This window comes from Euphorbia lathyris, chromosome 10 (genome assembly GCF_963576675.1).
Source record: "Euphorbia lathyris chromosome 10, ddEupLath1.1, whole genome shotgun sequence".
Classification (NCBI taxonomy): Eukaryota; Viridiplantae; Streptophyta; class Magnoliopsida; order Malpighiales; family Euphorbiaceae; genus Euphorbia; species Euphorbia lathyris.
In genome coordinates this window covers 63,785,315-63,839,432 of record NC_088919.1, presented here as the reverse complement: position 1 = coordinate 63,839,432, position 54,118 = coordinate 63,785,315, and the positions used below count along the sequence as shown (strand labels likewise).

At 31.9% G+C, this 54,118-nt stretch overlaps 1 protein-coding gene, 6 non-coding genes and 1 pseudogene across 9 annotated transcripts; 6 read left to right on the top strand and 2 right to left on the bottom strand.

Moving 5' to 3' along the window:
- Nucleotides 1-1,258: 1,258 nt before the first annotated feature.
- Nucleotides 1,259-7,855, bottom strand: LOC136208941 (uncharacterized). Of its 3 annotated transcripts, none has more exons than XR_010677327.1 (7): nucleotides 7,590-7,821; nucleotides 5,580-5,642; nucleotides 4,856-4,925; nucleotides 4,008-4,544; nucleotides 3,263-3,799; nucleotides 3,114-3,173; nucleotides 1,259-3,024 (listed from the first exon to the last, which is right to left on the bottom strand). XR_010677327.1 is itself a non-coding variant. In XM_066000239.1 (7 exons), the coding sequence occupies exons 3-5, from the start codon at nucleotides 4,893-4,895 to the stop codon at nucleotides 4,160-4,162; spliced, it is 315 nt and encodes a 104-aa protein (XP_065856311.1). In that variant the 5' UTR covers nucleotides 4,896-4,925; nucleotides 5,580-5,642; nucleotides 7,590-7,855; the 3' UTR covers nucleotides 3,142-3,173; nucleotides 3,263-3,799; nucleotides 4,008-4,159. The 3 variants fall into 3 exon arrangements, 1 of the variants encoding a protein (XP_065856311.1); XM_066000239.1 differs by lacking the exon at nucleotides 1,259-3,024 and having other exon boundaries at nucleotides 3,142-3,173; nucleotides 4,008-4,217; nucleotides 4,328-4,544; nucleotides 7,590-7,855; XR_010677328.1 differs by lacking the exon at nucleotides 1,259-3,024 and having other exon boundaries at nucleotides 3,142-3,173; nucleotides 4,008-4,217; nucleotides 7,590-7,817.
- A 3,263-nt stretch (nucleotides 7,856-11,118) lies between these two features.
- LOC136210208 (small nucleolar RNA Z266) lies at nucleotides 11,119-11,219 on the top strand. Its single transcript, XR_010677918.1, has one exon. It is a non-coding gene; the product is annotated as a small nucleolar RNA Z266 (small nucleolar RNA).
- An 86-nt stretch (nucleotides 11,220-11,305) lies between these two features.
- LOC136210119 (small nucleolar RNA SNORD14) lies at nucleotides 11,306-11,427 on the top strand. The gene has a single exon (XR_010677826.1). It is a non-coding gene; the product is annotated as a small nucleolar RNA SNORD14 (small nucleolar RNA).
- A 98-nt stretch (nucleotides 11,428-11,525) lies between these two features.
- Nucleotides 11,526-11,647, top strand: LOC136210108 (small nucleolar RNA SNORD14). Its single transcript, XR_010677815.1, has one exon. It is a non-coding gene; the product is annotated as a small nucleolar RNA SNORD14 (small nucleolar RNA).
- Nucleotides 11,648-27,051: 15,404 nt separating this feature from the next.
- On the bottom strand, nucleotides 27,052-30,794 carry LOC136208611 (uncharacterized; annotated as a pseudogene).
- A 20,132-nt stretch (nucleotides 30,795-50,926) lies between these two features.
- Nucleotides 50,927-51,027, top strand: LOC136210212 (small nucleolar RNA Z266). The gene has a single exon (XR_010677921.1). It is a non-coding gene; the product is annotated as a small nucleolar RNA Z266 (small nucleolar RNA).
- Nucleotides 51,028-51,107: 80 nt separating this feature from the next.
- Nucleotides 51,108-51,229, top strand: LOC136210130 (small nucleolar RNA SNORD14). Its single transcript, XR_010677837.1, has one exon. It is a non-coding gene; the product is annotated as a small nucleolar RNA SNORD14 (small nucleolar RNA).
- A 102-nt stretch (nucleotides 51,230-51,331) lies between these two features.
- On the top strand, nucleotides 51,332-51,454 carry LOC136210141 (small nucleolar RNA SNORD14). Its single transcript, XR_010677849.1, has one exon. It is a non-coding gene; the product is annotated as a small nucleolar RNA SNORD14 (small nucleolar RNA).
- Nucleotides 51,455-54,118: the final 2,664 nt, after the last annotated feature.

The following is a 54,118-nucleotide window of genomic DNA, read 5'->3' as shown; positions in this document are numbered from 1 at the left end:
GATTTTTCTTAATTATTTAATACATTTGCTAGTGATACAATACTATTTTTATTCGTTTCATATTTATTTTATATTTATTATATATTTTTGTTAATTTTTATAAGTTTTAAACTTATTATAATAAATTTTGACCGATCATCATTAGTAACCAAACCGATAAAATTAATCAAAATCGTCAATTTTAATTTTGAGAAAGATTTGGTTCAGTTAACTAATAATTCTGTTCGATTAGTAATCGAACTCAACTGATACTTATCCTATTATTTATAACCTTAAGATGGGAGATGAATTTTGAAGAAATTATCAAAATCTTCCAATTTGTATTTTTGCGAATACAAACATATTAAAAAAAAAACTTATGAAATGGTATAAATTTAATTCTAAAATTTTCAATTAAGATCAATTTTGATTTTATATCATGGAAAATTTGAAAAAAAATTCATTTGACTTGTATTTAACCATCACATATGATCTTCCAAATATTAATTATATTTAAGTTTTTAGTGCATTACTAACATAGGTATAATAACACACTACAAGAAAACAGATTTTTTATGAGGAATCGTTCCCCACAAAATATCCTTTTTTCGCCACTAAAAGACTTTTGTGGCGAAAATAATTTCGCCACATCGTTGCCAGCGTTGGAGCGTCATTAAACGTCAGTTTGGCGATTTTTCATTTCGCCACAAAAGTTTATATTTGTGGCGAATTATGTATTCCCCATAAAAGAGATTTTCGTTTGTGGCGAAGCTTATGTCACCACAAAAACGATTTTGTTTTGTTGCGAAGTCCTGTCCCCACAAATAGTTACTTATTCTATGGCGAATTTATTCACCACTAGTATAACTGATGTCGCCACAAATTTAAATCTTTTGTGGCTGAATCTATACATATTTATGACGAAAATTTTCCCACTAAATATGAATATTATTTGTGGGGACTTTAGTTATTGCCACAAATCTGAATATTATTTGTAGGGAGAATTTTCTCCACTATTCCGTTTTTGTTTTTGTGGGGATTAGACTATCCCCACAATGATTAATAATTTTTGATGGGAAACTTTCCCCATTGTTTCCTGAATTTATTTCTATGGGAATTGAATCCCCGTTATTATATCGTATTTGTATTATTTATATATATTTATTATTTTATATTAAGAATTAATGTGAATCTTTTTAAATAGATTACAAAATGAAATTAACATACTGATAATGAAATAACAATAAGAATAAATTAATAATTATATATCATGGATAATAGAAGTTTAGATTGTATTAATTACAAAAAAATCGAATACAACTTTACAAAATGGATAAAAAAATGTGCAAGTTTACATTCGGACACTTACAAAGTCAATTACAAAATACAATGTCTGCAACTGTTAACAAAAAAACATGTTCAAAATTATCAACAAATAGAATTTTGATTAGAATTATATTCAAACTATTATTTAAACATCACAACATAAAAAAAAAAAAAAGAATTTTACCTGTATTCGCACAAAAAAAACCCTTCAACATGAGGTTTCATTTTTTTTCTATCTTCATCCGCGTATTAAAAATTAAAGAAAAATAAAAATAAGTATGAAACTGTACTATGCCGCTCTTACAACATACACAAAGCCATATAATATAATATTAGTGATTTATCCAATTGTCTGGTACCAAAATTTCTAGTAGTTCATTCAATGCCTGCCAAGATTACTTGTATGTATCCAAAAGACATAATAACCACAACTTAAAGTACAAACCATCAACAAATAACTAATCCCTAAACATAAACAACACATATCACCATCACCAAGGACCAATTACGAAGTTACTTGTAAGAAACTAGCAACCACAAGGCATAATTCAAACATAATCTAAATCCAAACATCCAAATCCTCAAAATGTCATAACCAAAAGGAGATGTACAACACAATCAATTTCAATTCCAAAGGGTCCGACTTTTATTAGATAAAATCAATTAATATTACAATTTTTGAAAAATCTCTACTTTTGACATATTTAAAAAAACTCCAAATTTTACCAAAAACTCGTAATAGAAAAAAAATCAGTTTCTATTACAAGTTTTGAAAAATAACATTTCACTTCCCACTTTCGACTCTTTCAATTCAACATCTTAAAATTCACATGCTAAAACATTAGTGTTCCACTACTTACAAAATGAATTACTAACTAGTGTCTAACATGTGACAACTATAGAGATGTGAAGCATAGAAGAAACATGTAATAGCAACTGATAAGGACCAATTATGATGTTACTAGCAAGAAACAAACACATATTAGTTTCGTGTTTAACCTAAAAACAAATTCAGACATAATCTGAATTCCAACAACCAAATTGTCAACATTTTATAACAAAAGCATATCTACAGCATAATCAGCTTCAATTCCAAAGTTTCCAAATTTTATTACCCAAAAATCTCAGTTTCACACTCAAATTAAATATAGAAAAATATTTCAGTTTCTATTACAAGTTTTGAAAAATCTTTGCTTTTGACATTCAAAAAATCCGCAGATTCTTCAACAAAAATATCCATATATGAAAATCATGACTTTTTTCAAATCTAACAATATTTACATACTCAAACAAAACTCTAAAAACCATGACATTTTCCAAATCTAAACAGAACTCTAAGAGCTATAGATATATAAGAAGCATATAACCAACGTGATTTTTTTCAAATCTAACAATATAATTACTTATTTCACCAAACATTGCAATAAGGAATGAAAATCACTTTAAACCTGATTGTTGTGTTAAGAGTAGCTGCAGCTGCAGCAGATGTTCTTAAGTCACTCTTCTGATTTTGCATCTTTCTTAGGTCTAAAACATATAATTATCACATAGTATAGAGGAAATGACACAATTAGATTAGTATTAACTTAGTCCAACATGAATTAGATAAAAAAAATGTGCAAAAGAACTTGGAAAATACATACGATCACTAGAACGAAGGTGAACCATATAGGGTTCTATTTCACTAAAGACAAATGCACACGTGCAGTTGTACACAACCTAATGTCCATAAAACAGGACATAATTAATTGGCATGTTTATTGACAATAAATGATTAATTAAACGTAGACGAAGAAGAAGATATCGACCTTATCGACACCATTTTTATCATTGGAGATATTGGGATGATTAGCTGCTTCCTTAGTGGGCTGTAAAAGTGAAATAAATGATAGTATATAATGAAAGATTTATATGTAGTAATAAAAATATATTAAAAGTGAAAGGAAAGATCACTAACAGTATTTTGAGTTTCTTCAAATGAGGTTATCTTTTCATTCATTAGTAAACGCATTTTAGCTCTTAGTTCATTACGCAACTTATCTTCTAATTCAGCATGAACTTGTTTCCGAATTTCATCTTCTCTTTGTTGAATAAATTCAACAAATCTTGTGTTCATCTCATCTTCTTTTTTTTAGAGAATTCTTCAAATCGCTGATCAACCTCCGTTTGAATTCGGGCATTTAAATCAACTTCAGTCACACAATTTTGTGAAGTGTTTGACCCACCATGATCATTGACCCATTTGAGTGGAGGAGGTCCTTCACCTAATCCTCTTACATTCCCTGATCTGTGTCCAAAAACTCGAGTATATGCTTCTACCGTTGTAAGATTATCAGCCCCACATTCTTCAACTTGAGTATTATGCAATTCCTGTATTTTTTTTGAATGTTGCCTCCGCTTTTTCGTCTACCCATTTCCCATTCTTTCTTTTCCTCTCCTTCATGAAAAGCTTCATATATTCTGGGAGACCATCTTCCTCGTTATTACCATTTCTCTGCATGTTCAAAGAATTTCAGTTCATGAACTTGAAGGACAAAGAATAATTCATTAAGGATTTTGTTCCATAACAAGCCAACATTTTCTGTTTTTTCCTATTATCCATATTTGCTTCGCTTATGTGCTACGATATATAAAATATCAGAAATAATGCAGAAAAGGATTGTAAGAGATCACAAAATAATGCAAAAAATAGTTCCACGTACCCTAAATTTTTGTGTACCCTAGTATTGTTCAACCAACCATTTCCAGTCATCTGGATTAATTTCAGCAGGGCAATTTGCGACACGTTCTTTGTCTGTTTTGAATCGTCGACTGTGCTTCCTTAAATGATATCGCCACTATCTATATCGTTTCATTAGCATAGTCCGAATAGCATGATTGACATGTGCCTCATCCGGTAGTACATACATTTCCTAACAATTATATACAAGTATGAGTTTTCAATAGTTATATATTGTATATTTATACCTAATTATGGAATTAAAAACTAGAAAATAAATTAACGTTGACTTTGTTCATTAACTTCTCTTTCACATCTTTATCAATGGAAGCCCAATTTTTAACATTAAGAGACAAATGTTGCTTGACCATATAGCTTGTCTCAGTAATAAATTGTTGTGCATTCTTTCCGACAGCACGATGTAAACACAATGGTATATCAACCACGATTGGTCCCTTTTTTAAGTCTCTCATTTTCTTCCATTTAGCTCCACGGGTGCTTCCGCGTCTACGTCTTTTCTCTATAGAAAATGTTTAAGCATAACAGCAATATCCAAATAGAAAACACAAAAACATATTAGTTCAAACTACAACAAAATGTAAAAACTTATGCGAGGAAGTAAAATCAGCAAACATTTATTTTTAACAGGTTAAATATACATATATTCAACATCAATGGAGCAACATTGTATGTAATAGAGACGGTGAAAGAATTGAATGAGTGTAAAAGTCAATATTTTCCTAAATTCACTAACCACAGAAACAGAGCAACATTATTAGGTATCTTACTTTTGTAATTACTATAATGTTATAGTTTCAGTTTAGATTGTACCTGGATTTTCCTGTACAGGTTCATCAGTACCACCCTCCATGTAAAAGAGATCTTCTTAAATGCTAGTAACCTGCAATATTTAAAAAAAACTCAAAGGTTAAAAAACTAAGAAGTCTGTTATCGATGACGTGTCTCGTTCCGTTATCGAGGCCTAAATTGATACCATTTTTTAAATGTTAATCCTATATTAGTGTTATTTTATACGCGAAGCCTAATTTAATACTTCCCAAAACCATAGGCATATTTTAGTACCTTATGCCTTAATTTAACTTTCTCTATGAAAATAATAATCTCAATTGAATCATAACAATAGAATCACAGCACCTCTGATATAAGTAAAGCAGATAAGACACAACTAAGGCAAAATCGCACAATTTCTTAACCATATACATTCATTTGATCATATTTTTCAAAACGTGCGATTATGCAATTCATGTCGAATTTGAGCTTAGAAATTTAGCACCAAAAGTGAATCAAACTTGAAAATGTCTGCCATTACTATTGTTGACCACATGATGCCTATCACCAGTTAGTAACAACTACAAAATTCATATTCAAACAATGTTCTCATTCTCCGTATATTATACTACACCATATTATGAAATGTGATATGTCAATTAACCATTTAATGAAAAAAAAATTCAGCACGTATACGACTTATGCATAATTATTACCCAACTTTCATATAATATAAAAAAACAATTGAACCAGATGATATAAGTACCTTTAAAAGTTATAACTGAGCAAAGTATGCTTCCTGCACTCTTTTAATCACTCTAAATTTGACCTGTGCACAAGGAATACAAAGATTCACTAATTAAAATGTAAAATTCTGATAAAAACCAAAAAATGAAATGGAATCTAGATCGACACAATTCTGAGTATTTCAAATTCATCAATCAAGGGACAAATTGTACAAATTAAAGTACAAAAGTAAAAAAAAAAAAGTAGATACTAAATTGAATTTCCTGACGTATTGGTATACAATACTAAAAAGTTAGTATCCAGTGCTAAAAATTGGTACTCTGTGGATCGACTAGACTGAATTTAACGGGCTTTCACCCAACTAACCTGTAATCATAACATTATCAATATTAATCTAGTGATATATTTGGTTTTCAAAGTCCAAAATTCAATTAAATTGGTAAAAAAAAGAATAGATTATCTTTATTTTCTCCTCAATCACTTAAAGAAAACTCAAAATAGTCCAAATCTAAGGAGCAGTTGCAAAACCTATTAAAGCTTTTCATTCTCTTTCTATGCAAAGGACAAATAACACCAAGAAAAACATACATCAATTTATACATGAATTGTACATAAAACAACAAATAACAGACTTCCAAAAACTATAAATTCATAGCCGAACATTAAACTCAGGAGCTAGTCAATGATACATAAAACAAGCACTCAAATGCAATTGAAGAAGTAGAGAAATTTGGTAAATCAATTAAGACTTGCCCCAAAAAAATTAATAGATTAGCACTCCTAAAGTTGGCACAAAAATATTACCCCTGAATTTTATTTCATTAGCCATTTGAATTTGTTTAAATTGGCATGATCTACCCCATAAATAAATGTTGTAGAACAGACATGAAATTTTGACAAATTAACATATATATACTTTAAGCAAGTATGAGATCAATATATAAATCACTATAAGCTAGTTTATAATGTCAATGAGTCACATTAAACAAATTTAAGAGGTCAATATAAATCAACTTATACAAGTGCATGGGCTAATGAAATACTCTATAAATTAAAAAGACCAATCGGTTTTTTGGATCAAGTTCCAGGCATTCCTAGTGTATTAAACAAAAAAATTTATAAGTTAAGTTTGAGTTCAATTACTAATTAAGGAACAATCTATGAATGCAAATCTCCATCTCATTGCTGCTCATCATTAGCATTTTAACCTTATTTCTGAATTTGCCTTACCATTGATGCAGTATATAACTGCTAATGGACTGTAGGATTCGAATTAGCTATCAGCTTTTCTTTGGCAAAGCAGATAAAGCTACCTATGGTATGGGGAACGAAGGAAATGGTTTGTATTGAGGAAAAACTGAGTAATCTGTAGAGGACTTGCATTCTCCTATGGTTGAGCAGTTTACCCAGAAGAGAGAAAAACAAGGGCAATGATCAGTTGATCCAACACTGGTGGTAGAGGTCGCAGAGCCTTTCACTTCACTTACCTACAAATGAAGGTTGAAAGTGAACCTATCGATTCACCGACACAAATAACATTTCCTTCTAGCATACCTAATGGTAAGAGCATATCCTTTTTTTTCATATGCAGAGTGTGGCTAACTAACCTTCAAATAGGTAAATCAAATCAAGTAGGTTTAATATATCAGTGGCCATGAACTTGGTCAAAAAAATCAATTGAGCTCCTTGAACTTGAAGAGTGTCTCTTCAGCCTTTGAAATTAAAATGAGAGGTTTGGACAAATTAAAACGTCTATCTTAGTAATTTTGCTCAAAAATAAAGAACCAACTAAACTCTCAAATCAAATCCCTAGTAAAAGTTATTACAGACACCATAAAACAAAACCAGAACCAGAGAAAGTTAAGTTCTTCTACTCTATAGCTAACGCACAGCATAAACATAGAAAAAGTCACTAATTTTAACCTCTACAACAATCACCATCACATTAGCAAACAAAATCTATAAATCAATAACAACCATTACAAAGATTTAAAGAAAAAAGAAATCAAACTCAAGGGGAAATCAGTACCATTAGACGCTTCCAGAGACCTTGTGAGAATCAACTATGATACTTATGAACTTGATTTTGTTTGGGATGTGGAGGAAAATTAAACGTGATAACTAAGAAGTGAAAGAAAGAAAACCGATATTCATCCGTAACCTATATGAATCGATGTCGGTCGGCTCTGGTTTAGGTATTCCTTGCGTTTAGGTTTTAGGAAGTCTGAGATAAAGTAAAAAGGAAGAGAGAGAAATTTCAATATTATATTTATATATGCTCTCAATTTTGAGTTTACGTGAACAAAATTCAAGCGCCTAAATTTTCCGCACTAATTTTTGTTAGTCTGTGGGGAATCAAATAAAATCCCCACTAATTTTTATATACTTTAGTGGCGATTTCTAGACATCCCACAATATATAATATTATATAAATTATTAGGAGAGACAAAAGATTACATATAAATTATATTTTTATTTACAGTACTTTTTATACCGCCAAAATTTGGCGCACTAAATTTCCAGCTTTTATGGGGAACTTGAAAAAATCACCACTAATATATATATATATATATATTACGGGGAAAGTATGAACTCACCACATATTAGATTATTAACTGTGGCGAAATTTGGAATTCACCACAAATTATGTTTCCCCATTATATTTTTTCCACAAAAAATTCAGTTTCCTTGTAGTGACATTTATTAAAATGTTAATAACTAAGTTTGGAATATATAAATTAATCACAACTTTTTTTTATCAAATGTAAAAGAAAGTGTCTAAATATTTACTCTGTTGTAAATATAATTACAAATAGCCACTTAAAATGTACGAAATTGCTTAAGTTTATCGACAAACTTATTTGGAATGTCTGATCTGACATTTCAATAACTGTCAAACCCACTTCGTTCAAAATTTCTATTAAATGGTTGTAAAATTGAAATTGATTAAAAACATTAGGTTAAATATGTATCATATACGTTAGGAACACTTCTTTAAAAACGTTAGGGTCAATTTTGACCCTTATCCCGATTGTAGATAGATTGAGGTACTCTTTATAGCTTGTTTAGTTGGAGGTTATTTAAAGTAAGGCATGGTAAGTGTAGGAGAGTTGTCTTCTTTGTTTTGAAGTGTAATTGAGAAGTAAAGTAAGTGAGAGTAAGTGAGGGTAAAATTTCTCTTATTTTTGTATCACCCCGATTTGGAGGGTAAGGAATGTTAAGTAAAAGAAAATTTCAATAATACCCTCATTTTTAGTAATGGCCGGAACTTTTTTTTTTGTTGCAATTTGAAACCCACTATCTATACTGGGCAGATTATTTTTTATGATAAGTATGTGTGGCAGATTATTATTTTTTCATATAATTACTTACTTTATTCAAATCTCTATTAAAAAAAATTAAAAGAAAAAGAAACACTTCTAACCAATGTCTAGAATTTTATTTTGTTGTTACCAAGTGCGGATTTAACTTTCTATATTTAACAAAATTAGTATATAATAATTTAATTAATTTTGGTTAAAATTTATTTAGTTTAGAGAGAAATAGAAGTTATGATTAAGAGTAAGTATATAAAAGTAATTTTATAAAGAACCTTATCTTACTTTACATCCAAACCAAACACAATTATATTATTAAATCATCACTTACCATACCTGGTATCCAAACACAACAAGTTATTCATAAACCTCACTTACTTTACTTTACTTACCATATTTTAAATAACCCTCATCCAAATAAGCCCTAAAGATCACCTCACACGTCGACACATACTCAATGCATGGATCCACATGCGTCATGTGGTGTATACATATTGGCCACCAACCACAACATGTCGCAATGTGATATGTGCAGGTACCACACGCGCAACATGTGGTGGACACTTATTAGTAAGCCGAGCTTTGGCCTGCTCGAGCTCGGCTCGACAGAATTCTATCGAGCTCGAGCCTCGATTCAAGCTCGGCTCGTTTAGCAGCTCGTGCGCAAACGAGCTGCTCACGAACCGAGCTCGTTTAAGGTTAATGAGCAGAGCTCGTTTAAGGCTCATGAACCGAGCTCGTTTAAGGCTCGCGAACAGCTCGTTTTAAAATTATTTTAACAGTGCCTTTTATCAGTTCCTAATATCACCCATCAAAATCATGAAAGTCGACAAATCGTTGAACAAAATCATGGAAATAGAATGAATAAAATGAATCAGAGCTTGAGAATATCCAAATCACTAAACAAAATCATGAAAACATACAAATCACTCATCCTTCAAAGAAAAAAAACACATGCAGAGGTTGAGGATTCAAATCACTCATAATAATTGTTGATTGATGAGTAGATTATCACCGATTAACACTGATTCGTAATATGCAAAGGTCCTGGAAGCTTTGACTGACGAAACTCAAGCAAACGGATGGTCGTCGTCGAATGTTCTTGCGCGGCGGAGAAAAAGCTTAAGAGGTTGGGCGGCGGAAGAAGAGAAGTGAGAGCAAAGAAGTCTTTGTTCAAGAGTGAAAAAACCCTAGATAGTTAGCAAGACTTAGTCATTAGTATGATATATGGGCTTAAGTTGAAATCAAAATAAAAAGTATTTTTAAATGGGCTTAAGTTATACGGAAAAAATGAATGGGCTTCAGTTATAATTTCTATGTATTGTATGGATTTGGCTATATTTCTACCTTCTCATTTTTAATTTGATATAATATTATTTAAACGAGTTTTTATCGAGTTTGTTCACGAGCTTTTATCGAGCTTGTTCATTAACATTATACCGAGCTTGTTCACGAGCTTTCGAGCCGAGCTTTGGCCTGCTCAAGCTCGATTTGTTTACGAATCAAACCTAAAAAGCATGTTCACGAGCTACTCGTTTAGAAATCAAGCCGAGCGCCGAACTGCTCATGAGCGGCTCGACTCGTTTAGTAGCCTAGAGAGAAAATGCAAAACACGTCAATTGTAAAATTTATGTAAAATCTGATGTTTCATGTACTTTTCTCATTATTTTTTACTTGATGGGCCAGCAAATGAGTACAAACGAAAGAGAAAGGCCAAAAATTTAATGGGCCGGCCCAAATACCCGAGTCCACGTACTCGACACCCTTGACCGCTCCTATCCAGAGGCTAAAATCCCTAATTTATTGCTATAAATATCCAAGTATGCTTCTACTTCTTCTCTCATCCTAGGGTTTCTTTCTAAACTTTTTTCAATTTTAATCTTTCTCCTTTTTGTTCGTCATCTGTAACGCGCAGCCCTTAAGATCGCCTTCCAAATATCAATGGAAGCGTTTTGAGTCATAGCTGCGCAACATTAATCAATTTCTAGGGTTTCTTTTAGGGTTTTCCTATAGATTTCCCCTTTTTCTCCCCGCCGAATTTCATCCGGAGGCATTCCTTTAAATCTATGCGCCTGTGTTTTTCCCTCTTTTTGTGCCCTTTGATAGTCCTTTTGTCCTATCTCTGGTTGTTTCAACTGATCGGAATCAGGTTCATCGATTTTTCATGAATGGCTCACTCTTCAGTGGGGAAACACTCGCACCGCTTTTTTCTCAGATGTTCTGATTTATTTCGAAAATTTTCTTTAGCAAGAATGATGAATCAATTAGATGCGTGAAATCGGAGTTAATCCGTTTATGAACTCAACCATTTGAGGCATAATTTTTTGTCTGACTTGCTTATTTTTTAGATCTGAATCGTTTATTTCCGCATTTTCTATTAGATTTTATGTTCGTGATTTGATTTGATTTGTGGTTTTGTGTAATTTTTGGTCTGTGATGATAAATTCAAGGCTTGTTTCTCAAAACATTCGCAGTGGCCGCCTAAAACTTTCGCCTGCGCCAAGGCTTGAGAGTTAATGCAGCTTTATCCTTCCTTGGATGTCTGAGACTAATTGCATATTTAGATGAATAATTTTTTATTTATTTGTGTTTGGAAATTTCGTTCTATGATTTTGAATAACTTATTTTTATGGAATATTTGGTTGTTATGTTGATGATGATAAATTCAAGGCTTGTTTCTCAAAACATTCGCAGTGGCCGACTAAGAACTTTCGCCTTCGCCAGGCTTGAGAGTTAATGCTGCTTTATCCTTCCTTGGATGTCTGAGACTGTTATTCCTTATTTAAACAAAGGATTTCTACTTTTTTTTTTTTCGCTAAATTATGTTGAAAAAGTTATTTCTCTGCATTTGAACTGGGGGTGTGCATAGTACGGAACCGAACTGAAAAAACTGAATACCGAAATGATTAAAATAATTTAAACCGACACTGAACCGAATAATAGGTAAAATCGAATTAAAACCAAACTGAAATATATGGTTTGGTTTAAATCGAACAAACTGAATAACTTAAAAATAACAAATTACAAATAAAAATCACTTTTCATTAAATTTATCTCAACAACAACAAAAATTAAAATATTTTCAAAATATATCTATATTGAGTTATTATCTCAATAATAATAAAAAAATAAACTTGTATAATCAAATATGTTTATATAATATATAAAAATATAAAATGTGTAATTCGATGTGGTTTGGATTTTTTACATTTTCTGTCAAACCGATTCGAACCAAATATCAAAATACAATAAAATTAAAACTGATGCTGAACTGAATTGTTATAAAAACTGAATTGAAAAACTGAATTCACTTGGTTTGGTTCTGTATGCTGTTTAAACCAAACAGATATACATCCCTAAATTGAACACGAATTTTAGTCTGGACAACCAATTTTTTTTTTCATGAAAAGCATAAATTTATAAACCTAGTTTTTTTTTTTGGCTACTGGCTTTCGGTATTAGAGCATCTTCAAGAGACTTTTAGTGAATTTTTTAAAAATAATATAAAAAATTGACTCTTAGTGATTCAAGAGTGGCTAAGATATATCATTTCCAACAATGTTTCTTATATTCACTCCTTATTTATTATTTTATTATTAAAATTATTATTTATTGTTATATTTATCAATAGTGTGTTTTCATGTCTCTTTCCCGTACATTACTTTCTGAGCTATCTAACTAGATTACTATCTCGCTTGACCCACTCCTTAATACTGAGATGAGGAGATTCGAATCCTATCAATCTAACTGCCGCAACGGAAGATCCTGTGCCCACCGGGCTTGGACTGCTACTATTGACTGAAAAGAAAAAGCATTGGTGGAATGTACTGTTGACTGAAAAGAGACTGAATTGGCCTAACGACTCACTGATTGGCTCGGCCCTGCGCACCGACCGCCACTTATCTTTATCTTGAGTGAGATTGTAAGCAACTGGGTCTATTTTCATTCATGCTTAGAAACCGCGTTTTTCATACGCCCTTCACCTCTAAGTCGTTTTCCAATGCTGCCTATCCTATCACCTATCCTTATCGTTCAGTTCAAATGTCGTGGTTCGCTATCCTAGATCAACTCTGTCGATCCTCACTCCCTCTCAGCCAAAGGCTAGAAATAGGCTCAATCGAGTACTAAAAACTTGATCTCTATCCATGCCTCTATGAAGGATAAACTGAGAATAGAACGAATGTTAGGTAGCGCACTTCAGCCTTAACCGGAGGAGAATCTCACCGTTCAAGAGTATCCGCTATCCAAAGTAAAGAAACCTTTCGAGCTGTAACTTTACAACGCCACACCAACCCTTAGATAGAGCCCTTTATTCTTATTAGTATCGACCGTGGATAGCCTGAGTACATAACAAGCACAGATGTTCTTTGCTCACGAGAAAGATTGAATAGGGAAGGGATTTGAAACATATAAAGATGCCTCTCCAATTTGACGGGAAAAGGCACTGAGTATTGCATACTACCTGTTGGACAGAGACAGGACAGAGTCGAGCCTCTTCGACGGCGCTAGCCCCGGTACAGTACACTAATAGATAAGGTGGCCTCGTAAGGCAAGGGGAGAGCTCTCTGTTTTAGCTTCTCCTTACTTACTAGATTCCTAAATTCTTATTTTTTTGGTGTAGATAGACAGATGTCGGAGAATCGGTAAGACATAGCGGACCCTCAGTCATTGGCCCTCCCGCAAAAAAGGACTTGTTTTAAAGAGTTTAGCGAGATGATTGACCTCTTCCAAGCTTCTCCGCGTAACGAAAGAACTAGATGAGGAGAGGTTTCAAATTCCTACCCTACGCCTTACGAGGGCGCCCTAGGCAGATTCAATCTCAATCAAGCCTTTGAAATCAAATAGCCGTCACAGTCTTCGTTCCTGCTTTCAACGAGACTTTCTTAGCTGCATCAGCTTGTCAAACTCCTTCAAAGGGAGAGCGGACAAAGTACCAGACGATTTGGGAATGGGTAAGAAGAACGTACGATAAGAGTAAGCAGACGATGTCGATAGAAGACGATTCGTGTTCTCAAAGAGAAGAATGACCTAAAGAATGGGTTTGCCCAGCCCATGGAATTAGATGTCGAATGAGTACGATTATTGAGAATCACTCTTTAGCATCTTTAGCAAGATAGATGCCAGAGTGTCGGCTAGTCTACATTTGTGCTCGAAGTGCTTCCTTCCTTCTCTCCAAGTGTCGGCTAGTCTACATTTCAACATATTTTTCTAGATCCAGCATATACTTCCGCTGCGAAATCTTTATGCTAACCTTTGCTTTGAGCGAGCCACTTCGATCCCTAGAAAGTCTCTCAGCCAGGTCCTTTGTTTGAAAATGCCTCTTGAGATCAGCCTTTAAGACAAAAAGACCAAGTCCATCATCTCCAGTAATGAAAAATAAAAAATATCATCGACATAAACAAGCAATGCGATCATCCCTCGGTCACTATGTTTAAACAAGACCGAATGGTCTAATTGACTTCGGTAGAAGCCGAGTTCAGTTAGGGCTGTAGTGCATTTTTTGAACTGGGCCCTATAAGATTGCATGAAAGCATAGATAGCCTTCCGTAATCTTCATACTTTCCGTGACTCTATCTGAGCAACAAAGCCGGGAGGTTGCCCCTTCCTACCCCGACGCCCTCTTCAGTTAGGTTGTGAGGGAGATACCACCCCTACACCAACCCTTATAAGGGGTGGTATCATTTTTAGACTATCAGTTTCTTGAATTATCTGCCAACCTAACTTAGCAAGCAAAGCCAATTCCGAATATTCAATCCACCATTTTGTCGAGGCAAACTCATTTTATCCCCAAAAAACGAATTCAATTTTCTTTTACCACCTTCTCCCCAGAGCAAGCCACAAACAATTTTTTTAATTTTCACAATCACATATTCAGGGAGAACGTCTGCATTAAATAAGTAGGTGAGGGTCTTCCATCGACTTGACTGAGGCCGGGACGGAGTGGCTAGCTACCTTATTCCTTAATTGAAGCTACATCCAGAGCCAATTTCATCCTTTATTGGAATTTGACTCTCCTAACTAATCAAGCATGGCATTCTTTTATAATATTAAGAAAAAAAAAAGCTTTATATCTTAAGCAAAGATGCACAAGCTGTCTCTATTATACGTCACCGAAAAGACATCCCGCGGAACAACCAAAGAAAGAGCCAGCCATTTCTAATAGAGGGAGAAAGGAATACAGTATCTGATCTTTCATTGGAACAAGAAGTGCCATGGTCCTGGACGAGGGGGGAAAGGAATAGCTTGAAAAAGATGGATCAATTGCAGCAGAGACTGGACTGGCTTCCTACTACTCAAGTCTTAGAACTTCTTTCTAATTCCCACGCCCAATGTGGAAATGCATAAGTATAAGAAAATAGAGAGAGGAATACAGCTTTCTTTACTAGCAGCATTCTCCGCTTATTATTATATGATGTCAATTGCTTTCCTTATCCTTAGGGCTAGGCTAAGCCTTTAGCTGCGCTTACGGGAGGAGAGAGACTTATCAATAAGAAATTATTATCAAAAAATGAAGTTAGGAGGCACCAAAAGATGGAGAAAGGCTCTTTATTAATAGAGAGGATGAATAGACTCTTAGTGATTTGAGGAGCCACTAAAAGGCTGTTGGAGATGCTCTTAGACCATAGTATTTTGAGGAATTGAAGCATGTTTTTGTGGTTTGTGTCAGTTTGATCTGCAGATAACGCTTTAATTTTTTGTAGTTCTCGTTAAATTCCAAATTTATGACATTGAAAAATTTTACTTGGATTAAAATGCTGAAACTTGTTTGTGATCAGTGTACTGGTTGAAAGTAGTAAAAATTGAAAAAACGGGAAGAAAGGAAGGAGAAAACAAAACAATGGAGAAATGGGAAAATAAGAAAAATTGCTATTAGAGGATTAATGAAAAATATAGAACGATAAAATTGACAAATAGACGGGAATTATCAGTAAAATAACAATTACACCATGGAGTGAAAATAAATAATGTTTTTAGGCAAATGAGTTTTGTTTTGATGACTGTTTAATGACCATATGACAATATAGTGTTAGATTTGATAATCTAGACTTACTAGAATCTGAGTATTCTGAGATTTAGATTTAATAAGTCTAGATCTAACAATGAATAAGCAAATCACTTGCTTATTCTATTGAGCCAAGTTAATGTTTCTTTAGGTTTTTACATGTCAAATCCTATTGAAATATCCTCTTTGAACATCAAATGTCTTGTTAATTCCTTTGTAATCTGTCTCGGGGGGACTACTTATGGTTAATCAACATCTAATAAAGGATCCGTCGGATTTGACTCTCTTAGTAGATTTATTTAGTTGGGTTTTTGTGAACACTGTTGTAAACTTGAAAAAGCTATAAATTGTATAAAAAAAAATTCAGTTTTTAATTATGAATCTGTGAAATTAGGAGAGACTAATACTGCCATCCAATTGATTTAAATTAAACAATAATTGATTTATAATTAAATTTAAAATATATTTAAATGTATTGTTTGGTGGGTTTTAATTTTCTTTTTGTAACATAATGTTTTCTCATTCCTAAAATGGAGATAAATTTTCTTCTTTTTCAATCGTAAATTTAAATGGAAAACTTTAAAATTTCATGGTCAATTAATGTTTAACCTTCGACCTCTTTCTCTTAAGAGGTAGAAAAGGAAGAAGATTAAATATTAGTTGATGGTGATATTTTAAAGTTTTCTTGTTTAACTCTCTTTCGTTTAGTGTGAAATCCTGATCCCAGCTGACTCCAGAATCAAAACCTTCCTTCGAGCCTGTTCTTGTTCTAGGGGCATGGCTCTCCCACATCTTTTTCAAAAAACTTATTTTGCAGAGGAAGTTAGTCGTGAATCTCGGTCTAACTTCGTTACCTTAGCCCGGTCAACAGCCTAGTTTCCTAGACCCTCTGGTCGAGTAAATCCCTTTCCTCTTGCTTTGCTCGAGCATCTTCAACCCTCCGGTCAAGTGACTGCGTACCTTTACCGGTTGGTCTCGTAACAGGGTACCTTGCTTTTCACCCTCTCGTCGGACTCGAGCGTCTTCAAACCCGGTAAAGCATTGAGAACCGGTCTCGCTACTTCAGTTTTATGCCTTTCCACTGCTCAGCAACTCCCTTCATCACCTGTCAAACTACGCAAACCTTTCAGTCGAGCAGCTCCACCAATACAAATACAATGGGTCAGTCGAGTCCTCGACCGGGTACTCGACCAGTAGATACACTATAGCTTGCCCTTTCATCGCCTTTCGATAAGTGCACGTAATCGGACATCCTTAACATAACAAAAGACCGCTTGCTTTAACATATGCCTGATCGGATCAGACCTCGTGATCAACCGAGAGTACCCATTTTTTTTTGGGAACATCCAGTGCCAAAGTCACTGAATGGGTAACCTAAAACGGACTATGGAATGTACTTTATTAGGCCATTTTTAGACTCAACCCCTTAAAGTACTGCTACATGGAATAAGCCAATCCATCTACATGATTCTCACATCTTGATCTTTCCACATTCGTATCATTATCATTGGGTAAAGCTTTTTTTTTCACTATTTATTAATTTCCAGTTGGTTCAGCGCCTCCCTTTCTAGGTGCTAATTCCTGTGATCTGACAGCGAAAGGGTTCTTCACTAGTGACTGATACATGGTACTACAATTTCACTTCTTTTTCTTTTTCCTCGGGGTAGGCAGACCGGTGACATGGAAAGTATGTCAGCAGGAGCGCTCGCGCTTATGGCATTATCGATCGCCTCTTCCTCCCTGGTCAATTACTACGTACCTTGCTGAACACAATCTGGGTGAAACCGACTTAAGTCCCAAAACAGATTCCAGACTTTCGTTCCTAAGCAGTACATTTGATTCCGCCCATAAGTCTTTCAGATCCTCCAAGTGAGACGATCTAAAGCCTGCGGAAGACACGGAAGCAAGCAAATTTCCTGATAGTTGTCTGTGCCCACGGTCAGATTATCGGCATTGGTATTGTCAAAATAGGGTTGCAAGAAGATACATTGGCTGATAACATATGTCTTTGAGTGCCGGGAGATTGGGAAGACTGAGAAACGAAAGTCTCGAAACTACAATTATTGGAACCCTCGATTCGGATGATGCATTCCACTTTGTTGACTTTTACTTTTCAATCCCTGACTGTTCACTTGAACACGGAAGCTTTCAAGCAGAGACAAAGCAGGCAAGAAACGCCAAGGCGACACAAAATAGACAAAAATATCGCCCCTTAGGGGTTCTTTTGGGTGTAGATAGGGTAAAATCCGCAGGGGTTATGAAAATACATAGGCCCCTTGCCTTCGCTTTTGGATGAATGGGGTGGTTTAGAAGGCGCTTTCCGATCTACGGTTCCTCGGAGCGAAGGGTTAGGCAGGTAGTATGGGCCCTCTGACTTCCAGCTATGTGCTGTGCGGCTCCCGCGCAGCGAATGAAGGGTGAGCTACTACAAGCATTAAAGGGTGGATTAACGAAAGAAAGAAAAGAAGAACTAAATGCTTTCCTAAAATTCCTTCGGTTCGATTAGAGGAAAAAAAAGCCACAGGGCCAGGGTGAAGCAGCTTCGAAGAATTATGATTTGAGAAGAAGGAAGGTTATTTCTATTTTTGAGAAAACAAACCTTATGTTGGGAAAATGATTAAAATGTATTAAACTTGTACGTTTTAATAGATTAGTTATTGTTTAAGTGATCGTTTGTTTTCATTTTTCGGAGCTGCTTTTTTCTTTCAAGTCAAAACAGGAAACAAAAAGCGTTTGGTAAAAATCCAAAACAACTGCTTTTTTGGACAAAAATCAATTAATATCTGTTGCTTATCCGTAACAGCTAACAGCAAACAGCAAATAGGAGCAGTTGAAATAAACGGGCCCTAATTTGGATCACAATATTAATAATTATATTTTTCTATCTTATACAATTTGTTTCAGTAATACTCGAAAAATAAATAAAAAATATTAGATTTTGATGATTCTGAATCAAATCAATTAGAATTATTGAATATTAAAGTAAATTCAATGGATATAAATTCATTAGATTTCAATTTCAAACTTTAAACCAAATGTTCTATAGATATACATTGTAAATTTAAAAAATATATTAAAGAATGAATTGTTAGATTTTTATTTTAAAATTACCAAGTTATTAAGATTGAATTTTTATATTAAAATGTTAAGATAATTAAATTAAAACATTGACAATTCAAAATACTATTTAAAATATCTTAATTTTTTTTTAATTTTATATACCATCTCTTGCCAGTATAGAGTTATAGGTATATACTGTAATTGCTAATATAAGATAATTGTAATTTGAAGAAACAATTGAAGACAACTAATTTAGTAAAATAACAATATAATTTAGTTATTTAATTAGTTTTGAATGGGTGTGTAAATTTCTTATCCAATATATTTTTAAAATTGGTTTCAAAATATAATACACTGTTAAGATAATTATTACATTTAGTGTATATATATTAGTGATATTGTACGGAATTTAGGGTTAGGTTGGGGTACATTTATCAATAAAGTACTTTGAGCAAAAGGTATAACTAATAAGATACTATGTGGACCAATTATAGTTTCTGATTCTAAAGATATGCTCCTAATTTCGATGATACAATGTATATTACGAAAACGAGAAAGGGATACACTTCAGGAACAAATCAAACGCTTACACACACAAAAAACGGTTATACATAACGTATATTTCAATTCTCTATAGATAGCTTGTTTATGAGACATCACAAGGTACATACTCATTTTACAAAACACTTTCTCTAAGAATTTTACTCACTTAAGCATGAGAGAGGAGACGTCAGATTCCAACACCTCCCTAACTATTTATTCATTGTATTGCAGGTTCATTTAGTCTGATCTTTGACTGATGGAGAGACATCAACTGGTGCGATGAACATGGATCGTATTTCGTATAAATGGCTAACCCAAATAGGTTTATGGTTCAACCAGTTCTTCAGCAAATTCATGATATCCCTAGTACTTCGGTTGCACATAGTCGTGGCCTAATAGACGCCAAGAATAACGCCTTAGAGTCTCTGCATATCTCGCCAGCTTTTAGATAAAAGAATCGATGCTTCTTTAGGATTTTTGGATCATGAAAAGTGTCGGTTTGTGGATTGTATAGCAAAGCACTTGATATACAATATAGGCTCCATTCAATAGTTTATGAATACCCTAAGGGCGGAGTATGAGATGCGAATGAAGGTGATGAGAATGGAGCTTAAGGAAGCAATGAAGATGAATAGACATCAACTGGTGCGATGAACATGGATCGTACTTCGTATAAATGGCTAACCCAAATAGGTTTGTGGTTCAACCAGTTCTTCAGCAAATTCATGATATTCCTAGTACTTCGGTTGCACCTAGTCGTGGCCTAATAGACGCCAAGAATAACACATTGGAGTCTCTGCATATCTTGCCAGCTTTTAGATAAAAGAATCGATGCTTCTTTAGGATTTTTGGATCATGAAAAGTGTCAATTTGTGGATTGTATAGCAAAGCACTTGATATACAATATAGGCTCTATTCAATAGTCTATGAATACCCTGAGGGCAGAGCATGAGATGCGAATGAAGGTGATGAGAATGGAGCTTAAGGAAGCAATGAAGATGAATAGGTATGTTGATAGGCACGGATCAACATCTTGTTCTACATGACATCACATCGTCCGGATCTGTCCAAGGAAAAGAGAAGCTTTAGAAGAATCTAATCATAGGTTATTAGAGGAAGATCCAAAGAAAAGAATCTCATCTTGAGGTTATTAAAGGAAGATCCAAAGAAAAGAATGTTAATCTCATCCTGAAGTTATTATCGTTGACTTACACTTGTCAAGCAAGTCTTCTAGAATGTTTCCGGAATGATATGATCTTTATGATTCGGGAAGGAACCCATTGTTGAAACACCTTTCCACATGATTTTGATTTGACAAAATTATGTAAATAAATCTCCATGATAAATATATTCCAACAATTAAATTTAAGTGCTTTGAATTAATTGTGCTAATGAGTTTGTTCAATGTTGAGTAAGTTGATTAATAAGAACAAGAACTAAAAATCCATAAGATAAAGTCAAGACAAAGTCAGCAGATGCAAGTCACACAGCCGGAGCTGAGTAAAATGCAACTCAGCTTTTAGAAAGAAAATGTCTTCTTCAGAAAAGCTTGAAGGCGAAGCCGTTGAGTTAAGGTGAGTGATCGTCAGGCCAACATCAATGATTGATCAACTTGCAAGACAAAGTCTGTCCATTTTCTGAGATATTCAGAAAGCACAGAAATCTGTCTGGAAGACTTTTCGAAAAGGAGCATGGACCATCTGACATCTACAAGAAGACAAACCTGGTGTCTGATGAAGACAGGATTGACCTGCAGCACTGAGTGCTGACCAAGTGATGACGAAAGAAGAACGTTTCCCCACAACGACTATGTCGTGATGCAAATAATTGATGCCTCAAACATCACTATAAAAAGGCCACTTCAATACTTGGATTACATACAAGACAGACAAGCAAATCTTCATCAAGTCAATTCATTTGCAAAATCCAAAATAGAAGCTGTGTGAAAAGAAAAAGCAAGCTCTTACACCAACTCCTATTTTTTGTGTAAAAGTCTAGAGTGATTTTATTCATCTAAAGTGTTCTTCACTCAGTAAGAACAAAATCTGTATCATTTGTAAAAGGTTAGAAAAGAGAGACCGAGTACTCGGTTATAGTACTCAGTGGTAGAGAAAGGCTGAGTACTCGGTTATAGTACTTAGTGGTAGAAGATATGATTGAGTAGACGAATAGAGGATGGTACTCTTGCATACTCAGTTGCTATTGTAAACGGTTTGTGCTCTACCTTTAAAGAGCTCAGTAGAGGATTCAAAAAGCTCATGAAGGATTCTGGGGACCAGGATAAGTCTGCTGAGTAACTTCTAACTCTTTATCTTTTGATATATATATGTATTTCTTGCTAAATATTACTCAGTAAAACAACAACTTGTATACGTTGAGCTGAGTAATATGAGTGTTGAGTTGGAAACTGACTTAAGTGTTACTTCCCAACTCACAATTGAAACAGCTCTAGTTAGCAGTTGACTAAAGCTGTCTCAAAACCTACTCAGCGGTGCTGACCTAGAGACTGAGTAAAAGTATTAAACTTAAAATAAGTCAGCCTTAATAGAAAAATTTTATAATAGTTCCTACCCCCCCCCTTGGAACTAATATTGTCACGTTACACGGGACCAACACCCATTTGGTGAAGTGTTTGCGACTTTGTGTAAAATCTGGAAATTGCGCGCTCGCACAGTTTGAAATTTCAGCTTTCTTCATAAGCTTGGTTCATTTGCATTTTTAAGGGCAAGTTCATCATAATCCCTTCTTAAGTACCTGAAAAGTATAGTAAAACTAGACATTAAGCTACATTAAATATGAACTTTTTGGGTTTCATATCATTTGGTAGAGTTGGTAGGAGTTTCAACCTTGGGAGCTTGAGGCTCTAGTGGAATTGATGTAGGCTGAGTAGTTTGAACTTAAGGATCAGGATTGCTTTAGGTTAAGGGATCCACATTCGTTCCCCCAATAGGTAATGGAATTGATGTAGCTTCAGGGGTTCTAGAAGTCTTCTCGGTATTAGCCAGCACTTTAATTCAGTGTATGAATTGAGAACGAAGAGACATATTGTCAAAATCACCTGCATCCAGCTAAAATAAAAAAAATCAAATAGGGAAAAGAAGATGAACAATCACCTTATATCTTTTGAAATCTTTCTGATCGAGGGTAGACAATTTTCCCTTTTTTTTGTTACAAAAGGTGAGAAACTTCCAATCCGAATCAAATCAAACATCTCATGGTAAGTCCATAGCTTCTTGTATGTTGGGATGGGTGTGGCTCCATCTTTCTCCTTAGAACTTAAGGTACATGTAGGTTTCCAAGAGTCCGGATTGCAAGGGTTTTGGTTCTATTTTATATTGAAGGGAAACCCTTGAATATGGATATTCAGGGTTTATAATATTCAGTTTTATCCAAAACCACTTCGATTAACAGACTAGTAGATTATGTCTTCATTTGATTCCTTATATGGATGCCAGCAAGATTGAAACAAGGGTCCAATCATATTAACATCTAGGTCATAGCATATCTTTTCAAAAGAAATCAATTCAATCCAAACATTGGGGGAAATTTGATAAGGGCTTAAATTGAATTCATTCAAAACAATAATGACTCCTCTTAGCAGGGGAAATCACATTTCCTGTTGAAGATATTAGGTAAAAATACCCAGAGTATTCGTTGGTGGATGCATGGCTCTTTCGTCTTGTAAAGGTAAACTTACAATCATTTGTCCTAAGCAATGATATTGATTAATATTTTCATCTAATAAAATACTTTGAGTTAGAGTTGAGGGCTGGAAAGGAACTTTCAAGTTCACTTTTCGGGCTCTAGCAGTAGTTCTCTTAAGGTTTTTTTATAGGAGAGGAAGTAGAAGGTTACTAAGGCTTAGATGAGGAGGTTTTTCGTTATTTTAGGGCCATATCAGAAAATTAAAATAAAAGCATGAGAAAAGGAATTAGGAAACTTACAGAAGTTGTGAGGAAGAAGATGAAATAAAAACGCAAAAGAAATAAGACTGTTACTCTTAATTTTCTTGGGAAACGAGTGTAATAATTATACCTATCGAAACGACGGTATCTAGAGAAGCTGAAGGAAGTGTTAGAAATAAGGATAAGCCTCTAAAAGCAACAATTAACGCCAATCTCTATAAAAATAAAATAAAACACAACCCTAAAGATAAAAGTCAATGGAGGGGGGTTTTCTGATATCATACAGAATTTGCGCTTGGATCCAGATATGTGTGCCAATAAAGTACCTTGAGCAAAAGGAATAACTAATAGGACATGTGGACCTATGATAGCTTCAAATTCCAAATATACGCTCCTAGTCTCGATGATGCGACTAGATTACGGAAAATAGAAAGCGACACGCTTCAGGAGCCAATCAAACACTTACACATGGAAAGGTTAACATGTATATTTCAGTTGTTTATAAATAGCTCGTCTATGAGACATCACAAGGTATGTACTCATTCTACAAAACACTTTACTTTAAACTCTCATCACTTTCTCTAAAAATCTTACTGACTTAGTCATCGAAGAGGGGACGCTGAATTCTGGTCCCTCTATGATCGTTTGTTCATTGTATTCAGATTTGTTTAGCTTGATCAAGATATTCGGCAAATTGAGAGACATCATTTAGTATGTATATAACATATAAGAGTTGAGCTTGAAATCTATCATGTGAACATTCCATGCCCAACGATAAATGAGTTGTAAAATTTATAAAATCTATTATAATGAAACAAACAATTGATAATAAAATACCATATTAGCTACAAAATTTACATTTAAGAATATTAGAAAAATCATAAACACTTTGATTAAAAGAAGATGAAACCATTTGATTCTCATATCTGCTTCAAAGTTTATAACCCTTTGATTCTTATAACTATTGCTTTACAAAAAAGCTTAAAACCATTTGAGCCTCATGTTTGTTACAAATAAAATTCTATGAATAACAATGATCTGTTTTTGTGTGGGTCTCTTGAGAGGATGGAATTGGTTTATGAGCATGAGACTTGAGAATGATTCGAACACAATGGAGCATGAACACATCGGGAAGCTTGATGGAATCTTCCTTCCTCCCGTCTTGTTGGATCTTGTACATTGCTCATCACTCTGCTCTTTGTAAGGGGACTTTAGTCTCAGAAGCGCTTGATCAGAAGCGCTTGGAGAGCAGTGACGATTTTGGAGGGAAGGTCAGATGATATATTTGCACTATGAGTTTTACATAATTGGGATGTTGTGGAGGTGTATTGTTGACTTTGATTAAGATACTATTTGCAAGTCAATGAAAAAAAGAATAAAAAAGGCTCTACTTTTTAGCGATGCCTTTTCTCTATTGTACACATGCTATGAAGCACCGATACTTCCCGAAGGTCAACGTACGCGTATCCGATACTCCGGGTGCGGGGATTCGTCGGGGATTCATCGGGATACGTACGGGATTCGCCTGGAAAGTATCCCCTTTTTTTTAAATGAGGGGATACGTGGGGACACGTCGGGGATACTTTAGGGGGTTTTTAAAAAAAAACTTTGAAAGTATAAGGTTTTTTTTAAAAAACTCAGTAAATAGAAGGATTAAAATGAAATAATCCAAGATTACTGGTATATAGAGGGTTATCGCGATTGAATTGAACCCTAAACTAAATTGAAAATCTCTCCTGTCGATTGAACCCTAATCGTATCGAGTTCTTCTGTTCAGTCGATCCCTCTCACTCATCTGGTCTTCCTCTCATCTGGTCTTCCTCTCATCTGGTCGATTCCCTCTGGTCGAGTTTTTCCTCTCATGGTCGATCTGCTTTGATCGATTTCTTGCTCTTATTTGGTCGATTTCTTTTGTCTGTGCAGTTAATATTATAGATGTTATTTGTGGTTTTATAATGACTTGAGAGTATTATTTGTGTTTTTATAATGACTTTATGAATATGATTTGTGATTTATATATTTATGTATCTTTTGAATTTTCATTATAAATGATATATATATTATTAATTATATATAAAATTTGTTGTATCCCCGCCGTACCCGTATCTCATATTTTTTAGAAATGTCGTTTGTCGTACCCGTATCGGTGCTTCATAGTACACATGAAGTGAATTTCATCCTCTATAACACACATCACATGTACTCCACTCTAGATTCCTTTTGTTTCATTTTCTCGAAATATGTTATTTAATACTTAATATTTAATTTAAGGGCAAAGTACGAAAAAAATACTCGTGGGTTATCTTGTTTGTAAATAGAGGTCCGTGGTTTAAAAGTTTTTTTTTTACAAAATAAAGTATATAAAATTAAACTTTTAAGTAATTGATGACAATAAGAGCGTTTTTTAATTTTTTTTTCAATTACATTTATATATTGACAAAATATAGATTCAAAAATCAAATTACAACTATGTAAAATGACTTAGATATCAATTTAGTTCGTAAACTGTCAGATTAGTAAAAAAAGTGAAATTCCATCATATTATTTATTTTTTCAATTTAGGAAGTTGTTTTTTAAGGAGGTTGTGTTTTGCTGATATATAAGAATATTTTTTTAAGGTAAAAATGTATTTAGTTGTAATTAGAACTTAAATGTGTAATTGTAATACTTTGTTTTCTAAATTAAATATACCACAAACCTTTATTTGTAAACTTTTAAACCACATGCCTCTGTTTGTAAATTGGGCAAACCACAGAAATTTTTTTCATACTTTTTCCTTAATTTAATTACACATTCTTCATTAAAATTCTCATTAACACAAAAGGAAAAAAATTTATAAAATTATATATATATATATATATATATATATATATATATATATATATATATTAATTTCAAGTAAATATTTTTTATTTAATTTTTCTCAAAAATATATTTTAATTTGAAGAAAATAATTTTAATAAATCAATAACTCAAATATCATACGTAGTTAGAAAAATAGAATAGTAATATACTAATGCTTTAAACTGTCAATCTTAAAATTACAAATTCTACACAACGTGTGAGTATTCGAGTATATAAAAACTAGTATAAGTCTATCATTCCCTTAGAATAAAAAGTAAGGGAGTCCCTCTCTATAGCCTCACTCTATATATATATATATATATATATATATATATATATATATATATATTGGTGGACATCATTTAGCTTTCATGTTTAAGGAGATTTGCCCTTTTATAATTTCACTAGATTTTACCCGTGTAATGCACGGAATCTTTTTATATATATATTTGCAATTTTATCAACTCAAATAAATTTAGCAAATGATATATACAGCCCTTAGGGTTGTATATAAGCATTAATTATTCACATATAACAATAAAAAAGTGAATTTTAATTCTAAAATAAGTATTTATTTGTATTGGAAATATAACAATCTATTATGAATATATGCATTTAAATATTTAAGCATTTAAGTATCAATAAATTTTATGTATTGAAAAACTAAATGAACACTAATAATAGGAATTTTTGGGTTTTATTTACAGCCCTAAGGGCTGTAAATATCGGAACCCAATAAATTTATACTATAAATTAAAAAAATATATAAAATAGATTTATTTAAATGTATATTTAACATAATGAATGATTTAAGCAATATTATTGAAAAACTTTTTTAAAAACTACATAATTTTTTGTTTCATTTTCCTCATCACAAATAAGGATTTTTAATCATTTTTTGCTTGTAACTCTAGAAACTACTACATACATTTGACCATGGCTAAAAACTGGTCGAGGGAGATATAATCCAACATGTGCAAGCGACTGACCTTGACTTTTATTTATTGTCATGGCAAAGCAGACAACCAATGGATATTGTCTCCGTTGAAATCTGAATGGTAATTTTATATCTGAAGGAGTCAAAGCAAGTCGAGCAATAAAAACCTTTTGTCCAATATTACAACCTGTAATTTTCCTTGCTTCAATGACATGTTTTCCTAATTGAGTTACCACTAAACGCGTGCCATTACATAAGCCTGAAGTTTGATCTATATTACGGAGTAGCATGACAGGTATTCCAATTTTCAATTTCAACTTTGTGATTCGGCAAGCCAGACGATTTTATACTATTTAGAAACTCTGGAGTGTAGACATCATCCTGGCTTGATGAAGCATTTTCAACTCGACAAATAGTATCTGAACTTAAATAGCATACTTCATCACCTGGCCAAGCAGACAACATGTATTCATTGACTCTATTTACAATATCCAATGTTGGGGCAAGAATTGCACGTTCTTGTAAGTACTTTGGATCGACATTATTCTCCAACAAACTTGGATATGTGCTTTGGACAATTGCTCCAATTGGATCCCCTGTATCTTTAATGAGCAAATCTTCAGGTATGCAAAATGTAACTTCACCATCATTTGGCTCACCAATTGTTCCATTCCCAATGCTTAAAATCCATTCAGAAAACCATCTTAACTCTTCTGTATCCTTAAGTGTGTTCTCAGATTGAAGTCGCATGTTTTTCGTTAGCTTAAGCACTTTACAGTATTTCCATAAATAAGAAGCATTTATAGTAGCAGATATTATATTTTGCCTACTGCCTTTTGGAATGATAGGTAATATTTGTCTGAAGTCTCCACCAAAAACAACCCCCTTTCCCCCAAATGGCAAATCCATGCTATTACTGTTATGAAACCGTAGGATATCTCATAAAGTTCTGTCAAAAGCTTCAAAACAATGTTTATGTACCATTGGCGCCTCATCCCATATAATAAGTTGTGCTCTAATAATTAGCTCAGCCAAAGGACTTCCTTGCTTGATGTTGCAAGTTGAATCTTCATTTATAACAATGGGTATACCAAACCTCGAATGTGCAGTTCTGCCACCAGGCATAAGAAGAGAAGCTATTCCGTTTGACGCTACTGTGAGCACAATATCACCTTTAGATCTCAAAACAGATGAAAGAGTTCTCCATATGAATGTCTTCCCAGTACCTCCGTATCCATAAACAAAAAAAACCCCACCATCTTTCTTTCCTATTGCAACGGTGATTGTTTGGAAAATCATTCTTTGATCGTCGTTCAACAACAACATAAGATTTTGACTTTCTTCTACCAAAAACCTTCTATCATAATGAAGTTCATCTTGAATGAGACTGTTGCTTCCTTCATAGATAAGATCTACATCTGGGAATGGTAATGTAGGGTAATCCCTCAAGCTTCTTCCATTTCTATTCAGGATTTTCTCTATCTCAAAAAGCATGAGATTCTTCAATTGCTCATCGTTCATTAGTAGATCTATAAAAAGAAATATGAAATATTAGTAAATATTCTACTTTTACACTATTTAGCTGTACGATTATATTATGTATATATGTTTGAAAATTAATGTAGTCTAAAATGTATCACCTTGATTATTAAGGAGATTTCGTTGACAATGTAGAATGTCATCGAAAAGATGTTGCCATGTCTGATTCCAAACAATTTCAGGCCTTGTGATGCAGTTGGAAAATAGCAAAGAAGCAAACAATAAGCGGAGAAAATGACCTGTTCCCCAAAAAGACGCTTCTTCTATTGCATATATGTACTCTTTATCATCATCAAGTAAACCCAATGCAAAGCACGCCTCTTTAAAAGTGGGGTATAAAACACCATTCACAGTCTTAATGTCATCATATTTGGTTGGCCCCTTTACAACATTCAATAATATTCTTAGATAATATAATTCTCCTGCCCCAGGATGGACGTAAAATATTCTACCTACACTCAGACCGCGTTGTCTAGGGCACCATTTCTTGACCTTTTTTACTATGATGGAAGTTTGATCGATTAATTCAACTACTTTCCAAACAAACTTATTTGGAAACTCAAAATAAGTCAATTGTCTTGCTTCTGGGTATTCCTCAGTTGCTTTCATCCATTGTAAGAACATAGTCTGTACTTCCCCACCTTTTTTTTACAACATCCTCAATCGGATCATCATTATGGAATACGATACTTTGTTAGTCTGGAAGATGAAATGTAAGTCTTTCCACAGTAGGTTCACGGTAATTGATTGGAAATGTAAATATTCTCCAAGCTGCCTCACAAGGAGAAATGTATCTACAATCATAATACATTTTAACTTCATCCTCCGTGTCTTCATTATCACCGTTTCCCTTTTTTGATAAAAAGCAATAGTTATTCGATCATTACCTTTGTTTATGTACTTAAACAAATATTTGATTGCCCTATGTTGGTTGCACCATTCGACATTGTTATGAGCATTAAACTTCAGTAACAATTGACTATTGTATGTCACCACAAATCTATTATCAAGAAGAATGTGATTTTTCTCAACTGTCCTCCCATTATCCCTTCTCATATACACTGGATATCCATTTTCATCAATGGTCATCTCCTTATTAAACTTTTTGGGGAAGTGTTTGGTACATCTTCCATTTTTCATGCACGGAGAGTGTACATTATCAACACCACATGGTCCATGAATCATAAATTTCTGTACTATCTCATATAATTGCGGCTTCTCAACAATATCGGGAATCTCAGCATAAATAATCTTTTCAATGTCCTTTCCAGATGGATGCTTGTCTTCTGGGTGTAAGAACAACAATATATGTGCATGAGGGAGCCCACGTTTCTGGAACTCAATTGTGTAAATTACTGGAAAAGGAAACATATAAGAGTATATAAAGTAATATATGTTTTCTACATTTCTAAAAAACGTAATGTTTTAAAAAAGATGATGACTTACATGCTCTTACTCTTCCAAAAATAGCTTCATTTTTCAAATCGCGAACAAACTTATCCAACTTCATCTTAAAAACTCTTGTTATTATATCAGGCATATCTTCTGGTCTGAAGTTATCTTTCTCAATGCATCTTTGTATTTCAGGCCACTTTGAATTACATGTGAAAGTAATAAAGATGTCTGGATATCCGGTCCATCTACATATTGCCATAGCATCTTGGTAGTTTTGTATCATGTACCTTTAAAAAGTGGTAAATAATTGTATATCAAATAATTTTAAAGAATTATATTGTATCGCTTATTTATATATAATAGGTGTTTTAACAATTTTAAGAATACGATCTGAATTATTAAGCATAATTTAGAAATATATGTACCTGGCACTGCCAACATATGACGATGGTAGAATGATCCTTTTCCCACTTGAAGATGGATTGGTTTCACCTCTCAATACCGCTTCTGATAATCCTTTGTATAAATCCGCTCTGAGATTTTTTTGGTTATATCTAATGAAGTTCAATCTTTCTGCCTCTATCATTGTGTAAGAATCAACCAAAAACTGCTGAAATAACTTCTTTGAATTCAAAATTGTTGAACGTTCATTGATTCGTTGTTGGATCCTGAAGCAAAAAAATTCACGCATACTAATTGTCTCTCTTTTTCCTTTTTTAACCCCACTAAACAAAATATCTTTTTGGAAACCATCTTCGCCACGTGGAAAAAGCAATGGATATTGCATTGGAAGATAGAGGGGTGCAACTCATTGATTTTCTTAAGCATACCATTCGTACTCTCCACTATAATATCTCTAAAGTCTTCCGCAGTATCAACATCTCCTACTACTAATCCTGCAACTTCTGAAGCACTTGGCAAATTATACCTACGGCCATCTTTATTTCTACCACCAATCAACCGTAACTTCACATCTTGACATTTATAATCTTCCAATCTATCTCTAGCTAATCGAAATGATTGTGCTAAAATATTATGCTGGTCTAGCATGGTTTTTAGATCCTGAATAATCGAGTGGTCAAATTCCTTCTTTGATTTTGAAGAACTGTAAACAACAAATTAAAAATGTTATATTTCATTAAATGTTTTTTTATTTTGCAATGTTAGTAATAATGAATCAATTAGAATCATACCAAATAGATCCTGCTCTGTTTGGAATCTCATTTTCAGTGTCGTAGATATATAACTGAGCGAACTTTGGATTTGACCCACTTTGTGGTAGGAGGCTACCAATCTTATGACAATTTTGACCACTGAGTCTAAATACATATGGACCATTTCCATTATTCAATGATGAATCAATTTTCCCTCCCATTGATGTAAAGAAGAACATCATATTATATGCTCGTATGTTTTCTAGAAACTTTTTACTTCTAGGATCCATTCCAAATAGGAGATTCTTCAATGTGTCTGGTGCATCTTTCAAGTATGGTATTTTAACTTTTCCACCACCACAACATAGTGTAAATATAGGAGTAACACAACTTTGTCTTTTATGAATTCGCTCCTCAAACCACATTAGTGCACCACAATTAGAACATGAATATTCTGGAGCGCCCAAATCCAAAATATCTAAAATGCAAAAAAAACAAAAACAGAAGTGAAAACATTATAAGGTAGACCAAACAAAAATTTATACCAAGATTAGAGTCATTTTCACCTTGGTTTATATTTGTTGGATCTTTTACTTGTTGAGAAGTTGAGGATGAAGAAAAATAATGCTTCGCTGGAGATGAGATGGTTAGTATCAGTGTAATAAAAATCAAATAATATAACACTTCCCAAAAAAAATGTTAATATTTAATATCGTTAGTAATATCTTGTAGATGGGTTGTTCTTTGTAAAAAGTACCATTTGAATTTGAATTGACAGTATCTATTTAAATATATAAAAAATATAGATGTCTAATTTATTCAAATCATACTGTAAATATAAGATATGGATTAAAAAAATAACTGGATAAATATTTAAATTAAAAAAGAGCGAATGCATATTTAAAATTTCAAATAATCACCTGTTTGAATACCTTCTTGTTCCAAAACATTATTGATGTGGGAAAGAACTCTCTTCAATCCAAATTTAATTGTCTTATGGTACTTTGGTCAAGACATCTCTTGGAAATGTTCGAACCTAGGTAGGTTCGATATTGGCTCGTTAATATCTCGAGCCGAATCCTCTCGAACCGAGTTTTGACAAGTTTTGATCGAATCTGACCGAGTTTTTATCGAGTTTCTGACGAGCTTTAACAAAATTCACCATATGTGTATGGTATAAGTAGTGTATGAGCAATAATACTAGCACTTGACGATCCTTTAGAATGAGTTTTTCTATATGCCAGCTGCATAACTCTTACTGGATTGATCAAGCCTGTATTTTGATTGAGTAGTGCGTCACAGAGTTTGACATAATCTCCCGAGCGTATTTACTTGCATCTATGCCTTGACAAGCCCAACCGCCAACTCCATCAGCGACACCAATGTCATTACTTGCTTTACAAATAAAGTGTGCATCTTCGCCTTGTAGTCTCGCTTTGTTGTTCTTGGGTATATAGAAAGAGACAATGGTAAGTTTGAGTGTTGCTTTGTTGTTGTGATCGAAATTATTTGCAAATATTTGCAACAAAGAGTAAATAAAAGCGTCATGATGAGTTTAATAAACATAAACGACGAGCGAATTAATGCAGAAAACATGGTATAGGTTTACATACAGTATGTGTTTTGTTTAGTCCTTTCCATGTAAAGATTGGAAACTCATTCCGATTAGGATTAGGAAACAATATTGATATTGTTAGAGGGCTTAAAAACGATGAAGCTACGTTCTAGTGTTAAGAGGAGGATAAATGTAAATTTATAATCTAATTGCAAACTGGACCGAAATTAAACAAAATTATATAAATCTAACATTGTGTTTAGGAGTGTAGCCATAAATGTGAGAATAATTCGAAGGTTGAAGGTTGATGATAAGAATTCACACATCCAAACAATAAATCCTTAGTTTGATACAATATTCAAGATTATAATTAATACTAGTAAGTATAAATTACATAGTTCTTCCCTAATTCATCCAATATACTGTCTTTTTGTACGAATTAGATAAAAAAATTTAAAAAATTCACCGAATTTATAAATATTAATCTCAAATTTTATTATTAAATTATTAGGGGTATTTTTGCATATTAACCCTAGAAAATAATATAAGAAAAGTCGAGTGAGTAGCAGATAAAAAAACAAATAAAAAATTAGGTATGATTTTGTAATTAATTTGGTGGCCAAATAAACATAAGAAATAATACTATACTAATAAACAAGAATTAGCACGTGAGAATCAACACATTTTGTTCCGGGGTCATCACGAGAGATACTATAATTTAATTAAGTCTGATTATCTAATTTATTAATTAGACAGTCATCACAAATCAATGCAGAAAATAATAAATTGCAAAAAAAAAGAATGAAATATGTGAAAGAGTTTGAATTAAGGTATGAGGGGTGAAATTGAACGAAAAAAAAAACGGGGAGTGATCGGCATGTTGGGTTGGGTTTGTCATTTTTTTATACACTTTATACTTCATTGTACATTTCATGTGCAAGAATTTTGTCATTCTTACGCGTGTTTCAATCGGTTTATTTCATTTTCAATTTACGTTTGAGTAATTATTGATTCCTCTTGTGATTGCATACTATATGGTGATGTTTTGGATTTTTGTCACATTCTTCTAATTGACATCTATTTATAATTTTTTAACATGTTGGTTCATTTACACCTGTTTTAAGGAAGAGTTTTTTTTATGGGCGTAAAACAGCAGTTCAATTTGCAAAGTATGGGCTAAATGCTGAGAGAATGCAAGTATTGTACTGGTGCTTATAGTCTATTCACTTAAATTAGTTGGATATCTATTGTGATGTACTTTGCTTGGTTCATTATCGGATTATATTCCATTTTTGTTTTGTATTATGAAAGTGACCATTGTAAATGTTTCTTCTTTCGTGTCTAATAGTCAATCATCTATCTTTCATTTAGTCATTGTGCAATGGAAAATTTACAATTTCTCAATTGGGAAAGAACTCTCTTCAATCCAAATTTAATTTAATGTTTTGGTGCAAATTAATTACTGCAAATCCAAATAAAAAAATCTATCCAGTTTACGACGGAAATTGCGTCGCAAAATAACATCAAATCTATCAGTAACGCAAGGTTTGGAAACATCTCCAAAGCACAGTTAGCGACAACATTTATATGGGTTTGCAACTGAATATTCAGTCGGTAACTTAGCGACTTCATTTTACAACTATTAAAGTTGGTCACAAAGTTCGCGACTATATCGAAAAAATAGTCACTAAAGTCTTACCGACCTGCTAGTTACTGACTAAACGTGTTTCGTCGTTAACTGATGAAATTCGGTCAGTAAATATATTTAGGGACTGAATTGCGACTGAATTTTCAATCCCTAACTACTGATTTTCTTATAGTGAATATCCAATTAGCTTCATAAACTTACGTAAAATGTAATCATTTAATCACTCAGCTGTAAAAAAAAAGTAGTTAAACACGCATCTTAAAAAAAAGTGAAACAGCTAAGGTTTGGGTATATGGTTCTAATATTAGAGAAAATCAGTTTTAAGTAAAACGACTAAGATTGGAGTTTATGGTTCTTTTTCAATATATTATATGAATTATGTAATAACATTTTAAGGCGTGTGGAACACATCTTCGTATGCAGCTTACTTTTTTTACAATCGAATGATTAATTGATTATGTTTTATGCCAATTCAGAAAGCTAACTAGATGTTGGCTTGAGAAACAATTTACGTCGTGGTCCGAGATTTTCGGTTGAAGATAAGATCGTTTCTAGCTTCGAAATCCACTAAAGGATCAAACAAAACCATGTCAGTCATATTAGAATCATCACCCCTACTGGTTTGAACTGGAAGATAATGTGCTACAAAGTTTTCAAGATAGTAGGAAAAATGAGATTTGGTGGACCAAAACATGATTGAGGAGGCTAATCAGATAGTTCGAACCATGGGGACATCAAAAGAATAAGTGAAGAGTATTTTCATCATCCGCACACCAACAACAAGTTTTACTTTGGTCAGGACATCTATTGGAAATGTTCGAACCTATGTAGGTTCGATATTGGCTCGTTAATATCTCGAGCCGAATTCTCTCGAACCGAGTTTTGACAAGTTTTGACCTAATCTGACCAAGTTTTTATCGAGTTTCTGATGAGCTTTAACAAAATTCACCATATGTGTATGGTATAAGTAGTGTATGAGCAATAATACAAGCACTTGACGATCCTTTAGAATTAGTTTTTCTATATGCCAGCTGCATAACTCTTACTGGATTGATCAAGCCTGTATTTTGATTGAGTAGTGCGTCACAGAGTTTGACATAATCTCCCGAGCGTATTTACTTGCATCTATGCCTTGACAAGCCCAACCGCCAACTCCATCAGCGACACCAATGTCATTACTTGCTTTACAAATAAAGTGTGCATCTTCGCCTTGTAGTCTCGCTTTGTTGTTCTTAGGTATATAGAAAGATACAATGGTAAGTTTGAGTGTTGTTTTGTTGTTGTGATCGAAATTATTTGTAAATATTTGCAACAAAAAGTAAATAAAAGTGTCATGATGAGTTTAATAAATATAAACGACGAGCGAATTAATGCAGAAAACATGGTATAGGTTTACATACAGTATGTGTTTTGTTTAGTCCTTTCCATGTAAAGATTGGAAACTCATTCCGATTAGGATTAGGAAACAATATTGATATTGTTAGAGGGCTTAAAAATGATGAAGCTACGTTCTAGTGTTAAGAGGAGGATAAATGTAAATTTATAATCTAACAGCAAACTGGACCGAAATTAAACAAAATTATATAAATCTAACATTGTGTTTAGGAGTGTAGCCATAAATGTGAGAATAATTCGAAAGTTGAAGGTTGATGATAAGAATTGACACATCCAAACAATAAATCCTTAGTTTGATACAATATTCAAGATTATAATTAATACTAGTAAGTATAAATTACATAGTTCTTCCCTAATTCATCCAATATACTGTCTTTTTGTACGAATTAAAAAAAATTTCAAAAAATTCACCGAATTTATAAATATTAATCTCAAATTTTATTATTAAATTATTAGGGGTATTTTTGCACATTAACCCTAGAAAATAATATAAGAAAAGTCGAGTGAGTAGCAGATAAAAAAAACAAATAAAAAATTAGGTATGATTTTGTAATTAATTTGGTGGCCAAATAAACATAAGAAATAATACTATACTAATAAACAAGAATTAGCACGTGAGAATCAACACATTTTGTTCCGGGGTCATCATGAGAGATACTATAATTTACTTAAGTCTGATTATCTAATTTATTAATTAGACAGTCAGCACAAATCAACGTAGAAAATAATAAATTACAAAAAAAGAATGAAATATGTGAAAGAGTTTGAATTAAGGTATGAGGGGTGAAATTGAACGAAATTGAAAAAAAAAGCGGGGAGTGATCGGCAGGTTGGGTTGGGTTTGCCATTTTTTATACACTTTATACTTCATTGTATATTTCATGTGCAAGAATTTTGTCATTCTTACACTTGTTTCAATCGGTTTATTTCATTTTCAATTTACGTTTGAGTAATTATTGATTCCTCTTGTGATTGCATACTATATGGTGACGTTTTGGATTTTTGTCACATTCTTCTAATTGACATCTATTTATAATTTTTTAACATGTTGGTTCATTTACACCTGTTTTAAGTAAGAGTTTTTTTTTATGGGCGTAAAACAGCAGTTCAATTTGCAAAGTATGGGCTAAATGCTGAGAGAATGCAAGTATTGTACTGGTGCTTATAGTCTATTCACTTAAATTAGTTGGATATCTATTGTGATGCACTTTGTTTGGTTCATTATAGGATTATATTCCATTTTTGTTTTGTATTATAAAAGTGACCATTGTAAATGTTTCTTCTATCGTGCCTAATAGTCAATCATCTATCTTTCATTTAGTCATTGTGCAATAGAAAATTACATTTTCTCAATTGGGAAAGAACTCTCTTCAATCCAAATTTAATTTAATATTTTGGTGCAAATTTAATTGTCTAATGCTCTAATATTATATAAAAAAATGTGTTGGAAAATAATAATGTTTCTTTACAACTTTGTATGATTTGAAATTTTCTATTTTTTCAAAGGATTTGAAATTATATACTCTTACTTAAATAATGAGATTGTATGTTTTCTATATTCTTACATCTTATAATATTTTTTGGTCAAAAGCTCACATCTTTCATTGTGTTCATGTTGGTTGCTGCTAAAATGAAACGTCCATATATTAATAAAGTTATGTTCAAATTAATGCGAATTTTCTATATTTTAAAATTAAGACAGACGAAATATTGCAATTGAAAGACTTGAACAATTTTATGTATAAAAAATACTTAATAATAAAAATAAAATAAAATTGTAGCACATTCTAATTTTTTTTTTAGGGAAGCACGTTATAGTTATATTGATTTTTTTTTTGTTTTATTTATTACATTAGTTCTAACCTTTTTAGATTGTTGAAATAAATAAAAAATATAAATTAATAAAATCGAAAAAATAATAAATTGTTGGTTTTATATTCATTTTGGTCCTTAAACTAAAGCTTCAAAGTCAATTAAGATCCTGAACTATCAAAATCATCAATTAGGTCCCTGAACTAAGCAAAAATCATCAATTGAGTCTCTATCCTATCCTAAAATCGTAAATTTGTATATTTGATATAGACTATAATAATATCTGTGTTGGTTCAAAATGATTTTGGGAAAGAGGGTCTGAAACGGCTCAATCGAATGATTTTCGATAAGACCCCAATTGATGATTTTTGTTTAGAATGGGAACTCGGTTGATGATTTTTGGTTAGTTTAGGAATCTGATAGACGATTTTGATAGTTTAAGGTCCAAATTGACTTTGAAACCTTATTTTAGGCACCCAAATGGGTATTATACCTAAATTATTATACTTATATATCTAAGTTTATATATTTTACGTATAATATAAAACAGTAATGACGGAGCTGGGGTGGCAATTCCACCTTTTTTACGGATTATTTTTTTATTTATTTCATATCTATCTATCTTTTAACTATGAGATATTATTTTATCATATTTTATAATTAATTAATTTCTTGTTCTCAGATTATTTCACAGCATATTTATTTTGTTTGCTAAAAATTACTATTATTTACGGTTTTAGGTGATATACGTTATCTATAACTACTATTTGACATGTAGAAATTTCTGCAAAACTTCTCCCATATTTATCTCAAGTGTTGTTTCTCTGTCCCTAATCCTATACTACTATGACTACTATTTGACATGTAGAAATTTCTGCAAAACTTCTCCCATATTTATCTCAACTGTTTCTATCCCTAATCCTAAACTACTATGCTTTTTTTTTTCAGGTTTATGATGCAAAAATATCGCTGACGTTTTGGGTCATGAGCAATTTTATCATTAATGTTTAAAATAGTGCAACTTTACCCCTAACGTTGGTAGCCAAGAGCAATTTTACACTTAACGTTGATAATTTGGATCAATTTCAGACACAATTATAAAACTTAAATATTTTGTTTTTTATTCTGCATTAATTACATATCAATTAGTTCTAAAACAAAAAGATTCATGACCGAGAAGACAATTTGATGAATTATTTTTCAAATTGACCCAATTTATCAACGTTAGGGGTAGGGCTGTAATCGAGCCGAGCCGAGCCGAGCTTTGGCCTGTTCAAGCTTGGCTCGCTATAAAATTAACGAACTCGAGCCCGAGCCAAGCCCGAGCCGAGTTTTGGCTTGCTCAACGAGCTTGAACCGAGCTTCGAGCTTGTTTCGAGCCTAAAATCCTCTTTTGGACTTGGTTCATTAAGAAAATTATCTAACCATGAATTGTTTGTGGGTAAATTGTTAATTATATTTGGGAAGTTTGCTCGCAAATAACTCTTTAATTGTGTACATAAACAAGCTCAAAAGCAAAGTTCGTAAATAAATAACAAGATGCTTACGAATAGTTCGCCTATTACTCATTTATTATGTTTGTGAACGAACTCATCTAATAGCAAATGAAATAATATTAACTTTAGATATTTGTGAACTAACACAAAACTATATAGTTTTCTCCAAAACTAAAATTTCTTCATAAATGTTCTAATCGAGCCTGCTCGCGAGCTTTCGAGCCGAGTTTTGGCCAGCTCAAGCTTGGCTCGTTTACGAACCGAGCCAATAAATCGTGTTCACGAGCGGCTCGTTTACAAATCGAGCCGAGTCGAGCCGAGCTTTTATCGAGCCGATCATCGAGTCGCTCATGAGCGGCTCTGTTCATTTACATCCCTAGTTAGGGGTAAAATTGCTCTTGGCTTCCAACGTTAGGATAAAATTGCACCATTTTAGACGTTAGGAGTAAAATTGTTTCTGATCTAAAACCTTAGGGATATTTTTGCACATTAACCCTTTTTTTTATAGTGTTTCGATTTATGATTTTCAGTATAATTTAATTACGATGATTTTGTCAGATGCCTCATAAACTCTTTATTTTTTTATCAATTCTATAACTCTTATTATTTTGTTTTTTTTATCGTCTCTTTTTATCATTTGGAATTTTGTTATTTATGGCTTAAGTTTAAATTCATGTAAACACGTGAGTAAAATAGATTGAGTGTCATGGAATAAAGAAAACACAACTTTTGAGTTGGTAAGTTTTTTTGATACAAATTTATGATATAAAGAGAACACAAATTCATGTACAAATTTCAGATTTATTTATTATATATAGATGCTACATATATATACATATACTCTTACGCTTTTATAAATAATGGTATCGTTTTTATATACACAGTTTTTGACTAAAGTATTTCTAGTTTGAGCTAAACTTTGGAGGTAAAATTAATTGTATATTTTCATAAGTGTGTACTTATTAATCTAAATTAATTTTGACGCTAAAATTCTGTGTATGGGAGTGAAACTCATTAATCTTTTACTTTTCAGTTTTTCCTAATGTGAAAGTCACGGTTGATACAAAGTTAATCACTTAAGTATTAATCAGGGCCGGTCTTGAATATTGAGGGGTCATATGCAAAATAAACAATAAAGGTTCTTTGATATAAAATTTACTAATTAAAGTATAAAAGTTGGGTAGGCTTTTTAATTTTTTTTTTATCAATTGACTTTCAGAAAAAATTTAAGTTGGGTATCATTGTCTATATTAAAAAAAATTAACATTCATATATACATGTAACAAAAAAAAAATTAGGCCCCCTCCAGCTCTGGGCCCTATGTCGGTGCACCCCGGGCCTAGGCCTAGAGCCGGCCCTGGTATTACTACACGAAAAATTGAAAGATGGAGGGCCTCAAAATGTCTATTGCTTAAATGATTGAAAACAATGAATATATTTAATTTAAATATTTACCTATTTGAGAAACATTATTTTTCAAAATTCTCTTTTGAGAGCGAACTTCCATCAACTTGTTTTTCCGATTAATCGTTGCAAGACGACTTTGTAATTTTTTAGTGTCATTGGATATGAGATGTTGATTACTTGATGTCATTGATCAGAACATATATCCTTAAAATCAATAATGAGTAGCATGTGACTGATACTATGATTAAAATTCAAAATAAAGAAACAAAAGATTAAAAAAAATACATGATTAATATTAAAGGGCCAAAAAAACAAAATAAAAAATATAGACTCACCTCTTTTTATTGAAGTTGTGTTCCCTTGTTGTTATTGAAGCTTATGAATCATAATGGATTCGCATCATTCGGAGAAAAGATACCGAAACTAAAAATTAATTGGCAAAAGTTAACAAAAAATAATTAATATTGACATTAAATTTGAAAAGGAATAAACCCATATATATTTATCAAATATGAAGAAGCTCACCGAACACCGAACAATAGAAAGAAAGTGAGATGAATGGAAAAGTTTAGGAATAATTGAATCGTATAATTATTTAACACTCACATAAACCAATATATACTATAATATATAATTTTAATTATGATTTCCGTCTAAAAAAACATCTAAGTTATTAAAGAGAGTTGAAACACATTCTTGGTAGATGTCTATTACAGTGATAGAACAGTTGTATTTAATAAAATATTTAATAATTTGAGATATCTATTACATAGGACAACTAAAGTATTAGACTCTTGCAACTCTTTTATCTCTCTTGTTTTAAAGTTGAAGTACTGCACACGTTTGTTTACCTAGTAGAACTTTAAAAACAGTAAGTACTCTACAATGTGTAAGGATTTGAATATAATAAAACACTCTACTTATTTAACAATAACTCTACTTTTTCAAACACAATTTTATATCTTTAATATAGCTTGAAATCCGTGCATAGCCTGTTAGGTAGAGTTTTGAAAAGTTTTAATAAGTTTAAAACTAATGATGGATAATTATATGGACTCCTAAAAAGTTGTGATGTGATAACTCTATCACTATAATAAAATAAAATAAAAATATTGTGCACATGCTATTAGGTAGGCGTTGGAAGACTTTAATAAGTTTAACTCATGAAAAGTTGTGAACTATAACTTTATCACTATAAATCATGTCCTTAGTTCGCAAACTACATCATCTATTATAAATTACACACCCATTTCAAAATTATATCATATGTAAATACTTTTATTTTCTTTTTAATTTTTCCATAAGTTTTAATTCTTGAATATTTTCGTTTTGAGATCATTTAGGTGTTGTTTTGTTAGGAGAGAGAGTGGATTTTTAGAGAGAGAAAGCTCCTAAAAAATATGATTTTGGAAAATAAAAAATGTGATTTCATGATAAATGTTGTTCTGGACAATTTTAATTCTTGAATATTATCATTTTGAGGTCGTTAATGGTCACTTTGAGAAGTTAGTTAAAATTGAGTGGCCACCGGTATTAAAAAGTGTAAAGTTCAGTGGATATATCATTAAAAATTGAATAGTGACCACAATGTTAAAATTGATAAAGTTGAGTGGCATAGATGTAATTTACCCAAAACCAAAATAGTATTGATTGACTGTTTAAAAAAAAAAGCAGTCTCACTCCTTACGGTGCCGTGATGGGGTAAAGTTGCAGGAATCCATTCAAAAGGGATTCCTGCAACGTCACATCTCCTCCCTTTTCTTTTTTCGTTTTTTTTTTATGAAAAGAGAACTTTTATTAATCAGAGCTTAAAATTGTGTCATTATAGACTAAGTCCCAGACCGTGATAGGAACATCCTCCATAAGAAACATAGGGCCAGACAGCGAGTTTGCCCATTTTGCTATTGCATGAGCTACTCTATTACCTTCCCTATGAACAAAAGAGAAAACACATGTATGAAAAATCGAGCTCCATGAGACCACATCCTCATACAAGAAAAGTAAACGCGAGTTGGGTAAAATCCCAATCTGTAAGGTGTCGATGATGGTTTTGGCGTCAGATTCGATTATAACATCGTTGAAGCAGCAGTCTCTTGCTAGAAAGAGGCCTTCTAAGATAGCCTGCAGTTCCGCCTCCTCCACTGATTTACAGTTCTCAATTGGTAAGCCTGCTGAGGCCATTACAAGTCCTGAGTTGTCTCTTGCGATCAATCCTACCCTACACGCAAGTCCTGAGTTTTCAAAAGGGAGGATAGATTACACTTTTTTATTTTTTTTATTTTTTAATAAAAAGATAAACACAAAATTTAATCCTAATATTATATTCGGAACTAATAGATTAAAAATTCTTAATTTATTTAAAAAAAATAAAAAAATAATAATAATTCTATAACCTATCTATTTAATATAATAAATATTATATATATATATATATAATAGATTAAAAATAAATATTTTTAACTATAGTTTAAAACAACTCTTATGGAGAATAATTTTATAATTATACCTATATATTTAATAGATTTACACAAAGAACCTCCATCGGAGGATTAACCCATAGTCAGGAGAGTCCTATTTTAAATAGAGCATAGAGTACTATGCCCAAAAATACCCATAGAAAAAAACACAATCTATTATATAATTAAAAAAAAATTCAATTATAAATATCAAATTCAATAACATATCCAAATTAAAAACTTCAACATAAACCGGAAGCTACCAAAAAATAATAATGTGTTTACAATGGAATGAAATTTCTAAGGAAATAATCTATTAATATTGCTTTTCAATTTTAATCTTTTTAATGAAGCTTTTGGATGTTGAATATTCGTCATTTGCAAAACTACTTTCATCTGAATCTTCACCTTCTTCCCGTTTTCCCTTTGAACTCATAGGTGTGGAAAAATCATCTTGCTCTTGAAGGTCATCAACACAACCAACTGATTCCTGTGTTGCAAATAATATTTTTCAATGAGTATATAAGTCATTATAAATGTTATCACATGATTTAATTGAAATTGTTATTTTTAAAACCATATCTGATTTTCTTCTCCATGTTTAATATATTTTGCAATCAAATCAGCATCATTAGTTATCTTCACTACGGTATAAGGGGATAAGTCATGTTGCAAATTGAATTTAGTTATTCGAATCTTGAAGATGAATTTTTTTCCCAATCAATTGTTTAAGCTCAATTGGATAATCTTCCAAGTTACCTTCCTATTTTTTTTGCAAAAAAAAAAAAAAAGTAAATAAAGTTGGAGACTCAATTAGATCATGTAGAGTTTTTAATATGTAAAATAAATTTATAATTATATGGTTATCTAACCTCATCGTGCCTTTCTTTCAGACAAGCAGCAGTTTTACCGATTAATTGCAAAGCCGGACGATCGAAAACAGTAAGCGAAGCATTTGATGTTTCATCACTCACACGCATTTGAATTTTATACCTAATATGTTTTCAAATTTTATTTTTCACAAATTAAATTTTACATCAAATACCACAATTAACAACAATGTAGTTAGTAAAATTACCTTATGACGGGGACATTCCACTCTTTATTACAGTTAAGACAAACATATTTATTATCCTCCTCAAAAACCTTTTTTGGGCACTTGCTACATGAGAAATAGTATCAATTGTTATTTGTTTCAATGCCCACTATCTTTCCAATCACTGCACACTCACTCTCCTGAAATTAAAATTAGCATATGATGTTCAATAAAAAAACACAACCAAATTTTCAAAAAAGAAAAAATCTACATGAAATAATAAGAGAAATAATAATTTTTTTTATCACTTTGAACTTGTTCTAAGCAATTATAAAGTCATGCAGGAAACTCACACACACACATATATATAAATATATATATATATATATATATAAATTTTTTCAATGCAATAAAAGCAAGTACCTTTTTAGCTTCTTGTATTTCTTCTAAACTTTTTGTTGCACAGTTTTGCAATTCATCCATTGTGCTTATACACTTTTATTGGAAAAATGGCTTAACGACATCTTGTCGTTACAAATCAACTTCAAGTTGTTCATTGGTTTTATTTAAATGAGTATTTTTTTTGCGATAATTTAAATGAGTATTAATCTATCAAAATATGACATATAATTTCTAATTTCTAAGTGGTACCTTTCTTTATAGGTATCAATCTCTGGGTGATTATAGAAGAATCTCGAACTATATGAATTGGATAGTGTGGCGAACCCTTAATACAAATGATTAAAAAGATTGTGATTGAATTCATACAAAAAAACAAATCCTAAATATATAAATAAGTTATTATGTACCTTGAAATTCTCCTATTTTTGCATATTGGATGATGATAATTATTGGACAATCATTCGATTCAATGTGTTCTTCGAAATCTGTAACAAATTGCTCCCAAAGTGTACATTTAATAATGTGTTTCCTGCGCATAAATATAAATAATCTATTATAATTTTCCATTACATAGGTAAATACTAACAATTAAATATAACATATTATAATTTCCAATATAAATTCAGCAAACATACTCTTGATCTTCTAAAGAAATTGTCACACGAGATTTCGCATCTTTGTTATCTTTGTTGATAAGTGGTCCTTTATAAACAACTTGTGCTATTACATCTATGAATAAAGTAAGAAGGAACTATTAATATAATTTAATACATTAAAATGGTACAACTTTAATTTTAATTTAGTTTTTGTGAGAACACTTACGCACTAAAAAACTCGGATCTAATGTTTTGGATATAATGGTGTCTAATGATGTGAACTGGGAGATTTCGTTCTTAATCTCTGGACAATCTGTTTCTTAAACACAAGTCTTTCCCATAAACTTCAATTTGTATTTATGTGTGGACGTCTTGAATTTACCTTTATTTTCAACAACAAAGAAAAATTGAAAAGCATAAGTTTTGCCTTCTTTCAAGTCAGGTCCAAATTTTTCAATCAAATTTCCTCCAATTATTGCTTCAATAGTGGCATCCTGAAAATCAGATAAAACATTTTAAATAAAACAATAGTTTAGATTATAGTATGAATAAATGAAAAGTACCTTTTCATCGAACAAAATCATATCAATAGTACAGAGTCATCTCCATAATATCAAAATTCTAGCTCTCATTCTCCAATTTTCTCTAGTTGTATTAATATCAGCTATGAAATTATATCTCGGTGACATGTTTTCCTGCATAAAAACATAATAAGAAAGTGAGTTTTGAATTATTTCTATAATCTAATTACACGTGAACTGAAAATTTCACATAAAAATATTAAAAGTTCTTGATCACCTTAAAAAATATAGAGACAAAACGGTGTTGCAGTGTAAAATTTGAGTCTAATTTTCTCTAAAAACCAATTGCATCTGTGCTATGAATAGAATAATAGTTAGGTAGTTGTTTATAAATAAAATACAGAAGATATAGAGTGGTACTATTTTGAAAGTCTTAAAGATTTGTTTAACAATAAACTCCAAAAAACTTTCCGTGCATAGCCTATTAGATAAAGTTTTGGAAGGTTTTAATAACTTTAAAATAATAATTGATAATTGCATAGACTCCATTGTGATGTGATAGTTTTTTTATATAAACTTGATGAGATAACTCTTAACACTATAATAGATAGTAAAAAAAAAAAGCATTTGGCACCAATAGTATTGGAAGTCTTTGATAAGTTTAAAATAAACTTTCCGTGCATAGCCTATTAGATAAAGTTTTAGAAGGTTTTAACAACTTTAAAATAATAATTGATAATTGCATAGAGTCCTCAAAACTTGTGATGTGATAAAAAATTTTTTTATAAACTTGATGTGATAACTCTTAGCATTATATATAATAATAAAATAAAATAAAAGTATTTGGCAGAGATAGTGTTCGAAGTCTTTGATAAATTTAAAATTATAATCTATTGGCACAGACTATAAGATAAAGTTTTAGTAGACTTTAAATCCTTTTATAATAATCTATCATATAGACTTTTGAAATTTAGAATGTAGACTTTAATAATAATCTATTATATAGACTTTTATAAGTTTTGCAATTTTATCGAACTGCTTAATAATCTATTATTATATAGACTCACTAAATTTTAAAAAGAATTCCGGTAATCTATGTATGTTAGAATATTAGATTTTAAAAAATCCAAAATTTTATTAAATTGACACGTAATCTTACTGCGTTTTTAGTGTGTCACTTCAAATTAGAAGGTTTAATATTCTGCCAAGTGTCAATTAGACTTCTCCTTTTATATATATAATAGATAGACCACAACATGATGTCACCTCTTGTATTGTAACTAAAAAATCAATTTTTTTTGCTAAAAGTAGTGTGCTTTTTTCTTTGTTTGTCATTGTGGCGATGATGTCGCTCTGATAGAGCTATTTAACTCTCTAGTTAAAAATAGTCTCTTTTAGAAAAATATTTTCAAATAATATGTTGGTTTAAAATTATTTCAAAAATAACATCTTTTAAGTGTATTTAACCCTAGTAATTATGTCTAAACCTAATTACTATATAATTTAATCTGATTCATATTAGTTACAGACCAAAAATATATTTAACCCAAATGAATTATTCAGATATCTCTGAATCAAAGGTCGAAGGTCGTGACTTCGAAACATTTCTGTTAAAAAAACAAATAAAAAATTTGACCCGAGTGAATTGTTCAGATGTTTTTTATACATGAGAAAAGTAAATTTGAAGTAAATATAAAAATGAAATATTTTTGGGTTATTTATATAAAAATCATATCTGATTATAAGATTACAATTGAATCAAATTACAAAACTTAATTGTCAATACGTCATTATTTTCTATATATATCAAATAAAGTATGATTTTATGCACTAATTTATAAATTTTATACATCAATTTATAAATCCTAAACCCTATAAAATATATCTTAGACCCCTAATTCATAAAACGTAGTTCTTAAAATATATGAAAAACAATAATTTTTTAAGTGAATTACTATACCCATCCATGAATTCTCACCCTTAGTTAGGGGTGTGCATCGGTACAAAACCGAACCGAACCGAACCGAAAAAACCGAATACCGAAATGATCAAAATAATTCAAACCGACACCGAACCGAATAATAGGTAAAACCGAATTAAAACCGAACCGAAATATGTGGTTCGGTTTAAACCGAACAAACCGAATTAAGTTAAAAATAACAAACAACAAATAAAAATCACTATATTTTTTCATTAAATTTACCTCAACAACAAAAAAAAAATTTAAATATTTCCAAAATATATCTATACTGGGTTATTATCTCAATAATAATAAAAAAAATTAAACTTGTATGATCAAATATATATGTGTATATATATATAAAAATGTAAAATATGTGCAATTCGGTGCGGTTCGGTTTTTTCACATTTTTGTCAAACCGAACCGAACCAAACCGAATACCGAAATAAACTTAAAATTAAAACCGATGCCGAACCGAATTGTTAAAAAAACCGAACCAAAAAACCGAATTCACTCGGTTCGGTATGCGGTTTAAACCGAACCGATGCACACCCCTACCCTTAGTCCCGTGAAAAGACTGAACTACCATTTACCCAAAATTTAAAAAAACACAAAACCTCTCAAACACCCTACACACTCTTTGATCAAATCCGGACTAATTTGTGAACCAAAACATGGAGCGTAACAACAACCGTAAAGGGAAAGCGAAAATGGTAAGATTTACGTTTTTGTTTTTTGATTTAAGCTTAAAAATGGAATCTGTGGGCCATTTTTCAAAAACGCCGGAATCGCAGTCGGACGTATGACCATCACGCCCGACCTACGGTTCCGGCGTATGAATATTACGCCCGACCTGTGGTTCGGGTGTGATAGCCTCATGCCCGCACCATAGGTCGAGCGTGATACGTCCGACCTATGGTGCGGGCGTGATGTTCATACGTCCGAGAGGTTTTTGAATTTTAAAAGAAAAATTATATTTACATTTTAATTAAATTGTTAAATGTTTAGATTAATTTGAGGTTTAATTTATATGTGAAATTTTGATATTAATTTGATTATATGGATGAGGAGGAGGATACACACGGCATACGAGAATGCGTGGTATTGATATATCGGGTCGTAGGCGGAGAGGGGCTGCTGCGGAGCAGGTGCAGAGTGGTCCGATTGTGGATCAACCCGATATTCATGGAGCAGAGGCGGCGACAGATTATGAGTTTATTAGAACTTATTACAGTTTTTTGTTCGACAAGGTTGTCAGCTAACTCGATTTCCTTATCCAAATCCACTATCATGAAAAGCATACATTTCACCGTGAAAAGCAGCAAAAGCATACATTTCACCGTGAAAAGCTAGACATTAGTCAATAGATATGTCTTAAATTGCATTGAAGCAAATGCCTGAATCCGAGTGTTCGTCACTTCGACAATCTATACGCTGAAAGGAGATCGGATTGGACTAGATTACATTAGTTTTATGTGTTGTAATTAATAATATTTATTCATGAACTTATATTATTGTTACTGATTTTAGTTAAAATTGTATGGTATTTATATGTTTTAAGTACAAATATGTAGTTACGGGTTTAACGGCCTATTTACGGGTTTAAAAGCTTATTTTTTTTCCTTTCCGTCACGCGGACGTGTGGCTATCACGCCTCACCGTGTGGTCGGGCGTGATAGCCACACGCCCGACCATGTGGTTGGGCGTGTGGCTTTCACGCCCAACCACACGGTGAGGCGTGTGGCTATCACGCCCGACCACGCGGTGAGGCGTGATAGCCACACGCCCCGCGTGACGGAAAGACACGGTGGGGCTGGGTTTAACAACACCCTTTTTTAATTTGATATTATTTAAATTAGTACTTGATATAGTTGTAAATAAATTTTTAAATATGAATTTGTATGCAAATTTTCCAATATTTTTCAGTTAATTGGGCCAGGAAGATGCGTAAGGGTCAAATACATGAATATTATAAGGGTAAATTCCAAAAAAATCTCCTGTGGTTTCATGTTGTTCTAAAAAAACTCATGTGGTTTGTTTTTACAAAAAAAAAAGGATTGTGTTATACACCGTTACACGAAAAATGGAAAATGGTTTAACACCGTTAGTTTTGATGACGTGGCATGGGTAAAACGGAAAAAACCTATTTTTTTAATTTTTTTAATTTTTCTTTCTCTCTCTCCCTTCTTCTTCTTCTTCCATTAATAAGGAGGATAAATTATTTTTCTTTCTCTCTCTTCATTCTCTCTCCTTCTTCCATGGTTTTTCTTTTCTTATTCTCTTCTCTTCCTCGTTTTTTCTTCTTCCTCTTCTCTTTTTCTTTTTCTTCTTCTTATTCCTCCTTTCTTCTCTTCTTCTTCCTTTCTCTCTTCTTTTTTTCTTCTAATTTTTTTTTTTTCATTTCCAGAATTATGGAAATAAAAAAATAAGAAGAAAAAAAAAAAGAAGAAGAGAAGAGAGAGAGGAAGAAGAAAAGGAAGAAGAAAAGAAAGGAGGAAGAAGAAGAAAAAGAAGAAAAAAGGAAGAAGAAGAGAAGAGAGGAGGAAGAAGAATATGAAGAAAAAATGAAGAAGAAGAAGAATGAGAGAGAAGGAAGAGAGAGAGAAAGAAAAATAAAAAATAATAAATAATAAATAATAAAAAAAATTCCCGTTTTAGTCTTTGCCACGTCAGCATTTTTAACAGTGTTAAGTCATTTTTCACTTTTCGGGTAACGACGTATAACACAATCCTTTTTTTTTTGTAAAAACAAACCAGATGAGTTTTTTTGAACGACATGAAACCACATGGAATTTTTTTAGAATTTACCCATATTATAATTAAGTACAAAATTACACTAAGTTATATGACCAAACTTAATCCTTAATATGTCATTATTCTCTATATATTATGATTTTACACCATAATTTAAAAATTCTAAACTCAAATTCATAAATTATAAATACTAGAAAATATATTCTAGACTTTTAATTTATAAATTCTATTCCTTAATGACCTGACATAGTTGTAAATAGTTTTTAAAAAATGAATTTTTGTGTAATTTTCCCTAAAATGAGAGAGAAAGGCCAACAATTTTAATGAGCCCATTTTGGAGCCCATTTTGTCGTATACTTCATCCAATTTAAGCCCTATTTTATGGCTATAAATATAAGTTCGCGTCTGCTGTATCTCCCATCTTAGGGTTTCTCTCTTTTTGTTCTTCTACTGTTATGAGCAGCCCTTAAGATCGGCTGATCGGAATCAGGTTCATCGATTGTATTATCTCTGGTTGTTTCAACTTATCGGAATCACTTTCACCGATTATCCATGAATGGCTCACTCTTGAGTTGCGAAACACTCAGCACCGTTTTTTTTCTCAGATTTTCATACTTTTCTTCTGTTTTCTCTTTTGCAAGAATGATGAATCAATTAGATGCGTGAAATCGGATTTAATCCGTTTATGAACTCAACCATTTGAGGCATAATTTTTTGACTGACTTGCTTATATTTTAGATCTGAATCGTTTGTTTGCACATTTTCATTAGATTTTATGTTTGCGATTTGATTTGTGGTTTTGTGTAATTTTTGGTCTGTGATGATAAATTCAAGGCTTGTTTCTCAAAACATTCGCAGTGGCCGCCTAAAACTTTCGCCTGCGCCATGGCTTGAGAGTTAATGCAGCTTTATCCTTCCTTGGATGTCTGAGACTTTAATTGCATATTTAGATGAATAATTTTTGATTTATTTCTGTTTGAGAAAATTCGTTCTCTGATTTTGAAAAACTGATTTTATGGAACATTTGGTGTTTTTGTGTTGATGATGATAAATTCAAGGCTTGTTTCTCAAAACATTCGCAGTGGTCGACTAAGAACTTTCGCCTTCGCCAGGCTTGTAGAGTTAATGCTGCTTTATCCTTCCTTGGATGTCTGAGACTTTTATTGCTTATTTAAACAAAGGAGTTCTACTTTATTTTTTCGCTAAATTATGTTGAAAAAGTTATTTCTCTGCATTTGAACATGAATATTAGCCTTGACAAAACCAATTTTTTTATTTTAATTTGAATCTAAATTTTCTTCACTTTTTATGAAAAGCATGAATTTTATGAACCTAGTTATTTTGTTTGGTTACTGGCCTTCAGTATTAGGCCATAGTTTTTTGAGGAATTGAAGCATGTTCATGTTCTCGTGGTTTGTGTCAGCTTGATCTGCCAATAACGCTTTGTTTTTTTGTAGTGCTCGTTAAATTCCAAATCTATGACATTGAATTTTTTTACTTGGATTAAAATGCTGAAACTTGTTTGTGATCAGTGTACTGGGTGAAAGTAATAAAAATGGAAAAAACCGAAAAAAAACGGTTAAAGGTGACAAGAGTGCAGAAAGGAAGGAGAAAACAAAATAATGGAGAAATGGGTAAATAAGTAAAAATGCTTTTTGAAAATAATGAAAAATAAAGAACGACCAAAATGACAAAAATAGACGGGAATAATCAAGAAAATGCCTATCACACCGTGGAATGAAAAAATAAATGTTGTTTTTGTACAAATGAGAATTGTTTTGATGATCGTTTAATGATCATACAGTATAGTTATTTTTTGTTAGAATTGATATAATGTCACGAGGTGATGTTGGAGCTAAGTTAAGGTTTCTTTGGATCTTGGCCAGTTAAACTCCTATTACAATATCCTCTTTGAACATCAAATATCCTGTTAATTCTTCAGTAATTTGTCTTAGAGGGAGCTACTTGTGGTTAATCCTCGTCTAATAAATGACCCACACTATAGACCAAATTGGGAACATAAAGTGTTCGTATGATCCTATAGTTACATTTGTCTCTCTTTCTAAAGATCGGATGTTTGACTCTCTTAGTCTTTAGTGGATTAGATAGATTGCTTAAAGTAGTTTCGACAACTAATCCAGGGGTTGGTAGAGATTTGTGTGATTGTTTAAATTAGTTTCGACAACTGGTCTGGGAGTTGGTGGAAATTTGTGTGAATAAGTGAGAACTAATTTGTGTGAATAAGTGAGAACTATAAACTAGAAAAAGCTATATACGGTGTTAAAGTTTTTAGTTTGTAATTAAACAATAATTAATTTACAATTGATTAAAGTTAAACAATAAATAATTTACAATTAAATTTAAAACATATTTAATGTATCAGATTTGTTGCGTTTTAATTTTCTTTCTCGAATATAATATTTTCTCATTCCTAAAATAGAGATAAATTTTCTTCTTTTTCAATCGTAAATTTAAATGAAAAACTTTAAAATTTCATAGTCAATTAATGTTTAATCTTCTTTTTCTCTTTCTATTAAGAGGCAGAAATGGAAGAAGATTAAATATTGGTTGACGGTGGTATTTTAGAATTTGTTTGTTTAGAATTACGATTTAAAAAGAACGAAGTCTATTTTTATTTTTGGAAGAACAAAATTTTATATTGGAAAAATGATTATAATGCACTAAATTAATATAATTTTTAGATTAATTATTGTCTATTCGTTTAATTTGGATCAATTGGATGATAGTATTAATTTCATAATTTCAGTTTTTAATTATGAATTATCGAAATTATGAGATTAATACTGTCATCTAATTACTTCAAATTAAACAATAATAAATTTACAATTAAATTTAAAACATTCAAATGTCTTGTTGGGTTTTAATTTTTTATTTTTTTTAAAAGTTGTGTACAAATGAAAATTACATTACGTGATTCGAACCCATGACCTCTACAGTCATAGATAAGCGCTTTCAATCAATAGGCTAAGAACTTTACCACTTTAATTTTCTTTCTTTAACATTATATTTTCTTATTCCTAAAATGGAGATAAACTTTCTTCTTTTTCAATCGTAAATTTAAATGGAAAACTTTAAAATTTCACTGTCAATTAATGTTTATCTTTGTCTTTTTTTTTTCTTTTAAGAGGGAGAAAAGGAAGAAGATTAAATATTGGTTGGCGGTGTTATTTTAAAGTTTTCTAGTTTAGGATTATGATTTAAAAAGAATGAAGATTATTCAGGAAGAACAAATCTTATGTTGGGAAGATGATTATAATGCACTAAACTTGATACGATTTTTAGATTAATGGTTGTTTATTTGTTTATTTTGGATCATAATATTAATCACTTTCGCAATAATTTATTGTTTTATTTTTCAATTTACTGTAATTTCAATCAATCGGATGATCGTATTAATTTTATAATTTCAGTTTTTAATTATGAATAAGTGAAATTAGGAGAGATTAATAATGTCATCCCATTGGTTCAAATTAAACAAATGGACAATATAAATAAGGGAATAAATTAAACAATAATTAATTTACAATTAAATTTAAAATATATTTAAATGTTTTGGTGGTTATTAATTTTTTTTTCTTTAACATAATATTTTTTTTCTTAAAATGGAGATAAACTTTCTTTTTTTTATCGTAAATTTAAATGGAAAACTCTAAAATTTCACAGTCGATTAATGTTTAATCTTCGTCTTTTTCTGAGGCATATGATTGTTGGTTATATTTTAATTTTTTTTTTATTTAGGATTACGATTTGAGAAGAAGGAAGGTTATTTGTATTTTTGAGAGAATAAACCTTATGTTGCGAA

What these genes read in the sequence shown, in the direction of transcription:
- LOC136208941 (XM_066000239.1), bottom strand. Translation starts at nt 4,895, where the DNA reads ATGGAGGGTGGTACTGATGAACCTGTACAGGAAAATCCAG. An exon ending in ACCTGTACAGGAAAATCCAG is followed by an intron (nt 4,545 to 4,855) that starts GTACAATCTAAA and finishes CATTTTCTATAG; the next exon opens with AGAAAAGACGTAGACGCGGA. An exon ending in GATAAAGATGTGAAAGAGAA is followed by an intron (nt 4,218 to 4,327) that starts GTTAATGAACAA and finishes TATAATTGTTAG; the next exon opens with GAAATGTATGTACTACCGGA.